The sequence below is a fragment of the Artemia franciscana genome, chromosome 14, assembly GCF_032884065.1.
Source record: "Artemia franciscana chromosome 14, ASM3288406v1, whole genome shotgun sequence".
In the NCBI taxonomy this organism is placed as follows: Eukaryota; Metazoa; Arthropoda; class Branchiopoda; order Anostraca; family Artemiidae; genus Artemia; species Artemia franciscana.
Genome location: NC_088876.1, coordinates 35579271 through 35651359, shown reverse-complemented (window position 1 = coordinate 35651359; position 72089 = coordinate 35579271). Strand labels below are relative to the sequence as shown.

The 72089-nt window shown below is 36.0% G+C and overlaps 1 protein-coding gene across 1 annotated transcript; it reads left to right on the top strand.

Annotated features, from left to right (window-relative positions):
• The first annotated feature begins 25174 nt into the window (after positions 1-25174).
• LOC136035646 (peroxiredoxin 2-like) lies at positions 25175-65983 on the top strand. Its single transcript, XM_065717551.1, has 5 exons — positions 25175-25586; positions 38794-38939; positions 45985-46101; positions 53193-53446; positions 65768-65983. The coding sequence occupies exons 1-5, from the start codon at positions 25353-25355 to the stop codon at positions 65848-65850; spliced, it is 834 nt and encodes a 277-aa protein (XP_065573623.1). The 5' UTR covers positions 25175-25352; the 3' UTR covers positions 65851-65983.
• Positions 65984-72089: the final 6106 nt, after the last annotated feature.

Genomic DNA, 72089 nt, shown 5'->3' with positions numbered 1-72089 from the left:
TCTTATCTCAATTTGATTGATAGAGCAATCAGTTCCGGATAAATTTTGTGTCTCCTCAATTTTAAATATCTGTGGTAGAGATTAATCTACTTGACTGAAAATATCATCATCAAATTCGTTAGAAAAATTTGAAAGTAAGGAGCCTTTATTCCTGAAAGCCTCGATGGACATTCCAGAGAGCTGATCCGTTTTATCCAAAGTTGATATGATGAATGTAAACTGGAAAATTGAAACTGAAGATATTGTTGTTTTCTAACTTTCATGTTTTGCGGAAAGGAGCGAAGAGTACGAAAGACTGGCCAACAAAGAGGCTTCATTCCTCCTAGCTTTGTTTTTTCTCTTGCGGTATTTCCTGCATTGACCTAAAAGGCTTGAATCTTGTCAAAATATTTCAAGTGGTTAAATTTTTGCCATACCAACTCGAGATGAACCAATTTAATCATAATATGTTTTGAAAAATGTCTCACGGTATTTGTCATTTGTTCTGAAATCTGGAATTAAGCGGTGAGGAAGGTCCTTGAAATTTCAAGGTAAGAAGAATAAAATTGTTAAAATCATAAAGGGGTTGCTGACGATTTTGAAGTTTTATCACATATTTTGTAATTGTATTGTTTATTGCTTGTTTCTATCACCAAGGGCTCTGTTTTATGTATTTTTTGTTTGGTGAGTAGTGGTATAGCTCATTTTCTTGTCGGATTTTTTGCACTCTTGATGGGTTTAATTAGCATTACTCTTGCCTCAATTAATTTTGAATGCCATCTGTCCTGGATAAATCTTTTATTTTCATATTTTTAATTTCTGAAGTAGAGGCCCCTCTACTTGACCAAAACAGTTTTCAACCATTCAGTTCAGTTCATTCGGGTTTATTAAAAATAATTATAACAGTCATAACATACTTAATCTCTCATCTCTATGCAAAAAACTGCATGCTGAGTCCCATATCACCTCAAAAATAAATACGCACTATGGCTCTCCCTCCACTTCTCGATACAACCATGGCCCCTACCAAAAAAACATCCTTACAAATCCCCACCTCTTCATCCAGGAGCAAACCACTCCAACCCCCACAAAAAAAACAATAATAGCTAAAAATCACTTTTTTAATTAGATTCTTTATTCAAAATAAACTAATTCAAACAAGATAATTTTTTATTCTCTTTTTGAAAGAACCAAGGGAGCTCCTACCTCTCAGTTCAAGCGGTAGGGTATTGTAAGCCTTAGCACAGACGATGTCAGGTGAAAAATCCGACCTCACTGTTGGCGTATGTCGAATATGGATCTGTGCAGATAGTCTTGTAATTGGAAGACGCTGTTCGGATACCAAACGGAATAGATTCCTAAAAGGCGGTGGAAAAATTCATTTGGGACTGGTTGACGGGCCAATTTTATCCAAGATTTTGGCTCCGTTTTATGCAAAACTAGTATGATTCATTCAAACTGGTAAAATTCAAACTAAAAAATAATCAAATCATCTGACCTTTACTTTCGGCGGGAGGGTGCAGAGAGCACGAAAAACTTGCCAATAAAGTTGCTTCATTCTTTGTAGCTTATCGTTCTCGTATCGTGTTTCTTGCATTGACTTGAGAGGCGTGAATCTCATCAAAATCATTCCGGTGGGCTAAATTTTGTCATATTGACTCGAAAGGAATAAATTTTAGCCTAATAAGTTTTGGAAGATTTATGTGCGGTATTTATTAATTATTTTGAAATCAGTAATTCAGCAGTGAGGATGCTCCTTTAAATTTGAAGGTATGAATACTAAAGTTGTCAAACAGTTCGTGGTAACGAACTGTAGTAAGGAGCGACCCGGCTCAATAGTAAACGAAACTCTAAAAAACGGATTTTTGATTCTAAAAGATACATTAAAAGAATCGGATTTTTATGCTGATTTTAAATATATAAGATTTATCAAATTTAGTCTTTGTCATCAAAAGTTACGAGCCTGAGAAAATTTGCCTTATTTTGAAAAATAGGGGGGAAACACCCCCTAAAAGTCATAAAATCTTAACGAAAATCACACCATCGCATTCAACGTACCCGAGAACCGTAAAGCAGAAATTTCAAGCTCCTATCTACAAAAATGTGGAATTTCGTATTTTTGTGCCAGAAGACAGATCACGGGTGCGTGTTTATTGTTTTTTTTTTGTTTTTCCAGGGGTCATCGTATCGACCAAGTGGTCCTAGAATGTTGCAAGAGGGCTCATTCTGACGGAATGAAAAGTTCTAGTGCCCTTTTTAAGTTACCAAAAATAGGAGGGCACCTAGGCCCCCTCCCACGCTCATTTTTTTCCCAAAGTCCACGGATCAAAATTTTGAGATAGCCATTTTGTTCCCCATAGTCGAAAACCATAATGACTATGTCTTTGGGGATTACTTTCACCCCCCACAGTTCCTGGGGGAGGGGCTGCAAGTTACAAACTTTGACCACTGTTTACATATAGTAATGGTTATGAATGAATGAATGAATGAATGAACTTTATTACCCGTAAAGTATAAAAAACACAAAGTACGGAGTATTATAAATAAATAAACAAAAACAAATACGATAAACAGCGAAGAAAAACAAAATTCAAACTAACAAATGACAACATGGACTAATCAACCAGTATCAATATGGAAAAAAGGCTGCAGAGGGTCATAAACGTGAATAAAGTTGACAGTCTTTTTACATAAATCGTCACTGGAAGACTGAATCCGAGAAGGCGCATCTACTATACCAAATCGAGCAATTATTTTTTTTTGTTTCGGTGCCATCTAGGAAGCCGGAGCAGGAATTTGCAATATCTGAAATAAGCCGTACGTAGAGTATGTCGATCTTTCTTACGAAACAGATGAGCCATGCTTGATAAAAACAAAAGCACAGGGGCGCAATAAGCATTATAAATCATGCACAAACCGTTGCGGTTGTAACGGCTTTTGTTTGGGGATATTTTTCCGTAAGCGACGCGTAGGTTTTTCACGGCTTGATTCACTAGGGATGAACAGGTAGTGGAAAGTGTTGGGCCGAAACACAGACCAAGCCAACTAGCTAAAGAAGAACATGGCAGAAGTGCAGTCCCAGCAACGAGTGGAGCGACCGCATATGGGCTATTAAAACAAATAAACTCGCATTTAGACGCATTAACTGACAGTCCAATCTTAGATAATTCATTGGTTAATATAGTAAAATTAGAAAGCAATCCAAGGCGAGTCCGGGCAACAAGAAGAACGTCATCTGCATATGCAATAGAAGACAAACCAGTATTACCGTAAAAAACAGAACTTCTAAGGGGACGCAGGCCCAATGCAAGCACGCATTTGAATATACTAGGAGACAATACGGCACCTTGCCGAACTCCCTTATTAATTTTTACTGGGTCAGATATTTGGCCATTCCAGGTAACTTGAATTTTAGACTTTGAATACCAAGAAGACAATAAACTTAGTACGGAAGGATTAACACCTGAAGACACAAGGGAAAATAGAGCCTGAGAGTGCACAATATTATCGAAAGCTCTAGAAATATCAACAGTATAAGACATTTTAGCTTTTACGGCATCTTTCATGAGTCGGCTTAAAACATGATGTGCATGGGAGCAACCGAAACTTTTCCGAAAACCAAATTGAAAAGGCGTAAAATCACAATACGACTCAATTTCTGGTAGTAACAAATGTTCAAGCAACTTACTTAAGAAACACGATACTGTCATGGGACGATAATTCACACATGACGTGGGGTCCTTGCCTCGCTTTTGAATAGACGTTACACGGCCACAAAGGAAACTATCAGGAACAAGCGACTGTGCTAAGCAAGACTGGAAAAATATTTGTAGATGGTTAAGTAGAGCAGGACAATCATAAGCAAAAAATCGGTAAGAAAGGCCGTCACCATCAAGGCTATTTGAACGCTTAATTTTTCTTAAAGCCTGGCGAATTTCAGATATTGCTACAGGCTGGACATGAGCCTGCAGGAGACGGTAAGGTAAAAGCGGTTTAAGCAACTTATAATAAAAAGACTGAAGAAAACTATTAAATACACTGAACACACGCTTATAATGATCAACAAAATTAGCTAGCTGGAGACAAGATAGGGTAGATGGGGAACATTTCTCACTATTAATAACCTTATTCCAGGAGGCCTTATCGGTGGGGCCTGGCCATGCATTCAAGCGTGCCCTCTTCAAACTGGCCTTATATTCAAGTTTACACTTTTGTTTCACAGAGAAAACAGCTCCGGAAGATGGTCGGTCACATGATATCCACATACGTAGCCAAAATTTGGCTTTTTGCTTAGCACGTTTTACTTCAGGATCAACGTTCCAATTAGGCTTTCTTGTACCAATCCTAACTTTATCCACAGGCACTGCAGCTTTGGAAGCTGATTTAAGGCAATGGACGATTTGACAATAATAGAAATTTAGGTCAACTGTACTTGAAGGCGAGGAAACTGACGTTTGCAGCAGGTGATATGGCACTTTTATGGTCGAGAGTAAAGCAGTTAGCGTAGCAAGGTATAGTGGGACATTAGTACGATCCCAATTCAACTTCGTATGCCACTTCGGCTGAGCCAAAAGTGTTTTGCCAGATAGCTCACAGGACAAATTACAGCTAAGAATAAGGTGATCGTCGTCAATCTTCTCTTCGTCCACCCTGACAATCGATGATATTAAGCTGGAACTGGAAGAGATCACGTGATCCAGGTTCGATTTTGAACAGCCTCTGTTATGAATATACGTGAATGGGAGGCTCTTAACTGCGACGTGATATATGCTAGGAAGTGATTCTAGCAAGAGGATTGATCTATCGGAGGTATCAAGAATATCACAGTTAAGGTCACCAGCTAAAACCCAATTTAGGTCATTCAAACGTAGACTTTCGAGTAGAGACTTTAAACTGGAGCAACATTTAGCGAAAATGTGAACGATGCTATAGAACGTCGATCGCAAGGTAAGTAAACGTTTAAAAAGGCGGTACTGTCACATTTAATCGCTAAGATGTTATCATCACAATGAATCACAGAGGGCTTTGATGGGGAACGGAAAAAATTGCTAGGCCACCGGAAGGGCGGCCTCTAGTTTTCTTGGCCTCTTGCGAAAAAAAATGGTGGACAGAAGATCGCTTCAGGCTAGAAACGTTTGATTTGGTCAAAAGATGTTCTTGCAAGAACACTATGTCATGGACTAATAATTCATTAATTAACAAGTCTTTGTCTTTTGTGCCGTTAATATTAAGAGAAGCAAAACTTAAAATAGTGGCTTTGTTCATTTTGGAGCAGAGTTCAGAGCGCGTTTTATCACTGGGCAATTCATACTATAGGAAACATGAGCTTCGCCGCAGTTGGCACATTTCGGAGCCTCTAAGCAAGGATTGTCTTTAGTATTGGAATGGCATCCAGAACATTTAGAGCACTTCATCTCATTCGGGGCACATGGGCAGTGAGCTAACGAATGATGGATACTTTGGCATCTAAGACACCGTCTGGGCAATTCTTTGTATTCTGATATTTTAAAAGACTCATAACCCAAGCGCAGACCTGTAGCGATGGCAGATTTTAGTGCAGCGGAATCAAGGAACTCTAAACGGAGTGTATGAGAAGAGCCGATCTGGCTGGCCTCAACAAGACCAGGAATAACGGAGATGAGTATACTGCTAGAAACACTAACGGGAAGTCCCCTAATTACTCCAAGAGGTTTGCGATCAATCACTTTAGCAAAAATATTTGGATAACTCGCAACAGCAGATGCGGAAAGAGAATTGGCGGAAACTTTATCCCGCGTAACAACAACCCATCTTTTCCTTACCGGATCGGACTTTACCGACACAATACCGTCATGTCCGGCGAAAGAAATCAAGCTTTTCCTTGCGAGAAACGGGGTCTCTTAGTTCTGGAGGCGGATATTTAAGAACAACGGCGTACGAGGGTTTGTGATTGGTACCCTTACTATCTGAGATCAAAAAACTATTAATAGACGTTGTTGGACTATTGAGGTGAGCAAGCGATTTTAACTGATCAAGGCACTGGTTGACTTTGGCGTTAGGATAGAATAAGCTGACGCCGGAATGCTAGGGACTTCAGAGGGGGATTTGATCACGAACTCTGGAATATCAATATTTTCTGCAGAGCAGCGAGAAAGAGTAGCGATAATGTCCGACAATGAACTATTCTTAGCACTGGGTCCCGAACGACGAGGTATAGGCTCATCTGGGAAGCAATTGCTATATAAAAGTTTCTTAGCTCCAAGAACATCTTCATACGGGAAAAAATCACTAGCGTATTTCATAATAGATTGATGGTCCAACCCCTCATCGAGATTGTGCTGAGCAAAATTCAAGACTGGGCAATAATAAAGCGTACTGGTATTCCAATTGTCCATGATAAGCAAATTTTACTCACGGCTCGGCATCAGTCCAAAAACAATTAAGTGAAAAAGGTATATCCACAGAGAAGTTCTCAATCAGCACAATTACGAAATGATCCACACTGGCTAAATGAATGCAATGAGAATAAATAGTAACTTATCTTTGAGTGGGACAAGTAATCGAGTGATTTGCAAATAATCCGAATATTTCAATGCACGACTCAGATGATAGTAGTGATGAATACTAACTCACAGCCACAATCCATAAATAATTATTAAGCCTTAATCATATACAAGTTTATAAATTTATCTAACACGTTCAAAAGTATTTCACTCGTTATTTATTCCAAATAGGTACAGAGTTAATCCGGCTTAAATTCAATTAGTTGTTGACTGGTCAAATCACACGTCACAAATTATCAGAGCTAGCGAAATGCGACTGCACTGAATGAATGCTAGATGCGAACTATTGGGAAGTGTACAGACGTTTTCAGCGGGATTTTTTTTTGGTTTGGGGGTGGGATTGAGGGGAGGGGGCTATGTGGGAGGATCTTTCCTTGGAGGAATATGTCATGGAGGAAGAGAAATTCAATGAAAAGGGCGCGGGATTTTCTAGCATTACTATAAAAAAACGATGAAAAAATAATCATGAAAAAGTGTTTTCAATTGAAAGTAAGGAGTAGCATTAAAACTTAAAACGAACAGAGATTATTACGCATATGAGGGGTTCTAAAAATACTTTAGCATAAAGAGCGAGGTATTTAGGAGGAGATAAACCTTGCTCTTTACGCTAAAGTATTTTTAGTAATTTCAAGTATTTATTCTACGGTCTTTTTGATTCAAGGGTCATTCTCAAAGAATTGGGACAAAACTTAAGATTTAGCATAAGGAGCGAGGTATTAACGAGGGGACAAACCCCCTCATATACATAATAAAAATATAAGAATATAAAAGTTTGTTACGTAAGTTATTTCTTAAGTTACGTATATTTTTACTAATAAAAACGTTCGTTAAAAATTATAAAATTCTAGTTGCCTTTTTAAGTAACCGAAAAATTGGAGGGCAACTAGGCCTCCTTCCCCACTCCTTATTTCTCAAAATCGTTTGATGAAAACTAAGAGAAAGCCATTTAGCCAAAAAAAGAATTAATATGCAAATTTCATTTTAATAATTTATGTGCGGAGAGCCAAAATCAAACATGCATTAATTCAAAAACCATCAGAAATTAAATAAAAAAACTAGTTTTTTAACTGAAAGTAAGGAGCGACATTAAAACTTAAAACGAACAGAAATTACTCCGTATATGAAATGGGTTGTCCCCTCCGCAATCCCTCGCTCTTTACGCTAAAGTTTGACTCTTTGCCACAGTTCTACCTTTTGAAACAATTAAAAACTATAGCTTAAAGAGCGAGGCGTTGAGGAGGGGACAACTCATTTCATATGCGGAGTAATTTCTGTTCGTTTTAAGTTTCCCTAAACTGTTCTTGAAAAAAATGACCTTGTGGCAAATCTTCAATAATTAAGATAACCGATTTTAGGAGTTCTTACTTTTATATGCCAATTGTAAACCTCCTGTGTACATATATTAATCTGTAAAATACAAAATTAAAACGGGGCTTCAGAACAAAAACATGCCATGAGCAAATCACAAAAAACGCATCTTCTAAATTTTATAACACAGCACACAACCCGTAGAACATTCCAGATTCTAAGGATTATTAGCAGGCTTATATTTAACACCTATTAGTAGGTATTTTGGTAAAATTTTTGCTTAGATACTTTTTGCTATCTTGGAAAGGAGTTAGGCTAGGAAAATAAAACTTCCAGTAACGAATCCAGGGTAAAAACATAATCTCAGAAGGTCTTGCCAAGCTTCTATGTTAACCCTCTCCTAATTTCCAAGTCTTACAAATTTGACAGGTCTATAATAGATGAAATAATATTTTCAATTATCACTTTCTTTTTCTCTTGTTTTATTTCTGGAAATTCAATTCCTGGGTAGCCTATAGCCTACCAATTCCTGTTATTTGAGTAGAATTTTTAGCCATATCTGTGCTAAATTCAGCAAATGCATTTGCAAATCTTTGATACCTCATAAAATGATATTATGGAAAGTTCTGAAGCTGTAAATAATTTTGTTATAAACTTCATTTAAGCAAAATATCTATTTTTAAGGTTTCAGTTTTATACCACAAACAATTTAAAGGCCATCAAATGCCATTTCCCTCAAGCAGGAGAAGGAGGAGAGATATGTACTTCATGATATACTTTAGTCTTTAGACCTATCCCTGGAAGTTTCATTTTCCTAAGCTAACTCCTTTCCAAGATAGTGAAAGCAGGTAAACTACAATTTTACCAGTAGGCCTACTTTTTTTAATATGTGTACCATGCATCTGTGATCTTCCTTCTGGCAAAATACAAAGTTGACATTTCTGCAGATAGGAGCTTGAAACATCTTCAGTGGGGTTTTCTGACATGCTGAATCTGATGGTGTGATTTTCATTAAGATTCTATGACTTTTAGGGTGTATTTCCCTTTTTTTTTAAAGGAGGCAAATTTTCTCAGGCTCATAACCTTTGATGAGTAAGACTAAACTTCATGAAACTTGTATCTTTAAAATAAGTATAAAAATTTGAGGCCATGTTCCTATTACCTAAATAATTGTTTAGGGTCATGAAACTATTGTTAATAGATGCATTTTGACTTTTTGAACATCTTTTCTCTCTTGCAAAACTACTGCAAACTCACCATTATAGAGTTATTATATTTTTGCACACTAGGGGGGGGGGGGGTAAAGCATAGCATATATTAAATACAGCAATGGTTAGTTTACATATTTAATATATGCTATGCTTTACCCCACCCCCATAATGTGCAAATATATAGTCCAAATTAGTTTCTAAACTACTACAGATTTGTGGTTTCAAATAAAAACAAAAACAGAAATGATTGCATCTTGTATCTGTAAATATTTGGGCTGAATAACTCCATAATAGTGAGTTTGCAGTAGTTTTGCAAGAGAGAAAAGATGTTCCAAAAGTCAAAATACATCTATTAACAATAGTTTCATGACCCTAAACAATTGTTCAGGTAATAGGAACATTGACCAAATTTGATTCTTTTAATGTATCTATTAGGATTAAAATCCTGTCTTTTAGAGCTTTGATTAATATTGATCTCTGTTGCTCCTTACAGTTTGCTACTGCATACTGTTTGAAAGATAATTTCTAATCAGAACATAGGCTATGGTGAAGATCTGGATGATTACTAGGGGTCTTACCTTTTTTTATTGTTAGCAAGGCACTGAAACATCATAAATGTTTAAATTTTTTTATCTAATTAGTTTTTAACTAATTAGATGTATTACATCATAGCCTAAAAACTATAGGCAAGGGTGATGTATTCATGTTCTTCCTATCTAAATTATATCAGTTTAAATGTATGCCCCCCCTCCTCTTAAGCACTTGGACACTTTCTAATCTTATAGCATAGGATTCATTGCCTTAGGCCACTTTTGCCCACAATAAGGATATATAGTATAGTTGCTAGTCAGTGTGAAGGTGGCCCAGCTTATCTGGCATATCTCAAGTTGTCCACCATGGCCTGCTGCACCAATTCATCTCAACAGGTCATTTTAGTGCTTCAAGACTGGGAGATAAGAATGTCTTCTGGATATGGAGATCAGGCTACATTGGTAACCAACTGGGTTAGAATGCAGTCTTCTATAATGTGTCTTGTCAGATGCTTTTGTATGGTCAAATAGATTCTTGTGATCAGAGGATCTCTCATTCAGGGTTTTTTCAGGAGACTGACCATGGTAGAAACCATGTTACTTACTTGTACTTGCTGCAGAACCAGATGTGAATGCCTCACCCAGCATCTAGAAGACTCCTTATGGTTGACTCCCATTTGTTGTGATCTTGTGCCAGCTCTTCAACAAACCAGAGTCAGCAACTTTCCCAATTTCTGCCAAACTTCTGAAATCCACTGATTATATTGAGGTTATTTCTGACAGTTCCCCAACAATTTTCCAACTGACCACCTGGGCATCTGCTCCAGTCTGGCAAGGGAGCAGCTAAAAGCACTTGCTTGATGATATAGTCATTGGGTCTTCTCAGGACATGGCCAAGCCAATTCAGTCTTCTCTGTTTGACAATTGTGGTTGTGGGCTGGATGCTGCAGCAGAGGTGATATACTTCAACATTTGAGATTCTGTCAGAGTATCAAATCCTCAGGATTGTTTTGTAAACAGCAGTGGTCAAGCACTTTTAAATCATGGAGATGAAGCACCTTAAGTTGCCAGGTATTAACTGCATATAGTAGTGGCAAATGGCAAAGCTAAGAGAATATGGCTGGGCTTAGTTGATTCTGTTCTGTTTATTATTGTCTAGGCTAATTGTTTTGTAATAGTATTCACTATTCTTTCTAGGACCTTCCCATATATTTAGGTAATACTAACTGGTTGATAGTTGCTAAACATCTCTGTTGCCACCTTTGTGAATAGGTATAATGCAGTCATTCTCTCAATCCTGTGTGCTGCTTATACTGTCAAGGGATTTTTAGAATACTGTAGTAAGAGAAAATGCCAGTGCTGTAAAGCTCATTTTTGGAAGCTGTAAGAGAATTTTGTCAAGACCTTCTGATTTGTTTGGGCATATATTTTTTTAGTCTAACCTTTAGGCCACTAGTGCTAATAGTAATAAATTGCAAACTTTTTATGAAGTTATACCATAGAGGGTTTGGAAGAGGAACATCAAAGGCATACCTGTGTTATGGTTAAAATGTATCTTTCCATAACATGGATAGTAGGCTTCTAATCTTAGACTTATTAGACTTATTTTGGTGACACTGCAGTTCAGTTCAGTTTATTAATATAATACGCATAACAAATAAAATACACTGGGTCACCACAGAGAGACAGAGCTCATGATTGTGGTGACCCCATCAATATTTATAACATAAACAATATTAGTTGAAGATCCAATACCCAAGTCCATGGCCCACCACACAAAGCAGAAAGACAAAATAAAAACACAATAACAAAACAATCAAACAAACGTGTACAGAGAATGACATCATGAGAAATCAGAGATGATGAATAAAATAATAAAAAAAAATAAGTAAAATAAACAAAAATAAAAAAATCCATATAGAAAAAAAAAGATTAATGGTGAAAAGTTTCTAGGAAAAAATTTAAAAGTTCATGTCTTATTATATTAAATGATTTAGTATCATCATAAACAGTATGAAATTTTCTCCATGCGCTTGTTACCATGTTCCTTGGTGAAAATCTTGATCGCTCCATTATAAATTGAGAAGAAATATGCTGCTCTTTATGCCAAGTCTCATAATGATGAAGTTTGCCCTTTCTCCCAAGCATATCAGTGGACTGAAAATAAACTGGGAGCATTTGACAGTCATACTTAATTTTAAAAAGCACTGAAGAAAAATTACATAGACAAGAAATAGGAAGAATATGCATTAACAAATAAAGAGTTTCTGTTGTTGTCTTACCAGGGTATGATGAAGGTGATGGTAGATACTTATGTAAAATCCTTAGAGCCCGGTTTTGCAAAATTTGTAATGGTTTAAGATGGGTTTTAAATGTTGCCAGATAAACAATAGGACAATATGATAAATGGGAATGAACTAAAGAAAAATATAACAATCTTAATATTTCATAAGGGAAAAAATGTTGCAACCTATACATGACTCCAACTCCTTGTGCTGCTTTAATTTGTAGTCGACCAAGATGATCTTTAAACAAAAGATTATAATCAATCTCCACACCAAGGTACTGGATCAAACTTACTCTTTGGATGCTTATATTTAGGCCTTCAACACTCACCTTATCAAATTCAACAGGCTCTTTATAAATGCGGCTGTAAACCATTAATTTTGTTTTAGCTATGTTTAGTGACAATTGATTAGCCTGTAACCACTGAACCAATGCTGTTAAAACTCCCTTAATCTTTTGATTCAAATCATCAGTGGACTTGCCAGCAACAGTTGAACCTGTATCATCAGCAAACAAAATGTTGAGACTCCCTCCATTAGAAGAGTTGCAAAAATCATTAATATAAATCAGGAATAGCAAGGGACCAAGTATGGACCCCTGTGGAACGCCAACCTTTTCTGACTGATGATGAGGCATAGACAAGGAATCATTAACTTGGGTTACCTGATGGCCGATACTGACCATGTAAATATGATTTCACAAAATTCAGGGCTGGGCCTCTAATACCACAATTATCTAACTTATACAGCAATATTTTATGACAAATTGTGTCAAAAGTTTTTTCTAAATCCAAGGACAGCGTCGCAGGAAGAAGCCCTTTATCTAAACATTCATGAATATACTGCAGCATGGTAAGAACTGCATGCTGGGTAGAATGTTCCTTCCAAAAACTAAACTGAAACTTACTGAAAAATTGCCGCAATTCCAAGAATTTATACACTCTATTGTAAAAACACCTTTCAATTACTTTAGAAAAACCAGATAATACTGATATTGGCCTGTAATTAGATGGGCTTGCAGAATCCCCCCTTTATGCAATGGAATTATCTTAGCACTTTTAAAAAAAACTTGGGAACATTCCTGTTGAAAATGCAAGGTTAATCAAATGAACCATAATTCTACAAAGGAGAGCAACTCTCAAAGCAAGCAATATGAAAACAAAATAAGAGCACTTTCCAATTCCCTAATTAATGTTAATTCCACATTTAGTATTTATTACTCTGACAAAAGCATTATCCCCCCTCCTTCCCTCTTAGAATGGTCCCAGATATAGCCCTAGGCTATAGCCTATATAAAACATTACAAACAAAACAGCTTTTAAAATACAAGAAGTTTCTACTAGTTAGACTTGTTTTTTCATTTCAATCCTACTTTGGAATCTTTTTAGATAACATGATTTCACTCAAATATGTTGAAATCATCACCTTAAATTGTACTTTGCCAGCAATGAGGATGCAACCTGTAGACACTATTTAATTGTGATGTTGACTCATAAAGGTAACTTACTGCACCAATCTCTGTCGACAAGGCTTCAACACCAGGGGATATGACTTTGACCTGGCTAATGGAGTTGGCCATGCCATATGGTTGGAGAAAGAATTGTTGTGTAGCCTTGTTTAAACAGTAAACTGTAGGGGGTGCCATTGCTTCCTTGAGAAGTAATCTATCTGGAAAAGGTTTAGGAAGATATCCTGGTCACAATTGAATTTGCATATTATTTGCACATCCTCTCACTTACTTCAGCGTGTGAGAGGTGATATTCTGAGTCTTTAGAGTCGGGTAAAGTACAGCAAATGTTTTGTTGCTGCACTGATTCCAGAATTGTATGGTTGAGCTTCTTACTGGAGTAGCAGTGTACATCCTATGTTCTATTTTTGGTTGAATCAGGTCCTGTAAAAGCTTAGTAATCAATGTTGCTGTAGACTGTCTGTGTAAGATAGATTTGAGCTTGTCATCCACATAAACTTTTGGATTATTTTTGCAGTGACTAGGTGTTAGTGGCTGTTTGTAAACCTTATAGGATTCCTTAAGTACAGGCTTGAAGGCCTGTTGGTTCCAAATCATATGACCTTGCATTTCTGAATACTAAATTCCTGTTGCTAAGTATTTGCCCATGTTGAGCATGTATTTAGATCTCAATGGATGCCTCTTGGCACTTTAATTTGGACCAATTATTTTGTAATTATCTGTATAAACAAAATCTTACAGTTCAGGGTTAAAAATGCCTATACTGAATGAACAAAGTCTACAAACCATGGTGTTGCCCACTGAGACATATCAACAAAAGTATGGTGATGAAATAACAAATGAAAAGCTGCTGAACTCTGGGTTTATTAAACAAGTATTTACCCCTCCTCTCCTAAGCTTCATTAGCCATAGCAAAATACACCATATCCCCGGTTTTCAAGAAGAGGACAACAGTTTTTTTTAGTGTTAGAGTAATGCCACTGGAATGGCATGCCACTGCCTTGACTGTGGAAAAGACAGTCAAGGCAGCCACTATACTTGTTCAAAGTTGTGGCTGAGAAAGATTGCAATGTTGAATAGAAGTATCTTATTTTACTGGCAATTGCAATTTAAGGAAGATGAATCATTGAAAGAGATGTTGAACAGTGTTAGACCCAAAACTGTGATCTGGGGTACCCCACTTTCTACATCTGTTGATTCTGAGTAGAAAATTGATCCCACATTGCCAAATAATTTTACCACCTACTTTTTTGGTAAGAAATTGTATCATCCAATGTATAACTTCATTTTGAACTTAATTGAATGATTTACTAAATTCAATTATATCAACTGGAGATTTGGAGACATGCTCATGTACATTAATCATGCTTGTACCAACTGAGGTGGAAGCCATGCTGGCTAAGTAACAATAGTTTGTTATGCACTCATATGTTCTACAATAGCTGAGTTTGTTATGTCTTCTATAAGTTTCCCAACTCCTGGGATGAGACTAAATGGTCTATAATTGATTGTTTTATCTTTGCTGCCTCTTATGAATAACTGTAATGGATAACCAATTACAAGTAAAAACAAAATTCTTCTGCTTGAAATTGGTTGCTTATGATGGAAAGGCAGTGTGGTCTTCATTGAAATTAATGTAATGAGACACCCTTCTAATCTTATTGGATAGCTTTTGTGTTTATGGACTTTTTGAATAGCTGGGTGAGAGGATGAGATACTACTGTGTATGTCTTATTTAAAAGCTTAGTGTACACTACCAGGTCTGATGAGTGCCATAATATTTAAAATTTCATAAAAAGGGGGATCTGGGAGCAGGGTATTATCTGCCACTGTAAATGCTGGAAAACTTATTTAGTGCACTAGCCATCTCCCTTGGGCTTGTAATGTTTGAGCCATCTTGTATAAGTTGAGTGACAGAAGACCTTCCAGGCCTAAACAAAGATGCACACCTCCAGGATTTCTTAGCAATGGCCAATGTTACAGCTGTCACTGATTCTTCATACTTCTTGGTTGTATTTCTGGTGAGGCTTCTCAGCTGTTTACACGTCTGTTTTTATTTTATGTAATGGTCACCCTAGTTTTAATTCATTGTTCTCTCAAGTTGTGAAAAGACTTCTGGAGATTGTTGAAGATGGCAACACTCATTCTTCAGGTTCAGGTTCTTTTAGGACACTTCCTAGTGAAGCATAAAAAGTAAAGCTCATGAGGTATGTTTTGACAATTTCTTTACTCACCTAAGAGCTATGACCTCTGTCCATGTAATATGTCAGATAATTCTAATGAACCAGAACCGAAAAGGTCAAAGAGATTTGCCTCCACTATTGCATTGAAAAAAATAAGAGCAATGCTCCTCAATTGATGCCACTAAATTCTATGCTTATTCTGTCACTACAAGTTTGCCTCGTGCAGAGCCTTAAGCAATGTTGTGCGGGTGATAGACCACTTAGAGCAATTTTAGCCTTTTCTCATAAACTGCTGTTGTATAATGCTTTATAATTAGGTATACTGTTTCAACAATATTCCCTGAACTGATCACTTCAGTCAAAGATACAGTTCATCTTCAAAACTGTAATTAATCAGGAAAAGAAAATTGGTATTGGTTATTATGAGAATTAACAAACAGAACAAAATCATGATGACAGCAGAGAAAGTTAGTCTATAAGGTAAGCAGTACTGCACTTCAGGCACTGAGTGTGTAGATCATCCACACCAGGAGCTTTTCCCATTTGCAGCAATCGAATTTGTGTAGCTGCAAATAAAGATGGAATACTGATGAGGTTCTTAATATGATGAATATTTGAAATAACATGAAATTGTAAAGGTTTATCTATATATAAAAATAAGTTGTCTGTGTGTGTGTGTGTCTGTCGAGTGACGTCATGTTTGTGTGTTGACTGACGTCATGTTTTCGACTGACGTCAGGACACAAATGAGGACCAGGACATAGGGAATATAAATGACGACCGGGACACTCAAAGAGAAAGCAACCGGGACACAAGGAATGTTCGATTAGCAATCACCATCAACAAAGCACCAGGACACAAATGACGACCGGGACACAGGGAATATAAATGACGACCGCGAAACTCAAAGAGAAATTACAGACTGGGACACCGGGACACAAATGACGACCGGGACACAGGGAAACAACAACAACGGGGACGCCGGGGGGCACAGGGGGATATATGAATGACGACGGGGACACAGGGAATGTTCGATTAGCAATCACCATCAACAAAGCTCAAGGACAATCATTAGAAAATGAGGTATAGATCTGAATACAGATTGTTTGACCGGGACACAAGGAATGTTCGATTAGCAATCACCATCAACAAAGCACCAGGACACAAATGACGTCCGGGACACAGGGAATATAAATGACGACCAGGACACTCAAAGAGAAATTACAGACTGGAACAAATGACAACCGGGACAAAAATGACGACCGGGACACAGGGAATATAAATGACGACCGGGACACAAATGACGACCGGGACACAGGGAAACAACAACAACGGGGACGCCGGGGGGCACAGGGGGATATATAAATGACGACGGGGACACAGGGAGTGTTTGATTAGCCATCACCATCAACAAAGCTCAAGGGCAATCATTAGAATAATGAGGTAAAGATCTGAATACAGATTGTTTTTCCCATGGACAATTATATGTTGCATGTTCAAGAGTCGGTAAACCTGACAATCAATTTACATGTACAGACAATGGGACAGCCAAGAATGTTGTATATTCGCAAGTTTTACGTAGTTAAATATATATATATATATATGTATATATATATTCACAGGTGGGACACAGGGACACAACTACAATGGCGCGTAACTAATATGGCGCGTAACGACTTACGCGCGCGGGGGGGGCTTGGGGGGGCGCGAAGTGCCCCCCACCAACTAGGTGTTGGGGTGGCGCGAAGCGCCACCCCAATAGCTAGTATATATATATATATATATATATATATATATATATATATATATATATATATATATATATATATATATATATATATATATATATATATGTATATATATATAGTAAAGAAAGCTACGTGTGCAGGATTTTGGCTAGGGGTTCGTACAACTTCAATATGTATGCCAGGCACGTACGCAGAAATTTGTTTTTTTTTTCGGGCGGGGGGGGGGGCAAAACCTTCAAAACAGCAGATGTAAAGTACACTTTTTATTTAGTAATGCAAAAAGCACGTATATAAGAAAATACAGATTAACTTTAATCTGTAGTATTGTAGCGGATTGGGGGGAAGAAGACTCAAGCCTCAAAAGTACGCTTTAGGCTCAGGTTATGTTTTTAGCGATTTAGAACCAGTGATTAATCTATTATATCCCACTGAAATGGAAATTTTAGGGTTAACAGTGCAATATGGGTGCTGTGGGGGGTAGTTCTTCTATTGCGAAAACGTCGATTTTAATGAAAAATGATAGTTTCCGAAATTGATCCATTGAAAGCTGTACTTTATCCTGAAAAGGGAGGGGGATGATAAACACCCTAATATCAAGGATAATTCTATTTTGCTGTGGAAAGCAAACTCTCATGACGGAAAAAAATAACAGTACAGTCACTAATTACTTCAAAGAGGGTAAAAAATTAGACAGAAAATAAGTTAATAATTGGGCAATGACTTGGCCGGGTAATTGCATGCTGTAAAATCCAAAAAAAAGGCTTCACACCTGTATCTAGATTCTTAATAAATGTATTATTTACCTAATAACTTAACCTAATTTACCTAATTTACTTAATAACTTTTGCCAGAAATCCCAAGAAACCATGGGGAAATTAAACATTTCACAAAATTTTGGGGGGTGGGCCCGAAGGCCCCCTCTGCATACGTGCTATATATATATATATATATATATATATATATATATATATATATATATATATATATATATATATATATATATATATATATATATATATATATATATATATATATATATATATATACACTAGCTGTTGGGGTGGCGCTTCGCGCCACCCCAACACGTGCCATTGTAGTTGTGCCCCTATGTCCCATATGTCCCATTGTTACGTGCCATTGTAGTTGTGTCCCTATGTCCCACCTGTGAATATAGATATATTTATATATATATATATATATATATATATACAACATTCTTTGCTGTCCCATTGTCTGTGCATATAAATAGAATGTCAGGTTTAACGACTCTTGAACATGCAACATATAATGGTCCATGGGAAAACAATCCGTATTCAGATCTATACCTCATGATTCTAATGATTGCCCTTGAGCTTTGTTGATGGTGATTGCTAATCGACGATTCCCTGTGTCGCCATCGTCATTTATATATCCCCCTGAGCCCCCCGGAGTCCCTGTTGTAGTTGTGTCCCTGTGTCCCGGTCGTCATTTGTGTCCCGGTCTGTATATACATTCGTTTTTGAATTGGTCTTTTTTTAGGTTTTAGTTTTTTACCTTTAATTTGTGCCCCGGTGCTTTGTTGATGGTGATTGCTGCGTCCTGGTCGTCATTTGTGTCCCGGTATCCAAGTCTGTAATTTCTCTTTGAGTGTCCCGGTCGTTATTTATATTCCCTCTGTCCCGGTCGTCATTTGTGTCCCGGTCTGTAATTTCTCTTTGAGTGTTTTTTCTTTTTAGTATTTTTTAGTTTTTACATTTTTTCTTTTTTCAGTTTTCTTTTTCTTCTTTATTTTTCAGCTTCTCTATGAAATACATATCGCCGAACCTTTGTTTTTTTAACTAAAATCTGGTAGGCATTGATGACCTTATCCAAGTCAAAATCCCAAACCCAATCATCATCGCTATCATTTTCAGTTTTGATATGTTTTGACTCGCTGTCCAGGTGGATCTTCATCTAACTGCGCGGTTTTGCGTTCTTTAGCCTCAAGCCTGTTTGCTTGCTGTTCTTTTGATTCCTCGGCATGCTTTCTTTTCTGACTTTCTCTATCAGCAGCAAGTTTTTTGGCATAGACTCTTTGAGCATCTTCATCGGCTTTTGCCATTGTAAGTTCATCAGTCATTTTAAATTTAAACATTAATAGATTTCTACGTGAACATATATGTCTTAAATATCTTTAATGACGTCACCGTCATAGCAAAAATGACGACAACTAATTTCATGACGTCAGTCAACACAGAAACATGACGTCACCTGATCCACAGACAGACACAAAGACAGACAACTTATTTTCATATATCTACTAGCTGTTGGGGTGCCACCGCCACCCCAACACCTAGTTGGTGGGGGCGCTTCGCCCCCACCAATGGGTGTCCCATTGTCTGTGCATATAAATAGATTGTCAGGTTTACCGACTCTTAAACATGCAACATATAATGGTCCATGGGAAAACAATCCGTATTCAGATCTATACCTCATGATTCTAATGATTGCCCTTGAGCTTTGTTGATGGTGATTGCTAATCGACCATTCCCTGAGTCGCCATCGTCATTTATCTTTTTTATCTTTTATCTTTTTAGTTTTTTTATTTTTATTTATATTTTTTTAGTTTTCTTTTTCTCCTTTATTTTTCAGTTTTTTTCCTTTTTTTAGTTTTTTTTTTCGTTTTTAGTTCTTTTAGTTTTTACCTTTTTTAGTTTTTTTAGTTTTTTAGATGAAAATTTTTTTTAGTTTTTTTCCTTTTTTCTTTTTTTTTAGTTTTTTTAGTTTTTTAGCTTTTTTAGTTTTTTTATTAGTTTTTTACCTTTTTTAGCCTAACCAGGATTTGAACCTGGGACCTTCATTCTCCTTTCTGACACCCTCTCTCACCGAGTGACTACTCCAGCATGTTCATTTTGGTGTTTTAAATGGTATATTATTAACCAAATTAATGTGTTTTACAATATACTAAGCATCGTCAAAGCAAAAATGACGACAACTTATTTCATGACGTCAGCCGACACAGAAACATGACGTCACCTGATCCACAGACAGACAGACAACTTATTTTTATACTAGCTGTTGGGGTGGCGCTTCGCGCCACCCCAACACCTAGTTGGTGGGGGCGCTTCGTGCCCCCCCCCCCCCAAGCCCCCCCGCGCGCGTAAGTCGTTACGCGCCATTGTAGTTGTGTCCCTATGTCCCACCTGTGAATATAGATATATATATATATATATATATATATATATATATATATATATATATATATATATATATATATATATGTTTTTAACTACGTAAAACTTGCGAATATACAACATTCTTTGCTGTCCCATTGTCTGTGCATATAAATAGATTGTCAGGTTTACCGACTCTTGAACATGCAACATATAATGGTCCATGGGAAAACAATCCGTATTCAGATCTATACCTCATGATTCTAATGATTGCCCTTGAGCTTTGTTGATGGTGATTGCTAATCGACCATTCCCTGAGTCTCCATCGTCATTTATATATCCCCCTGTGCACCCCGGCGTCCCCTTTGTAGTTATGTCCCTGTGTCCCGGTCGTCATTTATATTCCCTGTGTCCCGGTCGTCATTTGTGTCCCGGTGTCCCAGTCTGTGATTTCTCTTTGAGCGTCCCGGGCGTCATTTATATTCCTTGTGTCCCGGTGTCCCGGTCGTCATTTATATCCCCCCTGTGCCCCCGGCGTCCCCGTTGTACTTATGTCATTTATATTCCCTGTGTCCCGGTCGTCATCCCGGTATACATTCGTTTTTGAATTGGTATATGATGAAATAAATTTTTAATTTTTTCCCTTTTTTTCCTTTTAGTTTTTTTTTATTGATTTTGACCTTTTTTTTAGGTTTTTTAGTTTTTTTCTTTTTTCTTTTTAGTTTTTTTTTGAAGTTTTTATCTTTTTAGTTTTTTTATTATTATTTATATTTTTTTAGATTTCTTTTTCTCCTTTATTTTTCAGTTTTTTTCCCTTTTTTAGTTTTTTTCTTTCTTTTTTAGTTCTTTTAGTTTTTACCTTTTTTAGTTTTTTTTAGTTTTTTAGATGAAAATTTTTTTTAGTTTTTTACCTTTTTTTCTTTTTAGTTTTTTATTGGTTTTTACCTTTTTTTTTAGCTTTTTTAGTTTTTTTTCGTTTTTTCTTTTTACTTTTTTTTTAGTTTTTATCTTTTTTATTTTTTTTTATTTTTATTCTTAATTTTATTAGTTTTCTTTTTCTCTTCTATTTTTCAGTTTTTTCCTTTTTTTTAGTTTTTTTTTAGTTTTTAGTTTTTTAAGTTTTTTTCCTTTTTTTAGTTTCTTTAGTTTTTTTAGTTTTTCGGTTTTTTTATTTTTTTTTATTAGTTTTTAGTTTTTTTTTTGTAGTTTTTGCCTTTTTTTAGTTTTTTTTTTAGTTTTTAGTTTTTTACCTTTTTTAGCCTAACCAGGATTTGAACCTGGGACCTTCATTCTCCGTTCTGACACCCTCTCTCACCGAGTGACTACTCCAGCATGTTCATTTTGGTGTTTTAAATGGTATATTATTAACCAAATTAATGTGTTTTACAATATACTAAGCATCGTCATAACAAACATGACGACAACTAATTTCATGACGTCAGCCGACACAGAAACATGACGTCACCTGATCCACAGATCCACAGACAGACAACTTATTTTTATATAGTCATTTTTGCTTTGACGGTGACGTCATTAATGGTATTTAAGACACGCGTTCACGGAAAACTGTTTAATTGTAAAATGACTGAAGAACCTACAATGGCAACAGCCGAGGAAGCTGCTCAAAGAGTCTATGCCAAAAAACTTGCTGCTGATAGAGAAAGTAAGAAAAGAAAGCGTGCCGAGGAATCAAAAGAACAGCAAGAAAACAGGCTTGCGGCTGATAGAGAAAGTAAAAAAGAAAGCGTGCCGAGGAATCACAAGAACAGCAAGAAAACAGGCTTGCGGCTAAAGAACGCAAAACCGCGCAGTTAGATGAAAATCCACATGGAAAGCGAGAGTCAAAACATATCAAAACTGAAAATGATAGCGATGATGATTGGGTTTGGGATTTTGACTTGGATAAGGTCATCAATGCCTACCAGATTTAAGTTAAAAAACAAAGGTTCGGCGATATGTACTTCATAGTGACGTTGAAAAATAAAGAAGAAAAAAAAACTGAAAAAATGTAAAAAACTAAAAAAAACTAAAAAGAAAAAACACTCAAAGATAAATTACAGACCGGGACACAAATGACGACCGACACAGAGGGAATATAAATGACGACCAGGAACCTCAAAGAAAAATTACAGACTGGGACACCCGGACACAAATCACGACCGGGAATATAAATGACGACCGGGACGCAGGGACACAGTTACAACGGGGACGCCGGGGGCACAGGCGGGATATATAATTGACGACTGAGACACAGGGATTGTTTGAATAGAAATTACAGACCGGGACACTGGGACACAGGGAATATAAATGACGACCGGGACACTCAAAGAGAAAATACAAACTGGGACACCAGGACACAAATGACGACCGGGACACAGGGAATATAAATGCTATTTATATGCACAGACAATGGGACAGCGAAGAATGTTGTATATTCGCATGTTTTACGCAGTTAAAAATATATATTTATATCTATCTCTATTCACAGGTGGGACACAGGGACACAGTTACAATGGCGCGTAACTAATATGGCGCGTAACGACTTACGCGCGCGGGGGGGCTTGGGGGGGCGCGAAGCGCCCCACCAACTAGGTGTTGGGGTGGCGCGAAGCGCCACCCCAACAGCTAGTATAGATATATATATATATATATATATATATATATATATATATATATATATATATATATATATATATATATATATATATATATATATATATATGTGTGTGTGTGTGTGTGTGTGTATATATATATAGTAAAGAAAGCTACGTGTGCAGGAATTTGGCTAGGGGGTCGCACAACATCAATATGTATGCCATGAATGTGTGGATTATATGGAGAACTAGCAATAAAGCCTTAGATGGCAGGCATAAAAAAGAAAAGTGTTTACTCTTTGATGAGGGCACTAGGAATGTTTCTTCTCTCCGCGCCTTACATAAAATCACAGGATTGGTCTTTTTGTGTGTGAGGGGGGGGGGGGCTGGTCTACACATAACCATCGGCTCGAATATGCCTAGCTATTAGCTTTTCAATTATCATGTAATCATGACTTAAATTAGATTTCAAAAAAGAGATTGACCAGCCATTTTATTATGACTAGTAGTAAGAATAAAAGAAACAATATTTTACTCTGAAGTAACCCAAACCCTGATTAACCCCCTGCCCCGACCAAAAAATTGTATTTAATAGACGTGGAAAAAATCTTTGATTGGGAAATAAAAAGATAAAATGATTTTATGCCTGGGTGTAGTAACGTTTCTTATCAGGTGCACCCGGAATTTTTCTTATCAAATGTTTCATAATCATGAAAATGCTTATGAAAAGGTTGCTTTGTTATTTGATGTTTATCAGTTTACTTTGATTCCTGTGAAATTGGGTTTTATAGTAGTTACTGTTACTACGCACTCTAATATTAGATATTGTGCTGCGTATTTTATCACTTTGTTCATTGATTTTTACTCCTATTAAGTGAGTGGTTTCAGTTCGTAACTCGTTTCAGGTCCAAATTCGTATTAAGTTTTTGGTTTAGCGCTGATTTATTCTAGTTTCAATTGGCGTGGGAGGGGACCTAGTTGCATTCCAATTTTTGTTGTCATAAACCTTAAATTACTTAAACAGTTATGTTTTCTTATATAAAATAGATGGATTTTTCATTTTTCAGTATTGGCTTCTTGTACTAAAAAAAAAAAAATAAATAAACTGGTGGACATAGCCAAATATTGGGAGAGGAATCAGGTAGTTTTTTGAATGGAGTATGATTTAGCATGTACGCTGCAATTGATTTATGGTGGAGCGACAGTTGGTTGATAATGTGAAAATATATAAGAAATTTCGGTGGGGGATTGTAGAAATCCTAAGATCCAAGATACCTTATGCTCAGTATTCCCTGCGTCATGTACTTGGCAATAAAAAATGAAAGCATTTTTTTTTTCGTTTATTTGTTTTTTATTCGACAACTCTTTCCAAGTCATTTGGCAAGTTTGTAAGGGGAACCACAACCCTATCTGTATGGGTGGGCGTTATTAAAATTTACCAGGGGGATATCAGATGTTTTCCCAACGAGAGAGTTTGAAACCCCCAAAACTATTTAAGTCAATTCTTCAATGGTACTGTTTTTAAATTTTCCCTATTTGGGATGAATTGGGAAAATATACTTAAATTTGATTATTTGAATGGGGGTTTCACCTCCTTGAAGGAGGTGAGACAGGGGTTTCTAAACGATACTCAGGGTTGTGGATTCTTACTGTCTTTATGTTCACCATTTTTACAAGCGGGTTTCATGGGTTTATGGGTACACATACTGAAACTGATGTTTATTCTAATGGAGCTTTTTCGAGATTTTCTTTGGTTCATCAGATAATCCTTGAAATCCTGGGAATGCGAGGACGAAAACTTAAATGAGTGTCAGATGTCTTCCTAGAGGATTGACGTAAATCACCAAAAGTGCGATGTTTGGTCTTAGTTTCTCATACTTTTATGCTAAAAGGTTTTCTAGCCAATCTTAAGCGAATAACTCCCCCCCCCCCGTGTGCAGGTATGCTTAAGTGGGAGTCCTGTTAATTTCACATGGGTAAACTCACCTATCCCACCTACTCATAAGTCACCTACCCCAAAGGTTTGAAACGTATTGGCTGAAGAAGATTTCATTATGCTTTCACCATAAATTTGCGAAATTGGCTAGCTTTAAAATACAAATTAATTAAGGGAATCTTTATCAGTAGTTCCCTATTCCAAAGTACAACACATGCGTTGTTGATAATCCTCTTAGCTGTTCGACTTTTATTGTCGGTAATTAGCCTTATCCAATGTAAGTTATCCGTAATTTTTAAAAGTGAATATTTAAAAGCTAAATTGGTAAATGACTTTCGTTCAAGTAATTTTTGCCTCATGAGTTTTCAGTGATAAACATCTATAAGTGAGCAAAAACTAATAACTTGCTGTGTATTCCATTAGCACTTGTGAAAATAATGGGGAATGGTTGTTCAAAAAATAAACACAAATCCGCTAAAGAAACGATTCAGAATGAATCACTTGTCGAACAAAAACCTATAGCACCTCAGTCATTAATCAGCTGTGGTACTGAGAATACTGAAAGAATTGGAATTGTGCCAACAATTGTAATTTCGACGTTTGAGGAAGTGAAAGAGGAAATGTCTGAGTATTTGGCTTCAAAAGTTGGTGCAATCGATCTCTCTCCTCGTGTATGTTTTTTTATTTCTTATCTTTAAACATGCAATAGTTGTGCATGTATGTGAATATATATTATTGTGAATGTCCGCAAATTGGTAAATGTCCAAAATACTCTTTTCCTTTGGCCCTAGACGGTTGCCTGCCAAGGACAATCTGTCATCCCTCATCCGCAGAACGTGTCCTAGCCATCTGAACCTTCTCATTATAGCCCTAGAATGTGGGATTGGTCCATATTTTCGTGCAGCTTACTGTTTGAGATAAGATCAGTCAGTACTTATTAGAACCTGTTTCTTATTAGTATTTGCTTATTGTGCTTCAGTGCTAAGCAAGTTGCAGTTTGCTCTTTTCTAGATAGAAAATTATGGGTGCATTTATCTATAAGGGTAAATTAAAAACCTTTCATGTTAGGTAGAGTAGCAGATTTCCAAAATGAGATATGCTGGAATAAAAAATAGGCATTTTTAGATTGCTATTTTTATTGTATTTGACACCCCCCTTATAGTCCTACATGTAGCTCTAGGCTATAAACAAAAGTTACATAAAGTATAAATGAGAACATTGTATTATTTGTTTTCTGCTCCTTTTCAAAAAAATGGTCATTAACTTGACAATGCATCCTCCCCCTCCCTGATGGACAAATATATAGTCCTAATAAAATATTCGTTTGTTGTTCTTTCCATTGTTTTATTCATCGTAAAACCGGTTATGCTGTGTAGACGCAACATATCCAATTTAGCCTGAGTGATTGTGTTGAATAACCGGTTTTAGCCTGAGTGAATATTGGCTAAAAACACTATTTAGATTAGTTAAAAATGAGAATACAAATGGGAGGAAACACACCTGATTAATATAAATATGTGTTATATTTTAAAGTAAGGATTTTATTGTGTGAGTATTTTCTTTTAGTTTGATCGCCTATACATCTCAGCGCTATATGTTAGACCAATTCACAAACGCGATTTTAGCCATGAAAAGAGCATAAAATTAGAAATCTAAAAATTGCCGTCTTTTTTGGATGTCTCCTTCTGGAGGGCTGCTACTCTATGTATGTACAACCTTTCTTAAAAGATGCTATGGAGCTGCAAGATTTATATATATATATATATATATATATATATATATATATATATATATATATATATATATATATATATATATATATATATATATATATGTTGCAACTGTTATGTTTGATACAGGAATCCTGATATCGTCGAGGGTACTTGTTGGTTTACTGGAAAAACTCAAGAATTAAGCTGTGCCCTGCAAGACAAAAACTGGTTTCTTATTGGTTATTCGAAACACACCTAAGAAGTGAAGTTAGGTTAATCCTACTGAAATATAACAAAACATGATGATAAAATAACACTTTAGACATATAGTCCGGATGAGAGGCAAATCTGGCATAAGCCCTTTTTAGGATTTTATAAAAATAATGTCATCCCCCCCCCCTAATGCGTAAATATATAGCCCACATTCTTTATGTCATATGCCTTTTGTGTAATTCCAGTGCATTCTATCATCTGTAACTTGTTTTTGTAGCCATGAAACCGGTTTTCTGAGATGCAACCAAATTGCAATTCTTGAATATGTTTCTAAAAACCGACAAGTACTGCATCAAGTTCAAGCCGACGGAGTGAAACTCAAGATTAGTGTCATTTCGTTCCGTAAAAGATATCCTTTCCAAGTATATATTCGCTTCTCTGACAATGCATCACTCTCCCCGAATGATCCCTGATGTATCCCTAAATAATATATTTTGTTATATACATTATAATAATATATTTCTCTGTTTTTTTCTCCCTTAATGCTTCGTATTTCTTATTCATGGGTAGCTGCATGCTTCATCTGTCAAAAGTATTATCCGATTGCAAAATATGAGATCATTTAATAACTTCGAATTATGGATAATAATGGAAGGAAACATAAGATTGTATTCACAGAATCATAGAGCATATCGTAGAGTAAGAACTTCGTTGTTTTATTGTGATTTTTGCTTCGTATATAACCTAGGGCTACATATTTAGAGGGGTGGGGTGTATTGTAAGTGTAGCAAATATTATATTTGGAAAATACATCAATTGAGGAATTGAATGGTAATGCTTCGTATTAGTATGTCCCTCATAAGAGCCGCTTCTGTAGACTGTTAACCAAATGAGGCGCAAGGAAAGGGTTTTGAGCTTCACTCCTTTGCTCATTCTCAATTTATAAAGCTTTAAAATTTTAAACTATGTTCTAATTTGAAAAAAAAAACTTTATATGGCCTAAATCCTGGTGAGATCATTGGAAATGTGTTATCAATAATCTTTTTTTTTTAATAATTAAAAAATCTGATGTATATTTTGATCAAATCAAATCTTAAAGCTGACAATTAATTTTTTTATAATTCTAAAATAATTATAAAACCTGTTTCGGGTTTGCATTCTAGATCGCTATACTTGACACTGTTGTTGTGGGGTATCAAAAAAATAGAGCGAAAAATTTTCTATTCAGCAATCAGAAACTTATTTCCATAATATATACTTCCTGACTGCAGTCCCTTCAAATGCTTTACATATTTGTGTTCCGAAGTCAAAAATTCCCCTCAAAAGACTAGATCCAGCTTTGATCGGAACGTGTGAGAATGCATAAATTACACCAAGGGACTAACCACTCGGCTTGTTCAGGAGCGATTCAGTCAAGTATTAGTTAGTTGTAACCTATTTAAACAGAGTCTAGAGAATAAGTAGCGTGCAGACATCAAACTGCCGGTTAATAAATACATATACAAAATTATATTGTATAAATAATTACAAGAAGAATTGCTAAGGACAGCCTGCGCCTAATCGTAATTTTGAGTGAGAAACCCCTTAAGTTCAACCTTCTTATGTTTGTTTAGTTGAAGCGACGAAAAAACTGATACCTTTGTATTTGACCGATTTGCCGCCTAACAAAAGAATGTACTAGAGAGTAAAATTTTTGGACTTTGGCTAAGCCGATAATCCTCTTCCGTCAAAACTGGCGTATGTCTTTTCTTTTCTTTTTTCGTAACGGTAGAAGTTAGGACAATTCTGAATGCGCAATTCAATTCGTCGTTCTGAATTTACCCACCCACGACACATACATAATTCGTTTTCGACCAAAATGGCAGATGTGGCACTTACAATTATCACAGCCAAATTGTGTGTGGATACAGTACGGGATTTGGATATATTACAGGATGTTGGTACCAGTGATAAATCTACGAGATGTAACCTTTTATTGAATTTGAAGTTTATGGAAAGATTTGAGAATAATCTTTATTCCGTGTTTTTTACGCAAAGAAATTAAGGACTTTCACTTTCAACATACTACGTAACTGTTGTTAATCCCTTTTGGCATTGCAATATGTTGCGTTCTAATACAAGCGAAGTTCCACAGTAAAAAGTTAATTGCTATGAGATTAGTGACTTGCGTTCATAAATAGTTATAAAGATAAAATTCAAGGGAATTACCATTGTTTGTCTTATTCTATGAAGAGTTTTATTGTATGATTAATCCTTTTAAAGTATGGTAATTTTATAATTAAACTTCCTACCGTCATGTTTAAAAGACTCTCGACATAATTTTATTTGAATATGGAGTCGAACCTGACTGTGACAAAAACAGACGTGTCAGTGAATTACTTTCCAACTTCGTGCCCCTGTATTATTCAGAACACGCTCGAGAAGTGGAGATGGTTCAGTTTTAATGAAATATACCAAAATATGATGAAAATGTAATGCTTCCTTTTGTATAATAATGTAATTTGGACTATATATTTGCATATTAAGGGGGGTGTAAAGTAACCTAACCTAAAGTAACCTAAAACCAGATACAAGTTAAGTGCTTTCTATTACCCTTTACTTGTCTTTGGGGGTATGAAACCGGTTTTCATAGATCATACATTCAGCAAACTTCTCGGGTGTCTTCTGAATAATACAGGTGGACCTTCAATTTTTCAATGTGAAATCATTTAAATACTTTTCTCTAAATTTCATCCTGTAGCCAGCCCGCTAGCAGTCGACCAATATTTTCTAAATAACTTCTCTTTCCGTGTCTAATTGACGCAATTATATTACAGTTCCGTGAAGGATGTAAATCTATAATGAATGGTTAAAGTACCGAGGACACTTAAAATGAAAACTAATTCATTAGATAGGTCAAGTGGAAGCTTACACAGCCATATAAATATACACAGCCATTTATAATTACATATATAATTACATGCCATATATAATTACACAGCCATATATAATTAGCCACTAAAATGAAAACTAATTCAATAGATTGGTCAAGTGGAAGCTTACACACCCATTTATAATTACATATATAATTACATTACATATATAATTACACAGCCATATATAATTAGCCACTAAAATGAAAACTAATTCATTAGATTGGTCAAGTGGACGCTTACACAGCCATATAAATATACACAGCCACATATAATTACATATATAATTACATGCCATATATAATTACACAGCCATCTTAAATAAGTGTGAAAAACCGTAATTCATTTTTTAAAGGGAAACATTGCCGGTTTATATACGGTATTTCATCAGGCAAGTTCGTAGTCAATTTTCAAACAGTTCGTGGTAACGAACTGTAGTAAGGAGCGACCCGGCTCAATAGTAACCGGAACTCTAAAAAAATGGAATTTTGATGCCAATAGTTACATCAAAAGAATCGCATTTTAATGCTGATTTTAAATATACAAGTTTCATCAAGATCAGTTATACCCATCAAAAGTTACGAGCCTGAGAAAATTTGCCTCATTTTAGAAAATAGGGAGAAACACCCCCTAAAAGTTATACAATCTTAACGAAAATCACACCATCAGATTCAGCGTATCAGAGAACCCATTGTAGAAGTTTCAAGCTCCTATCTACAAAAATGTGGAATTACGCATTTTTTGCCAGAAGACAGATCACAGATGCGTGTTTATTTGTTTGTATTTTGGTTTTTTTCCACCAGGGGTGATCGTATCGACTGAGTGGTCCTAGAATCTTGCGAGAGGGCTCATTATAACGAAAATTAAAAGTTCTAGTGCTCTTTTTAAGTGACCAAAAAATTGGAGGGCACCTAGTCCCCTTCCACGCTCATTTTTCTCCAAAGTCACCAGATCAAAATTCTGAGATAACCATTTTATTCACATAGTTGAAAAACCTAATAACTATGTCTTTAGGGACGACTTTCTTCCCCGCAGTCCCCGTGGGAGGGGCTGCAAGTTGAAAAATTTGACCTGTGTTTACATACAGTAATGGCTACTGGGAAGTGTACAGACGTTTTCAGGGGTATTTTTTTGGTTGAGGGGAGGGGGGTTACGTTGGAGGATATTTCCATGGAGAGACTTCTCATGGGGGAAGAGAATTTCAATAAAGGGGCCCAGGATTTTCTAGCTTTATTTGAAAAAACAATGAAAAAATAACTATGAAAAGTTTTTTCTACTGAAAGTAAGGAGCAGCATTAAAACTTAAAACAAACAAAAATTATTATGCATATGAGGGGTTTACCTCCTCGTTATACCTCACTCTTTACGCTAAAGTATTTTTAGTAATTTCAACTATTTATTATACGGCCTTTGTGATTCAGAGGTCATTCTTAAGGAATGGGACATAATCTAAGCTTTAGTGTAAAGAGCGAGGTATCGACAAGGGTTGAACCCCCTCATTACGTATATTTTTTACCGTTGAAAACGTTTGTAAAGAATTAAAAGTTCTAGTTGCTTTTTTAAGTAATCAAAAACTTGGAGGGCAACTAGGCCTCCTCCTTCGCTTCTTTTTTCTCAAAATCTTCCGATTAATTGCAATTAATTAATATGCAAATTTCGTTTTAATTATTTATGTGCGGAGAGCCAAGATCAAAACATGCATTATTTCAAAAACGTCCAGAAATTAAATAATAAAAAAACAAGTTTTTGTAACGGAAAGTAAGGAGCGACATTAAAACTTAAAACGAACAGAAATTACTCCGTATATGAAAGGGGCTTTTCCTCCTCAATGCCCCGCTCTTTATGCTAAAGTTTTTACTGTTTTAAAAAGTAGAGTTAAGAGAAAGGGTCAAACTTTAGCGTAAAGAGCGAGGCGTTGAGGAGGAAAAGCCCCTTTCCTATACGGAGTAATTTCTGTTCGTTTTAAGTTTTAATGTCGCTCCTTACTTTCCGTTACAAAAACTTGTTTTTTTTTTATTTAATTTAAAAATAAAGAACCTGTACTGATAAACAGCGAAAAATGAACAAAAAAAAATCAGCATTTAACCATCTAAAGTGTTGGTTTCTTGATTGTTTTGGTAAAAAAAAAAAAAAAAAAAAAAAATGGGAACCTAGTTCAGCGAAGCTCTTTGGAAAATAAATTTAAGCAAGGCATCTTGGAAAGAGCTTGGCTAGGCTAGGCCTAGTCTTGATGTTTTTGGAATTTTTGGCACTCCAGGATCTTTTAATCATGAAGCAGTTTAAAGGTAACTAGATCTACGTTGCATTGGCAACGTGAGGTGTTACGGCAACCTTAGTTCGGCTTCGCCGAGTAAAGTGTTGCGAGAGCAACACTTTTCCTCGCTTCGATTAAACTCTGAAGTTGCTAATCTGTAAGATCTTAAAATAAATACTAGATACACCGACTCGCAAAAGTTGTAAACCTCTCATCGCTGAAGACTTACAAGTACCCAACATGTCTTACCACTGGAACCAAATTGGTCCTTCATCAAATACACTGGAAACAAATAATAGGTACACCAACTAGCAAAAGTTGCGAACCCCTCATTGCCGAAGATGATTATGAGCTAACAGCCGACTGTTGCTTAAAACTTCCCTATATGTCTCACAATTGGTATCGGCCTATTTTTGGTTTCAGTGTGTACCTTACTACTGAAGTTGTCAACCCCTTTAAACTTTCAAACTGGTATATCTCATGAAGGAATTTTTCTGCCAAAATATGGATGAGATATGCTTTGATCAGCTCATCAAGAGCTATCGACTGCCGTGGAAAAAAAAATCAATCTGTCTTAGTTCAAACCGAAGTTAGTTTTTACCGAAGGCCAATTTTCTAACGTCATCACCTAGAAAGAGCAAAGGATAAACTCTAATTTCTTTAGTAGCAATGAGAGAACTTTTAAAGTTTAAGAGGCACGTCTGACACCATTTCTGTATCAGCCTATTTTTGGTTTCAGCGTGTACCTTACTACTGAAGTTGTCAACCCCTTTAGAATTTTAAACCGATATATCTCATGAAAGAATTTTTCTACCAAAAAATGGATGACATGTACTTTGATCAGCTCGTCAAGAGCTATCGAGTGCCGTCGAACAAAAAATCCATCTGTATCACTTCAAAAGTTGACTCTTGTCGTAGGCCAAGTTTCTAACGTCATCACTTAGAAAGGAGCAAAGGATAAACTCTTAATTTCTTTAGCAATGAGAGAACTTAAGTTTAAGAGGCACATCTGATACTATTTCTCTACCGCAATTCAAAGTGCGAAAAACCGAATTATAAACTCAGCTGAAATCACGAACAAAAATGGGTAGAAACAATAGATTTTTGGCCCCAGGCAAGAGTTCTACGAAGCTTTCCAAAATGCAAAGTCATATTCATCAATCCGGCCCAAGGTCCACACTTTCCGTAAAAACCGCAGAGGTTAGACCCTTACCACTTTCTAGGAATAAACTGAAATCGTGGTGCTAGGAAAAAAAAACACGATGAAACCAAAGTGTTGCTCTCGCAACACAAATATTAATGGCTCTAAAAGAAAGTATCAAGATGTACCCTATTAGTAGCTTTGCAGACTCAATGACTTCCACTGGTACCTTTTGTAGGCTAATATAAGATTCCTAGTAGGCTGTGTGATTTCCGTGAATATTTTGATATAAATCTACCTCATTGTTATTATATAATAGTAGCATATACCTGTTATGCTTTTTATATTAGAAATGTAAATTACTTTGACAAACATCTATTACTGTCTTGCCATAACATAACAAATTACAATCAGAGCTGTTCAGAGGGGTTAGGGCAACCAGGGCCACTGCCTTGGGTGGCAAGGCAAAGGGGTTGCCTATATAGGCGGCAATGCAGAGGGGTTGTCTGTTTTAATACAATTTTCTGCTTTGATTTGGCTGTTTTTGTTTATATTGGGGTGCAATGTAGTTATGTTTTCCCCAGGCACTACTAACCCTAGGTTTGGCTCTGATTGTATTTGAATAGTACATGGTATGTCATTCTGGGCTGGTTCAGAATAGATATCTACTTGTTTGAATAATGAACAAGTTTGACTCACAGTAAAGCAAGAAGGCAGAAATTTCAGTTCCTGCAAATCGCGACAAGAAATATTTCAAAAGTATAATAGTTTAGTATCTAGCTTACTCTTCTACTAGAAGGTATTTTAAATTACTACTAGAAGGTAGTTTAAATATCATTATATATTGATAAACAAAATAGGTTGTCCAACATGTATACTTAAACTCGGTGTTCAGGTTAGGAATCTTTAGTGTTCTAGTGTTCTGAACACTAGGAAACTAGTGTTCAGGTTAGAGTTCAGACACATTGGAATCTTTCTCTGAACTCTAGTTAAATCAGAAATCATCCTGAGGGTATCAATGTTCTCTAACACAAAATAATATTTGGTAAATTTGCACTTTACAACATAATTTAGCTAGGATGAAGGGAGTATGTCACTTGATGTTTTTTATGGTCTTTTTTAATCCAATAATCCCTTATAACTTGGCCAAATTTTCCATTGATTGTCAATTCTGAGATAGTAGATCAATTTATGAGCATAGAAAAATACATATTCCTGCACACAACAACTATGGAATTATACCCATAGACACTTGCTTGAAGAACTAGGCAGCCTGGTCCTTGGAAATTGAAATGGCTACAGTTGACACCACTTAGTTTTTAATCTTTAAACTTGTTCAACCTGCCTGAGACTCTAGGTGGGTAGACCTGTTAGGCTTAGGATGCTTTTTCATCTGCAAGTTCAGGCAACTTCCGTACACATTGTCCGTTATGAGTTAACCCAAAATTTACCCGTTACCTGTTACCATTACCTGTCACTCTTATTATGTAATATATATATATCATTATATTATAAATCATGATGTATAATTGTATTATTTATGCTTTCCATTGTACAGTGTTAATTCCAGTTCAGCATTAGGCTACATATTTCTGATGTGCTAATTGGTGGTTGCGGGGGGGGGATTTTTTTTTTTTTTTTTTTGCTTTATCATTGGCAATATTGTACTGCTGATAGATTTTAACTAAAAAATGCTTGTAGTAATTAAAAGTAAACTCGCAGGAAACCGGGATTGTTAGGTATGATCAGACGTAAGATAAACCCAGAGTGCTAAGTATGTGCTTAAAAAATGGCTGAAGATTTTCATTAATATAACAATCAACAGAATATGTAAATTTGTATTTTCACGAGTGAAAAGCACTGGGATTCATAGAAAATAGTTTCGGTTTTTTTTTTTTCTTTTTTTGCTTATCATTGGCAATACTGTACTGCTGATGGATTCTAACTAAAAATTCTTGTAGCAACTAATAGAAAACTCGCAAGAAAACCGGATTGGCTGATATGAACAGGCGTAAGATAGACCCAGAGTGCTAAATATGTTTACATTTTGGTGTCTTTGGTACTTTAAGCCCTTTTAAGTATGCGAACAGTGGCTACGCTGTTGAACTAGACACAAAAATTGATACGCCTTTTGACTGGGTGTGGTTAAAGGGTTTGTCTTTTTTTTATGGGCGTAACTGAAAACTAAGTGCAAGATGAATTATCCGTTTGTATTTATTGCTGAAGGTCAATGCTTATGCAACCCCAAGATATGCTGTTTAGCCGTCAAGTCGTGGTTAAAATTTTACAGATCTCAGGGAGAATTCTGTTAGTGGTGTATCCAGAATTACTTCATAAGTTATTTTCTTTTGTTGAAAGATAAGTTGAAAAAAAGATCTGGTACTATACAAGAAAAGAAACCCCATTTTGAACTACTGTCTTGAGAAGTTCCTTCGTAATTTAGTAGGTGGATTGTCTCTCCGTAATGTCAGTAAAACTCCAAATAACTGAAGGGTTTAAGAGATTGTCCTATATTATAGATAAACTTTTGGTGCCCGTGTGTTCCCCTTAGGTGTAAAGGCAGTGGATAAAATGTCGCATAGAAAGCTACATGCTGGTTAGAAATAATCTTGTAAAGGGTTTAATTCTTTGAAATAGAGAAGAGCCTGTGATATGAGTCTCTTAGTTGGGGTGGGCTCATCTAGCCTACCCGTTCCGGCTGTCTCCATAATATCTTGAAAAAAATGCCTCTGGCAATTGTTTCATATTTTGTCACGCACGGGCAGTCAAAGAAAAAGTACCTGTGTATTTTCCCGAACACATTCGAGAAGTGAAGTTAGGTTAATCATAATGAAATATAAAAAAAAAAAACAATGAAAATATAGTACTTAAAAAACACAATTTCTGAAACTACAGCAAAAAATTATGTAAAGCAGGCAGACCAGAACGCATTATATTAAATACCTAACCACTTACCACCTCTGTATATTAAATATTTGATTAAAATATAGCTGTATCGTAGTTTTTCTCACTTAGACTTAGCTAATTCTAACCGATTACAGACAGACAAACCGATTTTTCTCGCGTGCAAATTTCTCGAGTGTGTTCGGAATAATACACAAGTACCAAAGAGAAGATCTTATGCTAGCTCAGCACTAAAAGATCTTGACGAGCTAAAATAAATTTTTATTTTTTCTTATTCAATGTTAAAAAAATGAGTTTTGTTTTCTCGCATATAACGGGCTTTTTGGTTTGTAGAAACTAATTTGAATATTGTAATAGGGTGTATGTTTGTAATAGGGTGTATGTTTCAGAAAGAAAATAAACACTGGGCTTTTATCAACCCCGTAAGCACGTATTTATACTGGGAAGGGAAATATTTCAGGGAGGAGAGAAAGTTGTCGAATAATTAAAAAAGTAAATTATAAGACTAAATTATATGTCCATAAAATCAAAATATTTTGAGGTTGCCCACCTTTTTACATGTCTGAGCGAAGTAATAGGTGACAACTTTGGAAAGGTCGGGGTATATTTTATGACGAAAAAAAAAGAAGATGGAAGGATTTTAGAAAAATGAACTATGAACGTCTTCCTTGGACATATTCCTGCATTTGAGAGTTGGACATTGCTGATTCATCCTTACTTTTTTGGATTTTATTTCAAAACTAACGCCCTAAACAATTCTGTTGCGCCCTAAACCTGTTTTTCTTTATTGAATCATTCCAATGTAAATTTAGTTCTATGTTGCTTATTTAAAACTTGAGCAGTTTTGTTAAGGCGTTTGATTTAGAAAAAACATGTTTCTCCTACTGAAAGTAAGGAGCAACATTAAAGTTTAAATAAACAGAAATTATTGCGTATATTAGAGGGGCTGTTGCTTCCTCTGCCCTACTTATGAAACCAAGAGAGGAAAGGATATAATAAAATAAAATCGAATAGGTGAGAAAATGAGGATTTTCTGAGCCAGTGGCAAAATATGAAGACGAAGAACAAGCAAATATTTCGACAATGACCTCCGCCAAGTCGACCTCAGTGCTCATAAAAGAAAAAAAAACAAATAAACAAAATCTAACCTTTCGGAATGAACCTAGAAAGAGCAGAATAGATACTGAATCTAAAAAACAGCCAGAAATAAATAAAAGAAAATTCACCAATTGTATCCAACAAGTGGTCTTTGCGTTGCAATAGATATAGCCTTTCTCTAGCTAAAACATAATACTAAGACACTCATAATACATAACGCATAAACACTCTTAATAAATGGCTCAGTTTTATTAAAGGTATAGCGACAGAACTATATATCCATCAAACAAGACAGTTAAGGGAAAAATTGCTTGTGTTTTTTCTAGGTGTGAAAAATCGGTCTTATTGTTGATACATTTTAATATTAATATCAAATATTCCAAATTTTTCGGATAATATACCTGTTTTTGAACCATTGTGGGATTCCAAGAAAATATTTACAAAACTTGAATAAGTACACACGGATATGCTTTTTATCACTTTTACTTAAAATCTTGAAAAATAGACCGATGAAAAATATATAGGTTCAAACATCGAAGTTTAAGTTTTAACTAGTGTCTGTTTATCAAGACGACCTTTCACCCTGTCTAGCTGGCCATAAGTTTTTCCAATACACACGATAATACCAACCCGCGAATAGATTTAATCTTGTCGAATATGCTTTCAAAATCTATAGATTAGATAGATTTATTTTCAAATGATAATAATACAATCTAAAAATCCTCACAGAGGTTCCATAGCCTGTAGGAGGGGGTTTATAAAACAAGTCTCATAGCATTAAACTATTAAACATTTTAAAACATAACTTGTAAAGCATTTGCTCATAAAAATAGAGAAAGAACATGAAGAAAGAGAGTTCATTAAATAAGCTTAATGACAACTGTAATTAATCACAAGGTCTATAATTATAATAATAATAAAATTGGATAACATGACATGCATGGCTTGTAAAAATTTTCTACAGTGATTTTATAATAATTGTTCATTTATATTTATTTACATACGGCCGCAGGAGGGATGACCAAATTTTCGAACGGCCTGACATGGTTTTGTGACTTTACAAGGAAGGCTATTACATGAATTACGCGTTCACAAAGGTAGTCTCAAGAGATACTTTGCATAACGAAAGGAATAGAGCCGATTTTTTAGTATCAAATTTCTGAAGCATTCGCCAGAACGGTACAACATACAGCTTATGCGGCAGCCCAGTTGCATCATATAATCTAGCTAAAATCATGCGATTCATTTATCTGTATGTTTCATTTTTCGTTTATTTCATTTATAATTTCATTATAATAATATAATAACAACCTTTATATTTATGTTATTAGTTATTATATTATTTATTTAGTTATTACTTATTTTATTCTATTGCTTATTTTATCATTTAATCACTGCTTATTTAGTTATTAATTAATATATATTAGTTATTAATAAAAACATAAATATTTCATTTATTATATGTTATTCGTATAGTGGTTAGTATATTAAAACATTCATTGGCCATTTCATTTCATCTTTCCACAATGCTTCCTCATGACGCGGAAATTCGTTTTAGCTTGCAGGTTCATCACTGAACGTTTGCAAGAATATTATAATATACATGATTAATTGTAATTTGAGATTGCTCATTTTTATTATTAGGCAACCATGTCTAACATCGTCCCGGCTATTGGAAAACCAGCCCCACAATTCAAGGGAATGGCTGTGGTCAATGGAGAATTCAAAGAAATTAGCCTGGCTGATTACAAGGGGAAATATGTCGTCTTTTTTTTCTACCCTCTAGATTTGTAAGTATAAAATTAATCAATAGATTAAAAATTGCATCTATAACTTTTACAATCTGGGACTTTTTAAAATCATGGAGCTTTTATATTTAGTTATTATATTAGACGTCAAAGTGAAAGTCCGGTTAAGTACTTTTTATCACGTAAACTTGTCATGGCCTAAAACTTATGCCAGCATACCGTGGTTTATGACTCCCATCGATATGACAATGGAACTCATATATCGGAGGCAACGCTGTAGCGTTGCCTATAGTAAAGGCCGTAGGCTCCAATGTTGTTTTTTGTTGTTGTTTTTTTCCAGAGGCACTTCATAGGGAATGGGTCGTCGTATAAACTTCGGAGGGGCTCATTCGATTGGAAATTGGAAGTTCTAGTGCCCTTTTTAAGAGTCAAAAGTAATAGGAGGGCAACTAGCTCCCTCTCCCCATACTCTTTTTTCCCAAGTGCATCGACAAAAATTTTTAGATAGCCGTCTTGTAAAAAATAGTTAAAAGATGATATAACAAAACTCTGGTGTCGATACACCCCCCCCCCAGGGCCCGGAGGCAGGTGTTGTAAGTTATACCCTGGGGGTATATATAGCATTCTTATATAAGGATGCTCGTATAAACTTCAGAGAAGGCTCACTTGATTGGAAGTAGAAAGTTCACTTTTTAAGAGTCAAAAGAGATTGGAGGGCAACTAGCCCCCTCTCCGCGCCCTTTTTTCCTCAAACCCATCTAATAAGTATCCCAACTTTGAGATAGTCATATGTTTTTAAATAGTTCAAAAGAAAACTCCGGGGTCGACACAACTCCCCAGGGCTGGGGGGCAGGCGTTATAAGTTATGCCCTGGGGTTTTATACGGTTTTATGGAAGGGTGCTTGTATAAACTTCAGAGACGGCTCACTTGATTAGAAATTGAAATTTCTAGTTCAGTTTTTGAGATTCAAAAGGGATTGGAGGGCAACTAGCCCCCCCTCACGCTCCTTTTCCCCAGATGTATTCGATAAAAATGTTGACATAGCCATATTGCTGAAAATAGTTCAAAGGTCAGATAAGAAAACTTCGGTGTCGATACAACCCCCCAGGGCCCGGGGGCGTGTGTTGTAAGTTATGCCCTGGGGGTATGTATTGTTCTTATGGAAGGGAAGCTCGTATAAACTTCATAGAGAGCTCATTTGATTGGAAATTGAAAGTTTTAGTTCACTTTTCATAGGTCAAAAGAGATCAGAGGGTAATTAGCCCCCCCCCGCCATGCCCCTTTTCCCCAAACCCATCCGATACAAATTTTGAGATAACCATTTTTTTAATAGTTCAAAAATTAGACAACAAAAACTCCGGTGTCGACACAACCCCCGGGCCCCGAGGCAGGCATTGTAATTTATGCTCTGGGAGCATATATGGTTCTTATGGAAGGGATGCTCGTATAAACTTCAGAGAGGGCTCATTTGATTAGAAATTGAAAGTTCTGGTTCACTTTTTAAGAGTCAAAAATGATTGGAGGGCAACTAGCCCCTCCCCCCTCCACGCCCTGTTTCCCTCTAGCCCTTCCGATAAGAACTTTGAGATAGCCATTGTTTTAAAATAGTTCAAAGATTATATAACGAAAACCCTGAGTTCGACACAATCCCTCAGAGCCCCGGGGGAAGGCGTTTTAAGTTATACCCTGGGGGTATATATAGTTGTTGTGGAAGGAATGCTTGTTTAAACTTCGGAGAGGGCTCATTTGAATTGAAATTGAAAGTTCTAATTCACTTTTTAAGAGTCAAAAAAGAACGCAGGGCAACTAGTCCTCCCACGCCCTTTTTTTTCCCCAAACCCATCTGATACAAATTTTAATAACTGTTTTGTATATAGATCAAAGGTCAGATAATAAAAACTCTAGTGACGACATAACTCATCTGGGTCTGGGGCAAGTGTTTTAAGTTATGCCCCTGAGGCGTATAAGGTTTTTATTTAAGGGGTGGTCATATAAACTTCGAAGTTAGCCCATTTGATTGGAATTTGGAAGTTCTAGTTACTTTTTTATTAGTCAAAAGTTAACGGAGGGCATCTACCCCCCCCTGAAAGAAACACACTTTCCTCCAAATGCACAAAATGAACATTTTCAGATAGCCAGTTTGTTTGAGTTAGTCCAACGATAAGAAAACAAAAACCTCGTTATCAACATTCCCCCCCCCCCCCAGAGCCAGGGGAAGGGTTGCAGCATGTAAGGTTTTTATGGAAGAGGTGGTGGTATAAACTTTGGACTCAAATGATTAGAAATCGAAGTTCTAATTCACCTTTTAAGAGTCAAAAGCGATCCGATTGCAACTAGTCCTCCCTCCCTCACAACTTCTTTTCCCCAAATGCGTCCAATCGAATATTTTATCTAGCCCTTTTATTCAAAATAGACCAAAGATTATATAACAAAATCTCGAGGAATAAAACCGCTCCCCTCCCAGAATCCTGCGGGAAGTGTTATTAAATGTGCCCTCGGGGCATAGAAAGTTTTTTATGCAATGGATGGTCGTTTAAACTTCAGAGGGGGTTTATTCGTGCGTAAATCAGAATTTCTAGTGCCTGTCTCAAGAGCCAAAAGTGATCGAAGGGCGATTAGCCCCTCCCCCCAAGGCCTTCTTTGTCCAAATGCATCCAATCAATATTTTATTCAAATAGTTGAAAGATCAAATAAGAAAAGTTTCGGGTCCCATACACCCCCCCCCCCCCGACAGCCCGGGAGCAAGTGTTCTAACCTATGCCATATAAGGTTTTATGGAAGGGGTAGTTCTATGAACTTCAGAGATGGGTCGTTTGACTGGAAATTGAAAGTTTTAGTTACCTTTTTAAGAGTCAACAAAAGTGATCGGGGGATATCTACCCCTCCCCCATACGCCGTTTTCCCCAATACATCCGATAAAAAATTTTAGATAGCATTTTTGTTCAGAATAGTCCAAAATTCAAATTACTATAAATTAGGGGGTTGAGAAATCCTCCATTGAACCCGGGACAAGAATTGTAGCTTATGTAAGTTGTAAGTTCTTAAGAATTGAAAGTGATCAAAAAGTAATAAGCTGTACCCCCCCCCTCCCTTGTGCCTTTTTTCACCAAATGTATCTTGCAAAATTTTGAAATAGCCATTTTGTTCAATAGTCTAAAATTCAAATTACTGTAACTTAAGGGTGAAGAAATCTTCCCTAGCCCTGGGGCAAGGGTTATATCTTACGTCAGTTGCCCATTATTAGAATAGTAAGCTCTGGAGAAGGGGTGGTCGTATTAACTTTGTAGGGGGCTCATTCTATCATAAATTGAAACTTCTAACTATTTTTAAGAGTCAAAAGTGATTCTGACCAACTAGCCCACGCCTCACTTTCCCAAAGCGCATCCAGTCAAAATTTGGAGATAGCCATTTTGTTCAAAATAGTTCAAAGGCCAAATAACTACACTTGTGTGGTTGATTCCCCCAGCCCCGGGGAAATGGCTCTGAGTTACGGACCTTAATTATTGTTACTTTGATACTTAGTTTGCTTTGATGCTTGGATTCAGTGATTTGCGTGGTAACTTCGATTTACGGTTTAAGGGTTGTAAGTTGTGCAAGTTGCTTATTGTTACTTTCTTTACTTTGATACTTTTGTACTTTGATATTGTTGCTTTTAATTTAGTTTTACTACATCGATGAAAGTTTCAATCTTATTTTGAAATAAGGAGTTTTTTTTAAAACTTGAAAGTTATTTGCAATCATAAAACGAACAAAATTAATTAAAAAAAATCTTTCCGAAAAAATTTTTCACGATTTTTTTCCGAAAGAATTGGGTTATGTACTTCTAATGAATTGTGTCTTCCTACAAGCAAGAGTATGGCTATTGCCGATTTTCCTAACTGTAAAAGTATCATTCTCTTACTTAAATAACCAATTCTCTTGCTTAGAATTATCATGCTCATACTTCAGTGGCTACAAAGTTCTGCCAAATTAGTTTATCTGTTTTTGATTATAATAATTGGGAGAATAGAATTCAAAGACAAGTGAGAATTGGATTAAGGATCGGTTTTTAGACCACGGTCGTCTTCATGGAGTAGGGCTTATGTACTTCTAATGAATGATGTCTTCACTACAAACAAGAGTATGGCTACTGTCCGTTTCCCAAACGGTAAAAGTATCATTCTCTTACTTAAGTGGCTACAAAGCTTTACAAAATTAGTTTGCCTCATATTATGGCACTTGGTATTAACCAAGTGGCATATAGCAATCGCAAATTATGTCGGTCTGTCTGTCGGTCCCGGTTTTGCTACTTCAGGCACTTTCAGGTAAGTTAGGACGATGAAATTTGGCAGGCGTATCAGGGATCGGACCAGATTAAATTAGAAATAGTCGTTTTCCCGATTTGATTATCTGGGGAGGAGTGGGGGGGGCCCGTTAATTCGGATAAATAGAAAAATTGAAGCATTTTTAACTTACGAATGGTTGATCAGATCTTAATAAAATTTTATGTTTGGAAGGATATTGTGTCTCATAGCTGTTATTTTAAATCCCGATCGGATCTGGTGACATTGGGGGGGGGGGGGGTAGGGAAGGGGGAAACCTAAAATCTTGGAAAACACTTAAGAGTGGAGGGATCGGTATGAAACTTGGTGGGGAAAATAAGCACTAGTCCAAGATACATGATTGACATAACCGAAACGGATCAGCTCTCTTTGGGGTAGTGGGGGGGGGGGGTTAATTCTGAAAAATTAGAAAAAATAAGGTATTTTTAACTTACAAACGGGTGATCGGATCTCAATGAAATTTGATATTTAGAAGAATATCGTGTCTCAGAGCTCTTATTTTAAATCCCGACCGGATCTGGTGACATTGGGGGGAGTTGGGAGGGGGAAACCTAAAATCTTGGAAAACACTTAGAGTGGAGGGATCGGGATGAAACTTGGTGGGAAAAATAAGCACAAGTCCTAGATACATGATTGACATAACCGGAACGGATCCGCTCTCTTTGGGGTAGGTGGAGGGGGTTAATTCTGAAAAATTAGAAAAAATGACGTATTTTTAACTTACAAAATGGGTGATCGAATCTCAATGAAATTTAATATTTAGAAGGATGTCTTGTCTCGAAGCTCTAATTTTAAATCCCGACCGGATCTGGTGACATTGGGGGGAGTTTGGGGGAGGAACCTAAAATCATGGAAAACGCTAAGATTGGTGGGATTGGGATGAAACTTGGTGGGAAAAACAAGCAGAAGTCTTAGATACGTGATTTACATAATTGGAACGGATCCGCTCTATTGGGAGGGGGGGGGGGTTAATTCTGAAAAATTAGAAAAAATGACGTATTTTTAACTTACGAAGGAGTGATCGGATCTTCATGAAACTTCATATTTAGAAGGACCTCGTAACTCATATCTCTTATTTTAAATCTCAACCGGATCCAGCGTCATTGGTTGGGGGCAGTTGGAGGAACCGGAAATCTTAGAAAATACTTCAAGCGGAGAGATCAGGATGAAACTGGATGGCAAATATAAAAACCTGTCTATGATACGTGACTGACATAACCGGACCGGATCTTCTCTCTTTGGTGGAGTTGGGGGGGGGGGGGGGTAATTTTGAAAATTGAAGTAATGTGTAACATACGAAAGGGTGACCAGATCTTAATGAAATTTGATATTTAGAAGGATCTTGTGCTTTAAAATTCTAATTTTAAATTCCGACCAGATCCTGTGACATTGGGGGGAGTTGGAGGGGGAAACCGGAATTCATAGAAAACGTGAAATTTGGGGTATTTTTATTTTACGAATAGGTGATTGGATCTTAATGATATTTGATATTTAGAAGGAATTCATGTCTCAGAGCTCTTATTTCAAATTCCGACCAGATCTTTTGACATTGGGGGGAGTTGGAGGGGGAAATCTTGGAAAACGCTTCGAGTGGAGGAATCGGGATGAAGCTTGGTGGATAGAATAAGCAAATTTCCTTGATACGTGATTGACGTAATTGTACTCGATTCGCTCTCTTTGGGTGAGTTGGGAGGAGGGGTTCAGTGATTTGGCGAGTTTGGTGCTTCTGGACGTACTAGGGCGATGAAAATTGGTAGGCGTGTCAGGGAGCTGCACAAATTGACTTGATAAAGTCGTTTTCCCAGATTCGGCCGTTTGGGGGGCTAAAGGGAGAGGAGAAATTAGAAGAAATTAGGTATTTATAGCTTACGAGTGGGTGATCGGATCTCAATGAATTTTGATATTTAGAAGGACATCGTGACTCGGAGCTCTTATTTTAAATCCTGACCGGCATTAAGCGTCTGATTCGTAGTGCAATTCAAATTTACGTCGACCAGTCATTTTTAACTTTTCCGTGTTTGATGGTGTTCTATCAGTGCGGATGAAGTTTTCGTTTCATAATTTGACTTTAAAATTGACTTTGACTCAAAATTGACTTTAGCGTTGTACCATGTAAGGCCTTTTTGTAGTTTATACTTCAGTAATTTTGTATTTAGTGATTTGCGCTTGTTAAATTTTTCAACAGTGTGTATAAAAATTAGATTGCCACTATTCTGTCAAACTGTTGGCTTGAATACAGTACATAATTGATTCACTTATGGAAACATAGTGAGAATGTATGCCAGTTTCGAAAAGAGTAATAAATATTATTATGTTTTATAATAATAATAATGATATGATAAATAATAATAAATAAATTTAGAATTGGGCTTGCTTGAATCCCCTGCACGCATTAATACCTGCATACACATTTGTATTTTTTCGCTTGTTTTGTGTATGTCACCATGGCCCAATTGAACTTTCGTGTGAATAAATCTATCTATCTATCACAGCGTGGTAACTTAAGTAGCGCAAAAAATTTCGATTTTATTTTTGAATTCCAAATAAAAATTCGGTTGAAGAAGCTAATGAAAGCATTTAACATACCAAACAGTGTTTCAAAAATGCAATTGAAAAAATTCTTCAAGAATACTGTTCTTGGAAAAATCTGGAAGAAACTTTAGGCTGCGTTCACTTGCAGCCAAAATCGTTATTTTGTTTTATTTTGCCATGTGTTCTATTCTAAGAAGACGTCGATAAAAATACTGCTATGACTTTCTTTCAGTACATTTGTCTGTCCCACCGAGATTATCGCCTTCTCAGACAGAGTTAAAGAGTTCCGTGATATTGGTGTCGAAGTCATTGGTTGTTCAACAGACTCGCACTTCAGTCATTTCGCATGGTAAGACACGGAACCTTAATCATGTTTTTCTCTGCACTCCCTCTCTGTCTATCTATCAACTCTTTCTCGCTCCTGTCGTTCCTCTCTCTCTCTCTCTCTCTCTCTCTCTCTCTCTCTCTCTCTCTCTCTCTCTCTCTCTCTCTCTCTCTCTCTCTCTCTCTCTCTCTCTCTCTCTCTTTGTTTTTGTCCTCTCTTTCTCTATGTTGACAGTGTTGGTCTGTTCGTTTTTAGATTTTTGTATTAATAATGTATTTCTAGAGTATTTTTAGTAGTTTTAATCTTTTACAAAACACAAAATTCTACGTATATGAATTTGTTTGTTGTGTGCTCTGAATAATTTTCACTTTACTTTAGGCTCATCAGTTTGTTTTTGTTTAGTTCCTTGTAGTTCGACATATTTTTCTGTGGAAATTGTATTAGAATATAAATTAGAATATTGGAAAATACATTAATAGAATATAGTTAGGTAGTATATTAGGTAGTATATATACTACCTAATGTTAGGTAGTTTGGATTAGTTGGTGTCAAGGCAGAACCACGAATCTCGGTTTTGTAAAATTTTTCAGAGGATGAAAAATTGAATAATTTAAAGGGTAATATACTTACGACCTTGAAAATTTTAGACTAGATAGGACGTTTTTAGTCAAGGGTCCAAATAAACAGGGAATAACTTTTCCCTGTTTCTGTTGCTTACTTTTAGTGAAAATCACCAAACTTGGCTTTGTCCTGTTGCTCCACCATTACCCTAGTGGAAAAGCTGACAAGTCAAAACCACGTATAATGGATGCTATATTGAGACTTGTTTATGATACAATTAGCAAGTTACTTCGAATCAACCTTGGACTTTGTATCTCCCTAGCATGTGATCAAATTTTCAGTCTTCGTGTTGTTCGAGTTCTTATATTCGGATCGATGCTGTGATGTTATGGGAATCCTCCCCTTGGTCAGGTTCCTGTCGACACCCATTCTTATCCCCCTGCATTTTCAGCCCAACAATTAATAAACCCTTCCCGATTACATACTCCCCCGCCTTATCCCTTGTTATCTCCTCCTCCTCTCCGTATACAGAAGTCCTATTTCCTTCCCCCTTACAGTATGCTGCCCCATACCCTCCCTACTCCGCTGCAAACCAGCAATTTCTTGACGGACATGAATCACTATTCCCACCCAGCCCCCCTTTCCCAGCACCTTACGAAACCCCAGCCCATTCGTTTTATCCCTCGTGCCTACCCTGTAAACGTGACTCAGGTCTGAGATTTTTTGCGTCCAATAATTGTCATATAATAAGTCCTCGTGCTTCGTCCATATCCTTGCCCGTCCCCCCACATCCAAATCCACAAAACAAATCCTTCTCTTACCCCTCTCCTCCAAAGCATAATAAAATTAAATTAAAACCCTACCCCCCAGGAAATTCTCAAACCCATCAAGTTTCCCTGTCGCGATTCCCCAATCGGTTTGTTTTTCCTAAACTTTTAGTTACTAATGCTGAAAGTCTTAATTTTGAAAAGCTTACTGAACTCGAGGTGGTTTCAGAATCACATTTGATAGATATTATAGCTGTTACTGAAGTTCAATCCCATGACCCAGGGTCCCTACACCTGACAAATTATTCAGAGTTTATTAAACTCCGTCCTTCAGACCACCCACTCGGGAAAAAAGGTGGCGGAGTTCTGTTTTTTACTAAGAGTCACCTTTACCCAAAGGTTATTCAAGTCCCTAATTTATCCGAGTATGATCAAATCCTCTGGCTAAGTGTTAGACCAAAAGTACTCCCTCGTCCATTTAGTATTATTGCAATAGCTGTTTTCTATTATTCCCCAAATCAAAATATCGAGTCAAAACGTAATTTTGTCCAGCAATTACAGGCAAGTGCTGATTTTGTTATTTCTAAGTACCCCAATGCTGGCCTTTTTTTAGTTGGCGATGCCAACGACCTTGAAATGGATTCCTTTTGTGCTTCACTTAAAGTAAAGCAAATTGTTAAAACACCGACGACTCGGGGAAATACCTCTCTTGATGTTATTTTAACTAATATGTATAATTTTTACAGCCCTCCCTCAACTTTGCCCCCATTATGTGGGAGTTATCATTTTTCCATTCTTTTGTCCCCCTCCTCAACTTTTAAGCATACTTTCTCAAAGACTTATAGCACTTACCGCCCCCTTCAAAATTCTGGTCTTCTTTCTTTTGGTATGTGGCTGAGTACTGAAGATTGGTCCGACATTTATAGTTTACAAAACCTTGATGAGAAAACAGCCACGTTTCATAAAAAGCTAATTGATAAATATCAAATTTGTTTCCCAGAAAAAAGGTTTAAAAGGTGCTCAAGTGACAAACCCTTTATTAATCAAACAATAAAAACACTAATTAGAACCAAATTGAAGCTGTTTAAGAATGGTAAACTCGATCAAGCCAATATATTAAGAAAATCAATTAAAAGAGAAATTCGTAAATTGGCACGATCATACTACAAAAATAAGATCGAAGAATTGTTCACTAATAAGCCAAAAAACTGGTATTCCGAGGTTAAAAAGCTATGTGGCAGGAGTCTTGACCAGCTTTATTTCAACTTACCAGAGCCCCCTGATGTTACTGCAAATAATCTAAATAAATTTCTCGCTTCCATTGTCCAGAGCCTTCCAGCATTGCCAATCCAATTATCAACAGAAGCCCCATCCCTCTTTTTCCCGACTGTTTCCCCGTCTGAGATTGAAAGAAGAATTGATAAACTAAGAAAGACAAGTGTTTGTCCTTTGGATATCCCGTTTCCCCTTATTAGAGCCTTCGGTGTCTTCCTGTCTAAGCCCTTGTCTGTCCTGTTTAACGAAATTACTAAGTCTGGGCAAATTCCAACAATTTGGAAACAGGGTTTTATTACCCCTTTGAAAAAGAAAAATGGAAAGCCTGGCTTTGATGGTGTTCGGCCTATTACGCTTACTCCTATTTTTTCAAAATTGTATGAAGGATTCCTTGCAGATTTGCTAAAGGAAAAAGTCCTACCTCTTACTGACCTGAAACAATTTGGAAACCTAAAATCAACTTCTACTTCCCACTACCTCGTTTCTCTTATTGACCACATCGGGAAAATCCTCGAAAAACCTAATTCCTGGCTAAACTTAATTTCTATTGACCTTCAGAAAGCCTTTGACCTTGTTAACCACAATATTTTAATTGAGAAACTAGAAAGCGAGTTCAATATCGATCCCTTACTGGTAAAATTGGTTGCCTCATTTGTAGCAAATAGATCACAGGTGGTTAAATACCAGAACCATTACTCAAATCCTCTCCCTATCTACAATGGCATACCCCAAGGAACTCTCCTAGGCCCCCTCCTTTTTTCAGTCATGGTTAACAGCCTTGCGAAGGAAGTTCCTGACCGTTGGAAATTTGTTGATGACCTAACGATTGTTGAAAGTTGCTTCAGAAATTTAATAAGCGACCCTATGAGTATTCTCAATGAAATTGGAAGTGAGGCTTTGGACCTAGATATGACCGTAAACCCCTCTAAGTCCATGATAATGCCGATTTGTTTCCTCAAATCCTCGCCCTGTTTTCTTAATCCTATCCCTCCTGAAATTTATGCATCCTCGGTTAAATTACTTGGAGTCACAATTTCGTCAAATTTAAAGTGGGATATCCACGTTAAAGATATCATCCATAAAGCTAATGCGTCTATCGCCCTCCTTAAGCTCCTAAATAAATATAGCGTCCCCCCTTCTCACTCCTTAAGGTTGTACACGTCGTTTGTCCGTCCGCATCTTGAATATGCTTGTCCAGTTTGGCACCCTGGCATCTCCCGTGAAGAATCAGACAAAATTGAGTCAATACAAAAAAGAGCCTTGCGAATAATTTTCAAAGAAGGCAAGGTGCCTTACTCTCTGTTCCTAAAAAAAGCTAGTTTGGAAACCCTTGAGCGAAGGAGGTCGTCGTTGTGCCTCCGTTTTTCAAAAAATGCAATAACGAACCCTCGGACGGCAAGTATTTTCCCCAAACGTCACTCACCATCCAGATTACGACAGCCTCGAGCTGTTTCTGAGCCCATCCCAGTTTTGTCCCCCATTCGTTGCGTTACATCCAGATATAAAAAAAACCTTTGTCCCCTTCATCACAGAAAAAATAAATAAAATAGCCAACTAGTTTCGCCTCCCCCCGTTTTTTTTTTCTCTTTCATGTGAGGTGCTTTAGGTCGTTGTTTGTTTGATTCGTTTGTTCCCACCGATTGTTTATATGTTCTCTTTTAATCCTATTCAACGCTAATTTTATCTCACTCCTTTAGTTTTGTTTTACGACTTACCTTTTCAACTTTCTGACATATTGCCGTTTAATTTTTTCTTTTTTTTGACAAATGAATGGCTTTGCCTTTCTGATTTAGTTGTCTTTGACATTGTTTAACCAGTTTTTTAGTTGTTGTGCTATTTTTATGATTTGTTTTTATTTTTATGGTTTTATGACTCTGGAATGCGAATTCCGGAATGCGTCCCTCGGGGCTTGTGATAGTTATTTTTTGAAATTAAATATCTTATCTTATCTAAGAACATTAATCCCTCACATAGTTGAAATTTTAAATTAATACCCCCCCCCCTTTTTTTTTTCTTTTTTTTCTCACTCCACTCTTATCTTATAGTTTGAGTGTTTATTTTGCAATTGCAAACTTTGTAATTCTTGGTAGCTACATTTTTGTTTAAATTTGTTTTCCCTGTTTTAACTTTACGACTTTTTATCGTTTGACTTTTTATTGATTGCAATTTATGATGTTGTACTGACGCTGAAGTGCGAATTCGGCCCTTTTGGGCTTGTGATAGTCGCTTTGTTGAAATAAATATTATCTTATCTCTTACTTTCTTTCCACGAAGATGTATTAAAGCATTGTTTTTCACTTCGGAAATGTCGGAGTAGATGTAGATGTAGTACTGATGTACTGATAAAAAGTACAGATGTCGAAGTAGATGTAGAAGTAGATGTCTCTATAGACAAGCCGACTTTTACTAGCTCTGCGTTTGCGTAGCTCCAATGATATGGGTGCCTTTATGGAACCGTTCCTAACGGAGTTTGCTCAATGAAACTCCGGTTGAGCATATCTCATAGAGGTTTTGTGCTACCCATTCATTCTTCCAGGCATGGCAGTTAGTTACAGTGTCAAAGGAAAACAACCTCAAAATGGAACGGATCGCACTTGGCTGTGTGGGGTATCATATACTACTGCAAACACAAAAACAAGAAGAACAATAGGGAATTTCTCAAGACAGTGGGAAACAAATTAGAGTGAATATTTCGGCCCATGTCCAAGGGCTGTCCTCAGCAATACAAAAACATATAAGAAGAAACAACTTACAACAGGATAAAATCAATAAAACTAAAATGAAAAACTGAACTACTGACTTATGCATCATGTGATGCATCATTATGTGATCCCTTTTGCATCAGTATGACAAACCATTTTGCATCTTCCGAGCGTGTCGCTAAGCATTACAAGATACTTGATGGTTTCGGTTTTGCTCTTCGGAGCAAAAACGAAATGCCTATGAGCTTTACATCTCTGCTATCAATTTTCTTGATCCAGCTGCTCAGACAACTTGCAAACTCATTAAAAATTATTAGTAGAAAATGTAACCTCGACATAAAAATCTAAATTGATTTTTCTGAAGAAAAAAACAAAGCGTGAATCCCAATTATTGTCTTTTCTTTTGTTTTTGGTAGCCTACTTTTTTCACATGCCTACTGTTTTGAAAGTAATACTTTAAACAATTTGCCAAAAAAAAAAAAAAAAAAAAACTATTAGTGATAGTGCGTGTTGTGACTGATAGTGGGTTTGGTGCAACAACGCTTCCAGACGAGCTACTAGGAGAGGCAGCAAGTACTGCTAAAATTTGATTTTTGCCTAGGTGTAAACAAAGATACATCTATCATTTTCCTTCTAGGCTTTGTATGCTGAGAGGCTTTAGCTGTTGCTCCAGAAGAAAAAGCAAGGTTGATTACTTTCTGGGCATCAGGATCCAAAGCGTGTCAGTTGGTACTGTATGTGCTAGGTCCTGAATAAGTTAATGCGCACATTCAGCATGTATTTGATCACTTTTGGTTGTTTTGTCGCGGCTTTAACCCAAATTGGTATTTAAATCAACAGTAGTCTGCAGTACAGACTCCGACTTCCCTCTTAACTGTCTTCAACTCAACGTCTTTGCCTGGCGTGGGCCGATAGGTTTTTGCCGAACCCTCCCTCGCAGCGCTTTTATTTTTCCGCCGACACCTTCTCTAAACAGATCCACGATACATTTTGCGACGTTGCCAACATATGTTTGTGACATACGGGGCTTTTACGCTAGCTTTATCTCAGGCTATTCAAAGCAGGATTTATCGAAGAATCAATGTTTATTATATGGTTTTGCTGTGACATCGTCAAATTATCTTTTTGGTATTATTATTTAGAGCAAAATGTAAAAGCATTTGTTTGTAATTCATGTTTCAGATCACCGTTTATTCAATAGCTTTTTGGTGGGAAGGGGGGGGGGGGGATTTCTTACTAGGAAAAATATAAATGGATTAAGTTTGCAGATATTTATTATATTAGGCCATCATCATATATAGAATAAGATTTGTTCATTAAGTTTTTATCTCTACTAAGAAATGCCGAATTTTCACTCGATAAAAAAATAGAAGGACCAAAAACAATAATTGTCTAGGTTTTCCCCTGCTATTTCTCAAAAGTAAAGAATTAAATCAAGTAAGACTTAACCAGCAGCAGAAAATATGCGAAAAAAGGACCGTAAATTGCAAAAAGGCGGATAAGATCACGGAATCAGCCAAGACTTAATTTATTTTTATTTTTCGATTTAGATTAATTTTGCGCTAATTTTTAAAAGTTCTCTTGTTTAAGAATAGCAGCAAACACATATTTTTGAATATGCAGCAATGGAGGTATAAACTGCGTCACTACCACCCCTCCCACGGTAGTTTTATCCTTACGTCAGTTTGTTTTGTTACACAAGAAACTAGTCTTTCATCTGACTTAAATTTTCATAGTTCTTTGTGATTTTAGGATAAATTCTTTGTGATTTGTGATTTTAGGATAAATACTTTGTGATTTGTGATTTTAGGATAAATACTCCACGAAAACAGGGTGGTCTTGGAAATATGGATATTCCACTCTTAGCTGACAAGAATTGCAGTGTTGCCAAATCTTATGGAGTTTACTTAGAAGAGGAAGGTGTAACGTTCCGTGGCCTTTTCATCATTGATCCAAAACAAAATCTTCGTCAAGTCACCATCAACGACCTCCCAGTTGGTCGCTCCGTTGATGAAACACTTCGTCTTGTTCAAGCGTTCCAGTTTACTGACAAACATGGAGAAGGTAAATATTATAATTGAACACTAACCCTTTTTAAGCGGTCGTTTGATCTCATGGAATGTGTATCGAGATTAATACCATAGCCTTGTCTTAGTGGAGATAACTTCGAAGACCACACTGCCTTTCCATGACGAAAGTAAAACAGTTCAAAATAGGGATGAAACCTTTTTATTGACAGTAAGCAGATATAAAATTTCTTAACTGGATATTTCGAACACATATACAGTGTTCATCATCAGCAGTAAAACTGTTTTTATCAGCAGTAAAAGTGTTCATCAAAACCCTATTTTGAGCTGTTTTACTTTTGTCTTAGTGGAGTTAAAAGTCTCCCACGTGTGTATGTTCTTTCGTTCCTATGGGATATCAAATAAAAGAGATAGTCGTTGAAAATAGGGAACAAGCTCTTTTGATCGCTAGTTCTGAATTCAAGTGCCTTTTTTAGCGGCTAGAACCAATCAGAGGACAATCTGCTGACCCGCCAATGTCCTGGCATCCCCTAAATGCCACATGATTTGAGACTAAAAAAAAAAACAATTTTTGTCACAACTGTAAAAAATAATAATAATAATAATAATAATGCGTCTCCGGGCGTGTAATGATAAGTGCAGTATCAGGTTGGGGCGTCAGATGAGTTGGGGCGAATGCCCCAACTCATTTCAGTAACCAATTTATAATAGAGGCTTCATAGAACGATCTCAATAGTCGAACATATTACACTTTAATGAAATATGGGTCATACAGGGGTTTTCAATGTATTGAGTCTCAAAGGTCCTCCCATCAACTCCTAAATTCGGGGATTATTTAAGGAAAAGTCTTAAAGTGTTACATTTTAATCTTAAAAAATCATTTAGACACAAGCAGTAGACAAAGGGGCGTAATGGTCCCATTTTACCCCTTCAGTGGAAATTTAGTCTTTATAAATCTTGTCAAAACTAAGATAAGTCTGCATAATTCAAGTATCCACAGAAACTGACCACTTGATTTGAGAAAATTAGCTCCAACTTTGCCCCCCCCCCCCCAAGACTTTGACAAAATTACGGCACTTCTAGGCAAATAGACTTATTTTTGGTCCTACATGCATGGTGTACTAAAAGCTTCCTTACGATTGGGATTAGTGTGACCATACAATGATTGGTCAAATGATTATGTAATTTCTTTAGTGTTACTGATACAACAACCTATGTTTTCCTAGTGAAACGTTTTGGACTACATACTTACTTACTTACTTAAGACTAGACACAGGGTATTCAGCCCAACTCGGCATTACGAAGCTGCTGGATTGAATGTTTCCATGGAGTTCTGTGATTGGTCGAAGAAATTCCATTCACGCCTTGTCCCAATTGTGACCATGCTTTCGGAATCCCCCAAACGATTCGACATCCTTTCTGACGACGTTATACCAAGATTTCATCTGGCCACCTTTTTTTTCTTTTTTCTTTTTTTCTTTTTTTTTCACGAAGAAGCGGGGGCTACATAGTACCTGGCGTGCGGGAGTTTCTTCCGTGCGCCTCATTCCGTGACCTAGCCATTTGAGATGTCTTTTTTTGATCATGATGGAAATATCACGCTTTTGTTCGCGCAATTTCATTAGCCGTCCGTCATTTCATCAATCGTCATATTTCGTGGAACACAAGTTCCAGGTCGCTATCTTTAGGCTTCGAATGCTCGAGCTGTACCATAGTTTCACCTCTCTATAAATAGCCAAGATTCATGAACGGCATTTTGTTTTTTGCTGTTTTTAAAGCCACATTTGTCCTACAAAAATGGAAAAATGAAAAGACCAGTCCCTGATTTGAATAGCTTGTAGCAACACTAATCTCATTTTAGCTTACCAGACCTTAGATTCTCAAGAGCCAGGAATGGCGTATAGGGCGTCTAGGAATCCTTGCCAGATATCACGGAGCTGAGCTGTTGCCCTGACGTCCTCCCACTGTGGTTGAAGAGATGTTCCCCTCTTCAGACCCGAGCTTGTTTATCGTAATTCAAACAGTAGGTTGTACAAAAAATGTGGTTCAATCCAGCTTTCTTGGGCTATAGTGAGAAAAAGGCTGAGATGTCTAGGGCACGTTCTGTGGATGAAGGATGACAGGTTGTCGGAAAGTAGGTCGTCCGTGGTTGGGGTAAAAGGAAGTCATAAGGAAAGATTTAAGGGAAATGGGAACTTCCTAGGAAGATGTAAAGATTGGGGCTTTTAATTGAGTGGAATGGAGGAGGAGCGTCCGTAGCTATGTCGAGCTCAGGTGGCTTGGGGCTGCGGTGAGTTGTTAGTAGTAGCATAAGTTTGTATCTTTTGCGAGATTCATATTGAAGATGGTGAAACATTTCTTGCTTCTCCCCAGCACCACCACATTTTACCACAAGATGATGCAGTGAATAGCCTAACCAGGTCAAAGCTGAAATCAAACCCCATTAAGTTTAAGACAAACCAATATAGAAGGGGGTTCGTTCCCTATTTTGTGGAAGCCTATAACAAGTCATAGTAATTTAATACATGTAAATGTGTTTTTATTGTTTTTAAGTTAGAGTATGTCTAAATAAACCCAAGTCTTAAGTTTTAAACTTCTATCTTTTTTTTTTATTTAAAAGATTGTGTCTTAAATTTCTAGTCTCGCCAGTCAGTCGAAATTCTATCTGTAAAAGTTCAAAATTGTTCTCTTTATAAAAGTATTGAGATCGGCATTAGTCGTGTGTAATTCTGATTTTACTGCAAGTGTAATTATAATGTAATCCTGGCATAAGCTAAGACGAACAAAAATCAATGTAAAAAAAGAATAAAATCAAGTTTGAATATTGAATTTGATAACGTAATTATAAAAATATGTAGAACAATGAACACAAGGAGTCTAACCTAAAGAATTAGAAAAATGGAGCAAAAATATTCTGTTGTTATGTTTTCGGTCTGAATGTGTTTACACGCTCATTTTGATTTTACATACATGGCAGTATATAGGTTTCCTTACTTGTTGTTCTTTCATAACCAAAATAAGAAATACTCATAAGCAAGGGCACATCCAGGTTTTTGGTCGAGGGGGGGGGGTTAACAAAAAACTTCGAAAAACGCCTCAATTTTGTTTATATGCATTTTTGTTAGGTTTTTATGTGTCGGACAGTTTGGGGGGGGGGTCAGACCCTCAGTCCCCTGGATACGGCCTTGCTCATTTGGATGTGTTGTTATTCTCAATGTAGCTCATGTCATTGTGTGAGGGTATCTTAGAGTCTTGAGTCGTTTCTTCTGCTTGGAAGCTTGGGATGTCGTCTGTAAATGTTGTGGCTTGTTTGTTTACGCGACCTGCTCCTAGAGAAAATTTAACTGAAAACGGACTGGATATAAAGCTTTAAAGCTCTTCCAATGAATCCTCAAAGACCTTAGTGAATTAATATTCGGTCATCCTCGCTTCCATGTCTACATCACAGTAACGAACTTTCAAGCTTGTTCAATGGTACTAAATTACACTGGTCTATATATATGTGTTCAACCCACCATATACACTGAATGTCTTCATTTAGTGAGAAGTCATTAAATTGAATTCAGATTGAAATTGAATTAAATTTTAAAATTTAATTGAATTGAATTAAATTGAACTCTGAATTCAGTTTCGATGTTAGAATGTATCTTAACTTTGACTTTTTGTCGTACGTCCTATCTAAAGCATTCTCTTTTGAACTAATTTATAGCTAATTGGATTGTTAATTTCGTAGCCTCATTTTTGAAGCATACATTTGCAGGGTCTGAAGAAGTGAATAGTTCGAACTCGGTTTATTCTGACCAAGTCTTGACGAATAATTCATCAGTTATCAAGTGATGGTCAGTGAATATCCTTCAATGATTAAGGCATATTAGAGACAGTGAGTTGGACTATATGGATGACAAATTAGTGTGATTCATGACAAACATTTCGACCATGTGTTGCTTAATGATCGATTTTTACAGATCGAAGAGCACCTACGCGATCTCAAGAGGAAATCGAAGAGATGGCGCTGCATTCAGAAGACGCGCCAAGAAATGCTAAGAGAATGAAACAAGAGAATACATGCTTAGATAATGCTGTCAATTTAGTGATTGTTAAAAGTGAGAGTGACCCTGATATTTTAGGTATATCGTACCATACAGGAGAAAGTGATGCTGGAGATAGTTTTATTCATGAAATTAATACCTCTGGTGAGGAATTAGGTCCAAGCTCTTCGGGTTCAGTTTTAAATTGGCACTCATATCCAGTGAAGAATGAGATGGAGAATCATGTCTTTTCTAGTAAAAATAACTCAGATGATGAACCATTTCCAGAAGATACGTTTAATTATTCAGGATTAAGACATGCAGTAAGTGAAGGATCTGAGATTGAGAGAGTAGCAGACTTTCAAATATTGCAAGAGTCTGCTAGCAATTATTCAAATGACTGGGACGTCAATTATCCAACGCAGGTTTTTGGTCGTATGAGCAAAGATGATAGAAAACGGAAACGTTTGAAAGGGGAATCCTATTTTACTACTGGCGGCAAATTTGTTGCAGGTAGGCAAGTTGAAATGGTTCCGTGTAAGTGTCCGTTTAAATGTCATGAGAGGATTTCAAATGATCAGGCGAAGGTTCTTTTTGCGGAGTTCTGGAGTCTTGATGACATTGAAAAGAAGAGGAAATATTTGGCCGAATTGATTGACAGCAGTGAAGTCAAAAGACGATGTAAATCAAAGTCAACGGGCAAAGTTGACGGGCAGACTAAGGAGATTCAAAGTCAAAAGACTTCTTCAAAATCTGATCTGCGACGCACTATATCATACCAGTATTTTCTTATGGTGGATAATGTCAGAATCAGAGTTTGTCAAGCCTTTTTCAGAGGTGTACTTGCTGTGACTGAAAAGTTTGTTCGAATTTGTTTGAATAAAAGACGTACGAGTGGGATTTTAGCTGACATGCGTGGAAAACATACTCCATGGAATAAACTAAATGAAGAGGAATTCCATTTTGAAACGATTCCTGTGCAAACTGTTCTGTCTGTTGAAAATCTGCCGCATGATGTAAACGATTCGCAGTCACAGACTAGTTTTTGAGCCAGTTTAAGTCAAGTATGTTTGCGATATCAAACAAGTATATTCTTGCGAAATTCAAACGTGCATAGTGGAGTATTTAATCGGTAAATTTGTGAAAATGTAGTGTCATTTAAGGTGACACACATAGTTATGTGAAAATGGTGATATATTATGCCAGAAAACATAAATTGTACTTCTTCTGAAGAAAGCACCTGGAATCCTTAACAGGCTCCTTTTTGGCTTCCAACGTTCATCTTACATTGCACAAAATACATAATACAATAATCAATTACAATTCAGGACATAATACATAATTTAATTGGATTGCGGATAGTGCAAGTACTCGAGCTGCCGTTTAATTATTCTATAGTGAATTCTTCCAAATTTAAATTAATTTCGTTACTGACTGACTTATTTTGCAATTACTTTTATGATCTGTTCTCTTTATCTATTTATGTTGGCGTGTTTACCAGTTGGGGATATTCGACGCACTCCTTATGAATGCCATTCCAGGGGAAATGTTTTTGTTGTTTCTCTTTGGCTTATTCAAAAAAGCTTTGTAAATTAGTTTACAAAGTCTAAAATCTAAAATTCGAACGTTAAAAAAGGAGGAAAGCAAAATAATTGAGGACCGATAGTTTGAATAACAAAGAGTATTCCTGCATCCTCCCCATATCCAGGATTTGTTTCGAAGGGGGTTTTACAAAAGGATTTTTTTGTTGTGTGGGTTAAAAAAAAAAAAAAAAAAAAAAAACAACTAAAAAACGCATCATTTGTTTATTGTACTGATTTTGTTACGTTTTTTATGAGTCGAGAGGGTTTCAAACACCCTAACCCCCCATTACCTTGTACACAATCTTGATCTTCCACTCTCCTACTTTTGTCTTCCTCATAATATTCCGTTGGTGCTACCATCGCATTTTGACGGCATTGTATTCTCAATTTTCTTCTCTTTTTACATATATAGTTTATATATGATGCCGAAAACCATTCATACTTCATAAGAAGCAGAATAATTGGAGTTAACACATTTTGTATGCAACCCCGCTACACTATACACCCCCCCCCCCAATGTCCAAATATACAGTCAAAATTATATATTTCCCATGTATTCTCCCAATGCATCTCTCATGTTTCAACCCGTGTACCTGTAAATTGATTAAACCCGTGTACTGTAAACTGTGATGAAACAAGATCCGGAAAAACAAGTAACGAGTGGCAGAATGCATTGAAAATATATACTTTGGGCTATATATTTGTGAATTGTGGGGGGGGGCAAAGTATAGCGGTGCTGCATGCACACTGTGTTAACTACAATTATTCTGCATATTGTGAAGTACTAATTGTTTTCATACCTCGTTTCCTTCTCTTAAGGTCCTTCTCTAGGCTTATACCTTAATTGTTTTGTTGTTTTTTAAAAATGCTCTTTTTTTCAAAGGACGAAACTTTTCTTTCCTGGGGAAATATCCTTCGAATTCACCTTAAACGCTGTTACTGATTTCTGATAAAGTTGATGTGAAGGTCTCAGCTATTTATTATTTTACATTTGAAAATTCATCTTCTAGCCTGTAAATGTGGCTGTCTAGCTGGAAAAAAAATACTGCTGTTGACAACTTCATTTTTTTGAAAAAATGATGTCATTCATAAATGATGTCATTTATTTTACTGCTCTTCCTTGCTGTGTTTACATTTTTTAAATCGTTGATCTGTGCTTAATCGTTAAATTCTATTACTCTCTATAAGACATATTGTTCTTATTTTGAATGTGCTGTATGTACAGTTCAAACACTCCACTATTTTTACGACTAGGAAACTGTTCTAACAGTATATTTGAACTTAGAAAGTATGTCTTTGTGAAATGTTTTTGTATTACTCTTTTTTTTCTATCGAAGTTTAGCGTGTCTGTATTTAAACTATGTTGATGATCTTTTAACTACTTCAGTTTTCTAACTCGTCTTTTTCCCCTATAATTAAAAATATTTTGACGCTAATTGTTATTCACTGTCTGTCAAGTAGCCTACGTACTTAAGACAGTTTTATTTAAAAACAAGGAATCACTTTTCAAGTATCAGCTACTCTGCTCTTACTGTGTTCTTGTGACATTATAGCTTAAACAATACACTATTACTACTTTTCCATTGCAGCGCCAAGCCGTGTGAGTTCACGCTCCTCTTCCACCTCAGTATAATCAAAGCATCACTTTTAACACCCTTCCATGAAGTTCAAATCTCCTTTGAATATAAACATCAACAACAAGAAGAACAATAGGGAATTCTTTTCGCAAGACAGTGGAATTTTATGTCTGAATGAATATTTAGACCGTCCCATCTTCAGAAAAACATAAATATATGAAATAAAGAGACTTAAAGGAAAATACGTTAATATTACATTATAAGTAGGGATGCTGGGACTTTTATTTTTTCATTTTAGTTTCAGTGGTTGTATTTTATTGTTAGTCTCATTTCTTTCATATACTTATGTTTTTCTGAGGATGGTCCTCGGACATAGGGTCAAAATATTCATTCAAATAAAGAATTCTACTTTCTTGAAAACAGAATTCCCGATTGTTCTTCTTGTTTGTTCATGTTTATGATGAAAAGACAGTGTGGTTTTCCTCGCTATTTACTCCTTTAAATACTCACTTACAACCTGTTCCTTTTCTGTTTGGGGATGAACCATTATTGCCAGTTGCTTGGTCTAAAGTTGCGCCGGCTAAAAGTGGAAATGCACCGAAAGTTCCATTTTTCTAATGGAAATGTGCCGAATGAACAATTTTTCCCTCAAAATGTGCCGATTCCAAAAATTCATTGCCCAGCCGCCAGAAAAAAGCGCCAAAATGGTGCAAATGTGCTCCATCTGGCCACTCTAGGATTAATGGCTTTTCGTTTGGCCGCCGATAGATGAAAAAAAAAGCACGATCTTTGCCAATCTGCCATCCTTCATCCTGAAAGGATAGCCTAGCCATATTAACCTGTCTTTCAGTATAGCCATTGAAAGTCTAATTGCACCAGTTTTTGCGTGTAACTCATTATTTGATATGCTCTTAGCCGAAGGAGCACCTCAAGCTATTCATATTTATTTTTGTTAAATTTTCACCAGTCCGATAAATGTTTCGGAGAGGGGGCTCAAATCCCTAAGCCCCCCCCCCCTTTTTTTGTGGATACGGCCTTGATAGACTATGTGTATAATTTAAAATCTGTCAAACAAGTACCTAAAATTGAGCATTTCCTCTGGAAAACATTTAACAAATATTCCTCAACTATTTGAAACGCCCACCTTCCTGGACTATTTTTGACCACTGTCTTTACTATGGTTTCTAATATTCAAGTCTAGTTAAGAGGCTCATTTTCCTATCCTTCTAAACTAATTCTGACTGAAAAATGTCATATTCCTTGGCTTTTCTAATTTTTACGTCTTCAATGGATCCACTATCTTTACTAATGATACTGCCCGGTTTTCCAATTTCCTTATTGCCTCATTTCAGTTTTTCATCCTTATTTATTCATATTATAAACTATATATTATATACATTAATTATATATTATAGTTAATGTTAATACTCCGACTATCTCTTCTTGTACTCTTACTTCTCGAAACCTCCAAGAATCTACACATTTCGTTAATTTTTTTTCAGTTTTAATATGAAGTTTCATATCATTTCAGTTTTTCATCCTTAATTATTCGTATTATAAACTACATAGTCATCTAAACATCAATTATATATTATAATTAATGTTAATACTCTGACTACCTCTTCTTGTTCTCTGACTTCTCGAAACCTCCAAGCATCTACACATTTCGTTAATTTTTAGGAGCTTTATTAAATGTTTTGTATCAGCTGAATCAAATACATGTTCATAATCTGTAAAAACGATGACTAGAAAGATCTGATGGCTCAGATAGTTCTCTATTATTAATCTAAGACTGAGAATTAGGTCATGTATCTTCCCTTCTTCCTAAAACCTGCCGTTCCCTTAAGCTGTTTTCTACAGGAATTAAGCTACTGTTAGTTTAATTACATTATTCTTTTTATTTTACCATATTCTTTTCTTTTGGTTCACAGGTGGAAGTCAGAACTTAGAGTTTTTTTTTATTGGAAAAATAAATACCTCATTATAAATAAAACCTCAAATATAATAAAACCTCATTATAAATAAATAACCTCATTATTTGAACCAGAATCTGAACCAGAAATAAAACCTCATTATATATAAAACCTCAAATATAATATAACTTCATTATAAATAAGTAACCTCATTATTTGAAACGGAATCCGAACCAGAAATAAAACCTCATTATATATAAAACCTCATTATAAATAAATAACCTCATTATTTGAACCAGAATCTGAACCAGAAATAAAACCTCATTATATATAAAACCTCAAATATAATATAACTTCATTATAAATAAGTAACCTCATTATTTGAAACGGAATCCGAACCAGAAATAAAACCTCATTATAAATAAATAACCTCATTATTTGAACCAGAATCTGAACCTCATCATATGTAGACCTTTTCACTAAACTGAAAGGCAACACTTGTTAATTGTGATAACCACACGCTTAATTGAATAATTATAATAGAAGTACATAATAGCTTAATAGAAATAAGCTTCTAATAGAAGTAACTAACTTTAAGGGGAAAATATGAACTTGAAAAGCGATTAATGGATTTAATGAAAGAAAAATTTGGGGGAGGGGGATGAAGTTATTTTTAATATTTATGATTTAACACAGTCCTTTGTATGCTTAATTCTTGCATTAAGCGTGATTCCCGCCCAAGAAGGTGGGGCCGTATAATAAGAGACACCATATAAAGATTCGTTGATGCTCATCTGTAAAATCGGAAAAAAGTGTACAGAACACTTTTACACAGTGTTACAAATCTGACTACTAAAATTTTAAAGTTTCATTCCCATTATTTTTTAATATGATATTCAGAATTATTCTAAATACAGTGGATATCATCACTAAACTCAAAGGCCACACTTGTTAATTGTGATAACCGCACGCTTAAACTAGTTGGAGTTGAATGTGTTAGTATCTGTTGAGACGTTTTCCAGTACAGAGCAAGCGATCTATTTACACTTTTCCCAGCCTACACTTCAACGGCTTAAGATGTTGTTAGATTGTCCGTTAATTCAGTCTGAAAATCGATAGAGTTCTAGAGTTGAAGCTGCGAGGCCCATTCATAATAATATAGAAAAACCTTCTGTAATTACATTATTCTTTTTGTTTTAGCATATTCTTTCTTTTTGTTTCCTAGCATGTTTGAACTTACAAAAACTGTCGTCAGTTTGAAAGATTTTTCCTAAAATTTAGCGTTTCAAACAGTTCGTGATAACGAACTGTAGTAAGGAGCGACCCGGCTCAATAGTAACCGAAACTCTAAAAAACGAAAATTTTATAACAATAGCTACATCAAAAGAATCGCATTTTAATGCTGATTTTAAATATATAAGTTACGAGCCTGAGAAATGCCTTATTTAAGAAAATAGAGGGATCGCCCCTTAAAAGACATTGAATCTTAACGAAAATCACACCATCAGATTAAGCGTATCAGAGAACCGTACAGTAAAAGTTCCAAGCTCCTATCTACAAAAATGTAGAATTTTGCATTTTTTGCCACAAGAAGATCACGGGTGCGTGTTTATTTGTTTGTTGTTGTTTTTCCCCAGGGGTGTTCGTATCGACCCAGTAGTCCTAGAATGTCGTGAGAGGGCTCTCATTCTAACGGAAATTGAAAGTTCTAGTGCCCTTTTTAAGTGACCAAAAAAATTGGAGGGCACCTAGGCCCCCTCGCACGCTCATCTTTTTCCCAAAGTCACTGGATCAAAATTCCGAGATGGCCATTTTATTCAACATAGTCGAAAAACCTAATAACTATGTCTTTTGGGATTACTTACTCCCCCACAGTCCCCGTGGGAGGGGCTGCAAGTTACAAACTTTGACCAGTGTTTACATATAGTAATGGTTATTGGGAAGTGAACATACGCTTTCAGGGGGATTTTTTGGTTGGGGAAGGGGTTACGCGGGGGGAACTTTCCATAGGGAAGAAAATTTTCATGAAGGGGGTGCAGGATTTTTTTAGCATTTTTTTTTTTTAAGAACAATGAAAAAATGAATATGAAAAAGTTTTTCAACTGAAAGTAAGGAGCAGCATCAAAACTTAAAACGAACAGAAATTATTACGCATATGAGGGTTTTACCTCCTCCTAATACCTCGCTCTTTACGCTAAAGTAATTTTATTAATTTCAGCTATTTATTCTACGGCCTTTGTGATTCAGCGGTCATTCTTACGGAGTTGGGACAAAATTTAAGCTTTAGTGTACCCCCTTCATATGCGTGATAAAAACATACGAATATAGAAGTTCGTTATGTAAGTTAATTCGTAAGTTACGTGTATTTTTACTAACACAAACGGTTCGTAAAAAATTAGAAGTTCTATTTGCCTTTTTATATAACCAAAAAAGTGGACGGTAACTAGGCCTACTTTCCGCTCTTTTTTTCTCAAAATCGTCCGATAAAACTATGAGGAAGCTTACCCATAAAAATAAATTAATATGCAAATTTCGTTTTAATTATTCATGTGCGAAAAGAGCCAAAATCAAAACATGCATTAATTCAAAAACGTTCAGAAATTAAATAAAAAAAACAAGCTTTTTTAACTGATAGTAAGGAGCAATATTAAAAATTAAAACGAACAGAAATTACTCCGTATTTGAAAGGGACTGTTCCCTCCTGGACGCCTCTTTACGCTAAAGTTTTTTACTGTTTTAAAAAATAGAGTTGAGAGAAGCTCTCGTCAACATGACGGGTTTAACGTTTAACAAGTTAAAACCCGTCGACATGAATAATCGGAAGTCGTAAGTGGTCCAGACAATTCGTATACACATTTTTACCCCGGTATGTTTGAAGTTTTGTTATTTGCTCATTTACAAGAAAAAAGATTAGACTGGGAAAACGAGTTTGATAAATTCTCATTTTTTAAATGAAAGTTGCGGTTGCAAAGTCAATAATACATTCGTTTTTAAGTATAATATTTTACACCCTAACTGCACCCCTTCATTGGATTTTTCACTGTCGTTAAAAGGTTATTTTGCTCTTTGAACTAACAAGATTGCCGATAACTGTCTATACCATTTTATACCTAAGTGGATCTCTGGACCTAAGAGAATCTCTAGCAGCATTTGAGTGGTTCCTCGAAAAATTTAATGGTATGTCTTTTGATTCTGATCAAGTTGATACGATCTCTGCGTTTATTTTACAACTAAGGTTTTTCGTTGTTTTTTTTTAGTATGCCCTGCTGGATGGAAGCCAGGTGACAAGACCATGAAAGCGGATGTTCACAAAAGCAAAGAATACTTTGCATCAGCATAGATCCATTCTTTTTGCCATTATTACTACTGTGATTGATGCCATTTTGTGACGAATGGTAAGGTGAGGGTAGAGAGTGTTCTTTGTCTTGAGATTCATCTTTTATAAAACAGAAAATAAATCAAAATTTATTGCACCTTGTCAATTTTTGAAAAGAATTAGTTTAATCTAGAATAGTTGTATCTGTATTTATTATAATGGACAGGTACCTACCTCTACATACATAATACAATATACATACTTCTGTGACCAACAATTATATAAGTTGTAATGTCTCCGCACCTTTTGTTCTCACCATCGAAAAAAAACGGATTCATATATAACAAACACAAAGTTGCCATTAGGTTTAGACTGGGCTCAGTGGCATTTCCGAGGGCGTGACCACCCCTCTGCTTGAAAGCTGGTCATAGATTTTGAATTAAAATCAAATAGTTGCAGGCATCAAAACATTGCTAATTGTAGAAAAAGCCAAGACAGATAGTCCGAGTGAGTGAGAGGCAAATCTGGCATAAGTCCTTTTTAGGATTGTATAAAGATGATGTCATTTCATTTGTTGATTTGAAATTAAACTCTAGTAGTTGCAGGCATCAAGCCATGGCTAATTGCAGAAAAAGCTAAGAAAGATAGTCCAAGTCAGTGAGAGGACAATCTGGCATAAGCCCTTTTTAGGATTGTATAAAAATAATAATATTTCATTTGTTGACGGATAGTTTATCTATCATCTGCCCCTACGTTCATAACCCCTGCTCCTGGAGAAGAATATGGTCGTCCAGCCGATTCTGCATTAAAACTCCATCAGGTCGTCTTTGAATTCTGTATCATAATTATTTTGATCGAATAAAGTGTAAACTAATTTACTGAAGTTTCTAACCCCTTAACCCAAAACAATGACCGCGCTCTAATAATCTATTTTTACTTGTATTTCTCTCTCAATAGTGAAAATGAAACCAAATTTTTCGTACCTTCAAATGGATCAGACAGAAATATTAGGTACACCAATTACCGAGAAAATACCAATTCCTTATCGCGAAGCTGACCAAGGCATAACAGCCAATTGTTACAAGCCCCTCCCTTATCTTAAAATTTGAGCCAGATTATTTTTTAATGCGTGTCATAATATCAAAGTGGTTTAGCCCCCTCAAATTCTCTGGAATTAGGTATCTAACCCCTTAAACAAAAAGATGACTGGTCTAATAATGTATTCTTACTTGTACTTCCCTCTCTGTAGTAGTAATGAAACCGAACTATTCGTACCCTTCAAAGCAATAGAAACAAGTAATAGGTACACCAACTAGCACAAGATCCCGACCCCTTATCACAAAGATTATCAAGGCATAATGGACAGTTATTACTTGCATGTAAAAACATCCCTACCTAGTCTTAAAATTTGAATTAAGATTTGTTGTTGTTTTTTGTTTTTTTTTATCTACTGCAACACTGAAAATGTCAACCCCACGATATTCTTCAAATGGTGTATTGCATGAACGATTTTTTTTTTATCAAAAAAGTGATCCTGAACACTTTGGTCAGCTCATGAAGGACTATTGATCATCTTTCAAAATAAAATCTATTTGCATTGATTCGAAAGTAGATTTTATTGTCCTTGGTCAAATTTATAACATCAACACTCTGAAAGAAGCATAGGGTCCATATTTTAGAAAGAAGCATAGAAATATTTTAGAAAGAAGCATAGAAATATTTTAGAAAGAAGCATAGAAATATTTTAGAAAGAAGCATAGGGTCCATATTTTAGAAAGAAGCATAGAAATATTTTAGAAAGAAGCATAGAAATATTTTAGAAAGAAGCATAGAAATATTTTAGAAAGAAGCATAGGGTCCATATTTTAGAAAGAAGCATAGAAATATTTTAGAAAGAAGCATAGAAATATTTTAGAAAGAAGCATAGAAATATTTTAGAAAGAAGCATAGAAATATTTTAGAAAGAAGCATAGGGTCCATATTTTAGAAAGAAGCATAGAAATATTTTAGAAAGAAGCATAGGGTCCATATTTTAGAAAGAAGCATAGAAATATTTTAGAAAGAAGCATAGAAATATTTTAGAAAGAAGCATAGAAATATTTTAGAAAGAAGCATAGGGTCCATATTTTAGAAAGAAGCATAGAAATATTTTAGAAAGAAGCATAGAAATATTTTAGAAAGAAGCATAGAAATATTTTAGAAAGAAGCATAGAAATATTTTAGAAAGAAGCATAGGGTCCATATTTTAGAAAGAAGCATAGAAATATTTTAGAAAGAAGCATAGAAATATTTTAGAAAGAAGCATAGAAATATTTTAGAAAGAAGCATAGAAATATTTTAGAAAGAAGCATAGGGTCCATATTTTAGAAAGAAGCATAGAAATATTTTAGAAAGAAGCATAGAAATATTTTAGAAAGAAGCATAGAAATATTTTAGAAAGAAGCATAGAAATATTTTAGAAAGAAGCATAGAAATATTTTAGAAAGAAGCATAGGGTCCATATTTTAGAAAGAAGCATAGAAATATTTTAGAAAGAAGCATAGAAATATTTTAGAAAGAAGCATAGGGTCCATATTTTAGAAAGAAGCATAGAAATATTTTAGAAAGAAGCATAGAAATATTTTAGAAAGAAGCATAGAAATATTTTAGAAAGAAGCATAGAAATATTTTAGAAAGAAGCATAGGGTCCATATTTTAGAAAGAAGCATAGAAATATTTTAGAAAGAAGCATAGAAATATTTTAGAAAGAAGCATAGGGTCCATATTTTAGAAAGAAGCATAGAAATATTTTTGAAAGAAGCATAGAAATATTTTAGAAAGAAGCATAGAAATATTTTAGAAAGAAGCATAGAAATATTTTAGAAAGAAGCATAGGGTCCATATTTTAGAAAGAAGCATAGAAATATTTTAGAAAGAAGCATAGAAATATTTTAGAAAGAAGCATAGAAATATTTTAGAAAGAAGCATAGAAATATTTTAGAAAGAAGCATAGGGTCCATATAAGGTCCATATTTCTTGGCAATTGGGCCAGGCAACGGTCGCACATCTTAAGGACTTTTTAGGTATGAGAACCTAGCACGCTTCGATCATGAGTCATGTACTGTATTCACCACGCTAATAATCCGATATGATAATTCGTTCTGAGGTGCGTGGTTTTTTTAATCGTGGTGCTCAGCAAATTTGGCTCATACCTGAGACAAAGACATGGCTTCTAAACCAATCCAGATACGTTCAAAATTTAATTTGAATAATAGGATTGTAAAAAACTAACGCTTCACTGAAAACTCAAACCAAGCATAAAAAACAATAATGTTGATTTATTAGTTAAAAGTGCGTACGTAGCCTGACAACAACAAACTAATCTATAAATCTTTTCATAGTATTACCCAAGCGATACCAAGTAACATAACTTCAGATTGTCCTTTCCGACACAGACGATAAAATACCACTCTAATGCACATACTGTGATTCAAATAACTAACGAAAACCATCCTTTCTGGCCCCAGGTAAGAATTATGTGCAGATTTCCAAAATGTAATGTCATATCCACCAATTCAGCCTGCAGTCCACAATTTGAGTAAACACTGAGGAGGTTAAACCCTGACCACTTTCTAGCAATGAGCTGAAATTGGTGAACTGGGAAATAATAGGATGAAACGAAAGTGTTGCTCCTGCAACAGAACGGCCTCCCTCCTTTCAAGCTCTCCTAAGAGCTTGTAGGTTTTGTCATTTACTGAAAATCATATATGCTTTGAGCAATGATATTTCTATTATCATCACATTTAAAAAAAATAATAATAGGCAACCTTGTAGAAACCCTAATGGTTTCAATATAAACAGCCTAGTGACGAGTAATTCATTTATACCGTTCTAATATAGCATTAATCTGCATTGGTTCTTTCTTTTATTTATAAATTCATACCTTTAAAATTAAAAAAAAAAATCCGTTTCTGAGTAAGGGTTTCAAAAACATCAATCGGTAATACCTGGATCAGTCTTTTTTTTACAGTGAACAATAAGATCAGGGTGGGGGTGCCGCCCCTTTAAACTTCACATAAGTCTAAAGATGGTCGAGTAAAGCTGTCTGTACTGCAGTGGATGGGCGGTTATTGTCTCAACCCATGCTTGCAAAAACACACTTGTAGTACTCCCATAGGCGTATTTTCAAACTATAAATCTATGAGTACTTGCCCTTTAGAGGATACGTGAAGATGAAGACCGACTGCACATCCTATATATTCTTTTTTCGATAGGAATAACAGGTTTGGAATTCAACAACTTTGGGACCAAAATAAGCTTAGCCACTTTTATGGAAGAAGTGTATTTCTTTGCCTTAAGTTTGCCCTATGCGGAAATGTTTATTTCAGAGACTGATTCACCAGGAAAGGACAGTTTGTAAATGACTTTTTTTGAGTAGTCTTGTGTAAATCGAAATTGTTCAACTTTGGTAAATGGAACATTGGTGTACTTAGAGATCTTGGGAGACCTACTTAAAATCCAGCATTTTGTTTATTTGAATAATGATATACAAATTCTGTTTGTTATCTTTTTTTAGCTACGTCAAATAGTTCAGTAATGTTATTCGAAATGCTTTAGACTTCTTTCAATAAAACTATGGACCGTATGTTACTTCCAAAAGTCTAGGGAACATAGGAAGCAGATCCTGCATAGCAAAGCTCATGGTTGAATTTTTCTTCTGGATTCTGTTGCCAACTCATAAATCTGACTAAGTGACAACCTGAGAAGCGTCAGGATATGTAGAGAGAATTCTTTCAACCATCAGGAGGACACCACTTGCTATTTGGTTTCTCTGTGACCTGCAACTGTTTCAGGCCACACTATGCAATACACTTCTTCTGTCCGTTCTCCAGAAGCCCGATGATATGAGAATGCACCCTTCCAAGGTATAAATTGTAATTGGTCTTTTGTAGAAAAATGGTGAAGCATTACCTCCAGGAAAGGCAAATACATTTTCAAGTTCGAAGTATGGAACTGGTTCTGATCTAATAGCCCTGTTCTTTTTTTCTCTTCTCTCTAGTCTCAGCCTCACTAATGCAGTGTCGTTCAAAACTCTTCTTTTTCACTTCGAGCAGCTCACTACCATCTTCTTCGGCAACACATTTCTCCCTGTATGCGTCACATAAGTCCTTCTTGGACCTATGGAAGCCCATATTGTGATTTTGGTTGAAAATATTCCTATAAATTTTCAAAAATACCGGACTCCATCCTTCATTGCTACAGATTTCTAAATAAAGTTCATACATTTTAGAAACATTCAGAGTTGCATCTAAATATTATATCTTCGATTTTGACCTACGGTAGGGAGACTCCATTTTTGGAAATGATTCAATATGCATTTGTCAGTGTCTTCTTCCTTTGTTTTGTTACAGGAAATCTGAACTAAATTTTGTTGGAACGTGCCTGTACCATTTATCTTACTATCCCTCTGAGAATAGTATATTCGTTGTTCAAAAATACTAAGAGTTGACAGATAAAAGTTTTTTGCAAACTCTTCTTGTAATACCATTTCCTCTTAAATAGTACCTCTCAGAAACATTTATTTGAGTTTTAACCTATGTGTTCTGTTTCTCTCGTTAAAAACTTCACAATTTTCAGGTAGTAAATTTCTTCTTCTTTTTTTTTCCAAATAAGTTGCCGGTCATCGGTTACTCTCGCTTGCACACTGTTTTGGTTTTCTTTTTCGGATTGATATTTACCGAGTGTCAGTTGTTTTGTGGGTGGGGTCCCGTCTGGTGGTGAGTCGTGGATTTATTTATATTTATTTTATGCAATTGTTTCTATTTCTTTTTTTCGTTAAATAGTTGTGCTATGTTGTTATACCGGGCTTTTGTCAATCGACCTTGTGTCTCCGGCTTGACCCTTTTTCTATATTGTGTGTGTTGTACAGAAGTTTAAAAAGAATCTTGTATTGTGCAGTGAGTTTCCAAAACTTATTGAGCTATACTAAAAAATTCTGCATTAGCATACAAATAGACTTTTCCTCTTTTTACTGGAGTACTGTAAATACTGTCCGACTGTCTTTTAGATCCTTCTGTAAACCAAATACTGAAAAATCTCATATATTTCAAAACATAACTTTGTGAAATGCTCAAATAAAATGTCAGCTACTAACCTTAGAGATGCGAAACTGCCGACTGCTTCAACACATGCCAGCGATTCCTGTAACTTATTCTTTCTATTATTTATATTCTTAGTCTAATAATTCTTTCTTCTTCTTCTTCTTGGATGTCTCTGATAGAAAC

Bases quoted from the DNA above. Each gene is read 5' to 3' on its own strand.
- LOC136035646 (XM_065717551.1), top strand. From the start codon at position 25,353: ATGGGGAATGGTTGTTCAAAAAATAAACACAAATCCGCTAAAGAAACG. The intron at 25,587-38,793 runs GTATGTTTTTTT...TTTTATTATTAG, and splicing joins CAATCGATCTCTCTCCTCGT to GCAACCATGTCTAACATCGT. The intron at 38,940-45,984 runs GTAAGTATAAAA...ACTTTCTTTCAG, and splicing joins TTTTTCTACCCTCTAGATTT to TACATTTGTCTGTCCCACCG.